The sequence below is a fragment of the Azolla caroliniana genome, unplaced genomic scaffold, assembly GCF_043228905.1.
Source record: "Azolla caroliniana isolate FFs.n. ecotype wild unplaced genomic scaffold, voAzoCaro1.0.p SCAF_2, whole genome shotgun sequence".
NCBI classification, from domain to species: Eukaryota; Viridiplantae; Streptophyta; class Polypodiopsida; order Salviniales; family Salviniaceae; genus Azolla; species Azolla caroliniana.
This window is the reverse complement of record NW_028230437.1, coordinates 19,525,689-19,597,777: the sequence shown is the minus strand read 5'-3', so window position 1 is coordinate 19,597,777 and position 72,089 is coordinate 19,525,689. Positions and strand designations below refer to the sequence as shown.

General features: G+C 44.5%; 2 protein-coding genes across 3 annotated transcripts; one reads left to right on the top strand and one right to left on the bottom strand.

The window, feature by feature from the left end:
* Positions 1–38,670: 38,670 nt before the first annotated feature.
* LOC147867500 (chromatin modification-related protein EAF1 B-like) lies at positions 38,671–53,767 on the bottom strand. 2 transcript variants are annotated; one of them, XM_087315285.1, is made up of 24 exons: positions 53,478–53,767; positions 51,752–51,913; positions 51,446–51,623; positions 51,320–51,374; positions 51,143–51,237; positions 49,612–51,043; positions 49,398–49,517; positions 47,043–47,288; positions 46,737–46,928; positions 46,586–46,660; positions 46,411–46,504; positions 45,925–46,328; positions 45,588–45,632; positions 45,438–45,501; positions 45,232–45,326; positions 45,104–45,157; positions 44,957–45,037; positions 42,035–42,166; positions 41,823–41,924; positions 41,661–41,746; positions 41,284–41,496; positions 40,860–41,193; positions 39,386–40,763; positions 38,671–39,147 (listed from the first exon to the last, which is right to left on the bottom strand). In XM_087315285.1, exons 3-23 carry the CDS (start codon positions 51,532–51,534, stop codon positions 39,387–39,389), a joined length of 5,385 nt encoding a protein of 1,794 aa, XP_087171411.1. In that variant the 5' UTR covers positions 51,535–51,623; positions 51,752–51,913; positions 53,478–53,767; the 3' UTR covers positions 38,671–39,147; position 39,386. The 2 variants fall into 2 exon arrangements, with proteins under 2 accessions (XP_087171411.1, XP_087171410.1); XM_087315284.1 differs by lacking the exon at positions 51,752–51,913.
* A 14,166-nt stretch (positions 53,768–67,933) lies between these two features.
* On the top strand, positions 67,934–70,202 carry LOC147867499 (uncharacterized). Its single transcript, XM_087315283.1, has 3 exons — positions 67,934–68,514; positions 69,479–69,703; positions 69,897–70,202. The coding sequence occupies exons 1-3, from the start codon at positions 68,152–68,154 to the stop codon at positions 69,984–69,986; spliced, it is 678 nt and encodes a 225-aa protein (XP_087171409.1). The 5' UTR covers positions 67,934–68,151; the 3' UTR covers positions 69,987–70,202.
* The last annotated feature ends 1,887 nt before the right edge of the window (positions 70,203–72,089 follow it).

Genomic DNA, 72,089 nt, shown 5'->3' with positions numbered 1-72,089 from the left:
ATTGGCCGCGGCTCCTTCCTTACGCACTATGGGCAGACCGAACTACGCATAGTTCGGTGACAGGGTTTATGCCGGTAGAGCTGATGTATGGACAGAAGCCGATCATGCCCGTGGAACGGACGGTTTCTTCGTGGGCAGCGGTAGACTAGAAGGACGAGATGAGCCGGGAAGAGTTGCTGGCGACGCGGATTCGGCAACTCGAGCGGACACCGGAGGACATGAAACGGGCGAAGGAAAAGCTGCGAGCAGCAAGGGAGCGGAACAAGGCCCGGTTCAACCGGACGCACTGGTTGCGACCAAGGAAGGTCAAGGAAGGCAACTGCGTCTTGGTATACGACAGCAGCCTCGACAATTAGCACAAGGCGGTGCGAAAGTTCGTTAGGAGATGGTTCGGGCCCTACACAGTGACGAGCGGCACGTACCACCTCGCGGAACTCGACGGGACACGGTTAGCGGTACCGGTGGCTGGGAAGCGGATCAAAGAGTTCAAGAAGCGATTCGAAGGCGAGCCGGAGCCGGCGAGCGAGAGCGACGACGACGATCGGTTCAAGCCCGCCGAAGAATCGGAGAGCGACGAGTGAAGCCGGTTTTCTTCGGTATCTACCCATCTCTAGTGCATGCCGGTGGATGCGCGGTTTGGTGGGAGTGGATGTCGTGAAGAAAACCGGCCATAGGCGGAATCAGAGGAAAAGGCACATGAACCGGTTCTTACATAGGTGGATGTGAGAATTGATATTTTGTACATAATTCGTAATTAGGTTGGCTGATTTAAATACTAGGTAGTACACATTTATTAGGGGATTTGTGCGTATCTCTGTCAAAAGGGACAGGGAATAAAGCGATTGGACTAGGGAAGAAGGGTCTCCCCTTTGCGAACTATTTAAGGAAGGAGAGAAGGAAGAAAGGGTATCGCGCGTTGGCGAGGACGAACTGCTGCTGCAGAACCGAGTGCCGAGCTCTCTCTCCTCTGATCGTCATTTTCTGTGGGTGTCCGGAGTTCGCTGCCTCTGCTTCGTGGACAGCCCATGTGTTTCCAACAGAGTCTCTCTCTCTCTCTCTCTCTCTCTCTCTCTCTCCCCCCCCCCTCCCTTTTTGTTTCTTCGAGTCGAGTGGTTGTCGTCTGTGTGCGTGAGTAGGACCCTGTGTCAGGTCCATTACCGGTTTGCCGGTTGTAACTGTTCGAGTTGTAAGCTACTGATTATAGTAATCAGATTCCTGTTTCTTGCTCTTATTTTCTTTCTGTGTGTCTGCAACTCTCTCTCTCTCTCTCTCTCTCTCTCTCTCTCTCTCTCTCTCTCTCTCTCTCTCTCTCTCTCTCTCTCTCTCTCTCTCACTCTCTCCTTGGTCCAAGACCCCCCTGGTCCCGCCTCTTCCTGCACGCGAACGCGAAACTTTGCGACAACGCTCACTTAAGCTTTAATGGAAGATTTGTTATTTCTGCAACTCTCTCTCTGCAAGACCCAAGATACGAGAAGACATTGTTACAACGTTAGGTTATTGCTTGTACACTAAGCCCTAACTATTTGGATGTGTTCACACACTAGGATACAAAGTGGAAGGAGTCGGCTTTTTATGCCAACAAACTTCCCTGTAAAAGGGCTACTCTTTCTAATTACATTGTATGGGGTTATCTCCCTTGTAAACCTAGATTACAATTTTAATCTAAAATTATGGTTACAAGTTAGTCGGCATATAGCCGAGTCGGCAAAGGTAAAGTTGGTATCTGGCATGATTCAGCTGGTCATCTAGGTCGAATTGTCTGAGTCGGTCGGATCAACTTACCTTCTACTCCTTGTTTGGCTTTCTTCTGCTCGGTTGCTTGTTGTAGTCCCATCTTATTCCTCAGTGCTCCGAAGCGTTGATCTAGGAGTGGCTTCATCAGGCAATCGACGATGTTCAACTTGGTGTAAATCTTCCAGACTTCGAGCTTCTTCTCGGTTACTAGCTCCCGAATATGATGATACCACACCTCAATATGCTTTGTCTTTGCATGATAGAAAAGGTTATTGATGAGGTATATTGTGCTTTGTGAGTCGCATTAGATGGTCGGAGCCAGTAGTCAATCGATACAACCATATCGCTTCCTTCGTTGCATTTGATGCTTCTATGTACTCGGCCTTTGTGGTCAACAGGGTCATGCACTCTTGGAGCTTTGACCTCCATGATATAACGCCGCCACCATAGGTGAAGATGTAGCCTAATGTCGACTTCTGATTGTCCAAGTTCCTGGCATAGCCGGAGTCTGTGTAACCTTCGACTTCGGTCGACTTTGCCAACCTGAAAGTCAATTGTGCATCTTCGGTCCCTCTTAGGTACTTGAAGATGTGCTTGAAAGCCTCCCAATGCTTCCGTCATGGGATCGACATGTCGCGGTTGATGACCCCTACGGCATAGGCAAGGTCGAGTCAGGTCGCCACCATCACGTACATGATACTTCCTACGGCCGATGCGTAGGGTATCCTTCCATTAAGCTCTTTCTCCTCGTCCATAGAAGGAGTCTCTCTATCCAATAGTTGGATTGACTTCAAAAGCATTGTTGGTGATGGCTTTGCAATCTCCATGTTGAAGCGCTTCAACACCTTGTGAATATAGTCGAACTGGGATAGTCAAATAGTTTTTGTTGTCCGATTTCGCACTATCCTCATGCCCAGTATGTGTTGGGCTTGTCTGAGTTCCTTCATCGCAAACTTTTCGTGAAGACTTACCTTTAGCTTTCCGATTTCAACTTGATTGTTTCCTGCAATCAGCATGTCGTCGACATATAGGATCAGATAAATCCGGGACTTGTCGGCCAATTATCGAGTATATAGACATGGGTCGGGGTCGGACCGGTTGTAGTCGAGCAATCAAATGTAGGACTCAAACTTTTGGTACCACATCCTCAACGTTTGTTTTAAGCCATAGAGGCTTTTCTTCAATTAACATACGAGGTGATTTTCCTCCCCCGTCGCCGTGAAGCTTGTCGGTTGAGACATGTAAATGTCTTCTTCTAGATCTCCATGTAGGAACACCATCTTTACGTTGTCGTGAGGATTTTCAGCTATGGTGAGAAAACCCGAGTGGGACGAATAAAATGAGGATGTGCAATATTGCACTTGCACTTAGGGAATATGTAAATGAGAATAAGAAAACAAATGTAAAGGGAAGAGTGAAATGTAAGGTGCTAAAGTACTGTCATGAACAGTACTGAGACAGAGAAGGAATTAGTACTAAACGAAGGATTAGTACTATGAGAGGTGTGGAACTTCTTCGAGAGAAGGAAGAAGTGAGCAAGACAGAGAGAAAGAGAGAGATCGAGAGAGAGTGTGTGTGTGATGATAAGAAAGATATGTATTATATGAAGAGAATATACAATGGTGGCTAAAAGGCTTAAGACTGGCGTTGAACCAATTTGGTTCAACATAATGCCTAGTGCCCTCTTTTTATAGTGTTTTCAGGAGTAATCCTGAAGCTTCTAGAATGTTCCAGAGAAATCTAGAATATACACTAATTTCCTATAATAAAATGTAAATGAAAATAATATCTTACGTATTATAATAGATGGTCTAATGGTCAAGAGCTCAACCCATATAACCTAAGGTCATGGGTTCGAGTCTTGCCATATCATGACAAGTACATCACAAAGTTCATGATCTGTAAATGTGATGCACATGCACATGTAGAAAAGAGGAGTGCATGGTGGTGTGTGTGTGTGTGTGAAAATGAGAGGAGAAGGAGTTAAGGCCCCATCAATCTCTCCTCCTAAGATCAAGGGAAATATTCCCCTTTGAAAAGAGTGGAATATTTGGCCTCTCCTTTTGTAATGAGCCTCACCCCTTTCTACTATAAAGAGGAGGAGTGAGCCTCACCCCTTTCCGCGACATCTTTGGTGAACCCGACATGAAAGGGCTGCAAGGGAGGATGGAGTTGGAAGACAGAGACTTTGCAAAGATGGTGGTGGAAGTGGTGATGGAGTTCGGACGAGTGACGATGAGACGAGAGGCAATGCAACAAGTGGTCAGGTGTGTGGTCGAAAGAGTCGGTCATTTCAATAGGGACAAAGTCCATTCTACTTGGAAGTCTAAAACGCAGAAATGGAGGTGCGAGGTATAGACGAGGCATTGAGGCTGGAGTTCTTCTATCAGATCGCAGCGGACCTGATGCACGCAGAAGTAAAGGGACTCCGAGAAGCTCATAGTTTGTAGGAGGCCTTCAAAGAGGCGCTCCTGCAAGCATACGGAGAGCGGCCCAAAAGTCGGGGATAGCGCAACTTCGACCAGTGGATTGCATCGACGAAGACACACCAAGGCGCAACGAAGGCGTTCCTAGAGTTCCAGCGGCGCTTGGCTCAGCTCCCGAAGTGGGAACAAAGATTATTGGGCGTGGATAAGGTCCTGTTGTTTGTGAAGTCAATTGACCGGAAGGAATGGATGGCCTCGGTGACCGAGCTCGAAGACAACGATGGAGCGATTGGCCTTATCGACGACTGGTCGAAAGTCGAACGGGTATGCTGACAACAGGATAACGAGCAGCCCGCGAACGGAAAAGGGAAGATGTTGTGCGACAGCACACCATCAAACGGTGTCGCGTTGTTACGCGCGTGCGTGGAGAAAGGCGGGACCACGGGGGTCTTGGACTAGGGAGTGATGGAGCGTGGGAAGTCGTGCTTCACCGTTTCCGGGGCATCCCAGGAGCACACCGGAAGCAACCGAAGAGAGAGAGAGAGAGAGAGAGAGAGAGAGAGATTAACACCGACTCACGCACACACACAGGCCAACCCGACTCACACCCTTAAGTACAGGAAACGCAGGAAAGGGGAAGCACCCAACACCAACGAAGATGCGAATATACGCAAACAGACACATACGTATATGTATATATATATATATAAAGAAAGAATACATTCCCGGCTTCAAGCCGGACTGAGGTAGGTTACAGTAGTCGTCTGCTGCCAAGCCGCCGTCAGGGAGCTCTCAACTCGTCGCGCCGAGCGGGGTCTTGCACAGGAGGCCGAACCAAAGCAAACCCTAAGCAAAACACGAAGGGGGAGAAGAAGGAGAAGAAGAAACCTAACTCTAAACCTAACGGTATATCCTCTAGTGTAAAATGCGCAACCCTTACACAAAGGGCGTTCCCTTCCTTTTATAGAACAAGGAAAGGGATGTGTTACAATGTGGGACAAATCCCGACTTACATGGGATCGTCTGTCCCGACTTGACTACTCTTCGGCGCCATAAAGGCGCCCTCGATATTCACACTAAATGTACACGGGTGCGTACACACGCTGCACCCCGCCGATGTAGCCAATGTTTCCCGGTTTCCGCCTCTGGCCGAAATTCTTCACGACATCCGCCCCCACCTAACTGCACGTCCACCGGTACGTGCCAAATCTGGTTGAAGGGTGAGAGATTTTGGCCGGTGAGAAACCGGTCTCCCGTGATCCGTATCTCGGCTCGCTGCCGGTTTGATCCGTCGGCTTCGAGTCTTCCGTCGCGCTCGCCTCCCTGTAGGCTCGTTCGACCCGTCGATGGGTCCTCTGCCGCGATCTCCATAGTACGCGTACTTCCGTTGGCCCTTGTTCGGCCGTATGAACGCCCCGCTTGGCCTCCGTTGTCCAATCGTGATGTCCCGATGGTGTTTCACGTTGCCTTCGTCCTTCCACCGCCACCTTCCTTCTCCATGGTCTTACATCGCCGCATCGGCTCGAACCGCCATGGTCTCCGGAATAGTGTGGGGATCCCTTTCCGGCCTGATCGCGCATCGTCACTTCCCGCGTACCGGTGTCCTTTGCATCCGAGGAACACCCCGTAGTAGCCCGCTTGGCCCTTCCCGTCTTCATGCTGCTGCAATAGGTCCTGAGTCTTCCACTTGCCGTCGTCCCCTCGCCCCCACCAGCTTGTCACCACGGGCTTGCCATGTCAGTCCTCGCTACTTCGACGAAGCTACCGAGATCTACGAAGCGAGTGTGGAGGATCCTCCTCCGGCCTCTCTTGCCATCCCCTGACTCTGACCCTGTGCAGTCCACTAAGCACTTGTCACCTCGTTCCCGACACCTCTCTTGTGCCATCTTTCGCTACCATTGTTCGGCACCGCTTGCGCCGAACGTCATCCCGTAGTCACGCTTTGATCCGGCCCGCGATGGCCACTTGCGAGACTCTTATCCCTCCCAAGTGTGCGTTTCCGGCCCGACACACCTCCCCGTGTTTGCCCCTACCGGCTCCTTCCGAAACCTCATGTCGTCGGGTCCCGTTCCCTGCCGCCACCAACCTTCTCTCTCAGTCTCATGTTGCCACATTGGCCGAACTGCCGGAGTCTCCATATCGGTGTGAGGGTCCCAAAGGACCGGACTCCATTTCTATGCTTGCCAAAATTCGGGTGTCTTTTGTTTGAGTCCCGCCCGGACTCTCCTCGTGTCTTCCGCGTAGTCGGGTCCCGTTTCCCGCCGCCACCTTCCTTCTCCCTCGGTCTTACGTTGCCACGTTGGCAGAACAGCCGGAGTCTCCGGAACCAGTGTGGGGATCCCGTAGGACCGGACTTCCTTACGCCCATTGCCTTCGTCACCTCGCCGCCATCGTCAGTATCTTGGTCTTACGTCGACCGCGTTGCCGACTGCCGAAGTCTCTAGAACCGGTGTGAAGGATCCTCCGTAGACCGCCGATCCGTAGACCTCGCCTTCGTCACCTCGCCGCCACCGTCAGTATCTTGGTCTTACGTCAACCGCGTTGCTGACTGCCGAAGTCTCTAGAACCGGTGTGAAGGATCCTCCGTAGACCGCCGATCCGTAGTCCTCGCCTTCGTCACCTCACCGCCACCATCAGTATCTTGGTCTTACGTCGACCGCGTTGCCAACTGCAGGAGTCTCTAGAACCGGTGTGAAGGATCCTCCTTGGGCGTTCATCGCCTTCTTGACCCTGTCCCGGGTCGTCCTTTTCCGCATGCCGAGACGGTGGTTTACTCCGCACCCTCTCCCGTGGTACCGACGTACCGTGTCCTCGGCCTTTTCGTAGGCCTGCTCTCTTCCTCCCTCCCAGAATGGTCATCCGGGAGTCCGCTCCGCCCGGTTCTCGTCTAGGTCCGTTCGTCCTTCTCCGGATTGCCGAGTCCCATTCCCCTGTCGCCACCGATCTCTCTTATAGGACTCACGCCGGCACTCAGGTCTGCAGCCGGATCGGTGTAAGGAATCCCATAGGACCGGCTTTCATTCTCTTTCCAAATCTCGACCTTCGCCCGGTCGGTCTTTCTCCCCATGTAAAAGAGGGCGGCTCGTCCCGCACCCCCTTCCGTATCAGCACTTTCATGCCGAATCCGGCCCCGATCGAACAATCCACGACCGGATTACGCTCCACCCGTATCGGAATGCCGATCTCCTCGTGCCGCATCCATCCTCGGCCTCCTCGCAGGCCGTTTCCCATCCGTCTTCGCTGGCATCGTGCCAGGACTCCTCGGTACCGCCATCCATCTCCTCGGTCTTACATGGGCATCCGGGCCCAAATGCCGAGTTCTCCGGAACTGGGTCCGTGGGCATTCGTCCATTCCTTCCCCGTAACGTCTCGCCGGTGATTCTTGGCCTTTCGCCGCTGCCTTCCTCCGCTCGGGACTCACGTGGGCACTCGGGCCCGACTGCCATCGTATCGGGAGCAAGTGTGGGAAGACACAAAGAATCGCTCGTCCGTTTTTCGCCCTTGTCCGTAGCCACCGACTCTTCGTGGTCGGCGGTTGTCGTCTTACCGATCGCGCAAAGCCCGTCTTGGCTCGTTTCTCCAATGACCGGGGTTTCGGACTGACACGCCCGAAACCGCTGGTCCCAACTATCCGGTGTCGCGATATTACGCAAGTGCGTATAGAAACGAGGCGGGACCGCGGGGGTCTTGAACCGAAGAGCAAGCGAGGGTGGAGAAAGAGAGAGGACCGGTTACGCGGGACCGGGGATACACAGGGACACGGCCCTTCAACACAGAGAACGCGAATAGACGCCGACACAGGTAGACGCAAACAAATGAATATATATGTATATATATATGAGCAAATATCTGATCAAGAAGCTACAACCCGCGATGGGGCACAGGATGGTTACAACCGAACAAGCCGGCGAACAGATGCCGATGCCTGTTCGCTGCGTCGCACAAAAGGGAGCAGGTCGGAGGTGCTGCCGGAAGCACTCGGGCGTTCCTCGAAACAGCGCGAGCCTCCTCGAAAACCTGCACAGGAAAAGCTATGGAGAAAAAGGGAAGGAGAACAGAGAGAAGCGTCCAGAATCGGTCCGCCCGCACTTCGTCCTCTCCGCGCGATCCTTTCTTCCTCCCCGTCCTCCTCCTTTTATCGGTCAAGAAGGAGCCGTTCGGCATTAAATCCCCACCTACCGTATCTAACCACTTCCATCCTCCTAGGCACCTAATTCGCCTCTATGTACAACTTGGCGCGCACGTGCGTGAAGAGCCGGTTCCCACGCCTTGGTGCCCCAATTCCACCCTTGGACGGTTTTCTTCATGACATCCGCCCCCACCTAACCGCGCATCCACCGGCATGCGCCAAATTAAGTTGGGACGGAGAAAACCGGCCCGCCTTCACTCTTCGCCCATCGGTCCTTCCTCGGTCTCGGACCGGTCGTCGCTGCTGTCTAGGAGAACCGGGTCTGGCTCGTCGTCGTGTCGCTTCTTGAAGGCTTTGATCCTCTTTCCAGCCACGGGTATCGCCATTCTCGTGCCGTCGAGTTCCGCCAGGTGATACGTCCCGTTGTCGTTGGCGCTTTGTACCGCGTACGGCCCAAACCATCTCCGCGCGAACTTCCGTGTAGCCCGGTGCTGGTTGTCGAGGCTGTTGTCGTAGACGAGCACCCAGTCACCTTCCTCGATCTTCTTCGGTCGGAGCCGGTGCGTCCGGTCGAACCTGGCTTTGTTCTTTGTCCTCGCCACCCGGAGCTTCTCCGCAGCCAGCTCCACGTCCTCCGGTCTCCGCTCGAGTTGTTGTATACGCGCGGCCAACAACTCCTCCCGGCTCATCTCGTCCCTCCAGTCGACCGTTGCCCATGAGGAGATCGTCCGTTCCATCGGCATGATCGGCTTTTGGCCGAACATGAGCTCCGTCGGCATGTACCCGGTTACCGAACTGTGCGTAGTCCGGTCTGCCCACAAAGCATAAGGTAGCAGCCGCGGCCAGTTACCGACTTGGCCTCCGCATGCCCGAACCAGCGCCTTGACGATCGGCCCGTGTCCGCGCTCCACCTTTCCATTCGCCTCCGGATTGTACGCAGTGGTGAGCGAGAGCTTGACTCCCAACCGGTCGAACAGCTCCGCGGCTTCTTCGGCGTCCAACTCCCCTCGATCAGCCACGATCTTCCCGACGCACCCGTACCGGCATATCACGTCCTCGATTAGGAACCGACATACGGCCGCGGTCGTTTTGTTCTGAAGGGCTCGGCCTTCCACCTGGTTCGTCAGATCCTCCCGTGCTAGGACCAGATACCGCATCTGTCCTACCCCCATTGGCATCGTCACCAGATCTACCATCCATTTGAAGTGGATGGTCGGAGGGTACGTAGGGTGAAGCTCGTCCCGGTGTCGGACTACGGAGTGCATCTGACAGTTTTCGCAAGTCGTCACGAACCGACGCACGTCCCGGTACAATCCCAGCCACCAGTACTTCCCCTTTAGTGTCTCGAACGTGGCCCACGTTCCACGGTGTCCAGCCCAAGGGCTGTCGTGGTAGGCCGCCAGCAGCTCCTCCTGTTCTTCCTTCATCGCCACCACCCGGAGCGGGACGCCGCTCCTCTTCTTCGGGTGTTTCCATAGATAGCCATCCCGGAGAAAGAACCGGTACGCTTTCTTCCGGATCCGGTTGGCCTTGTCTTTCGTCCATGACGCATCCGGCGCCATTGTCCTCAAGAACCCGCCGATCCGCAGCCACTCCCCGTCGTACTTGCTCGCGTCGAAGTCGTTAAGTGCCGGAGTGCTCGTCCCGTCTGTTGTTACGTATGCTGCCTCGAAGAAGTCCACGCCGACCTCTTCGTCCTCCGAAACCATGCCGCCCTCGTCATCGAACCTCGCCCTCGAAAGCATGTCGGCCATGGCGTTGTCTTTTCCGGAAATGTGTCGTATTTCCGGGTCCAGGGACTTGATGTACGCTATCCACCTGAGCATCGCCAGGTCCGGTGTCGCGCATCCGGAAACCATGCCGAGAATTGGCAGGCAATCCGTCTCGATAATCACTTTTGTCCCGATCAGATAGTCTTTGTCGGCCTTTACCGCCGAAACGATACCCCAGAGTTCGCGTTTAACCTGGGCGTATCCTCGCTGCCGCTCACTGAGGACTTTCGCGCCGAATCGGATCGGAAACCGATTGCCATCCTCGTCTTGTTGGTTGACGACCCACCCGATTCCGGTCGGACTCGTGTCAACCGTTATGTATACTGGGGTGCCCTTCTTGTAGAAGGCCTTCCAGAGCGCCGGTGCTGCCGAAAGAGCCTCCTTCAGCTTCCGGACCGACTCCGTGTGCTCGTCAAGCCATTCGAACCTTCGCCCTTTCTTCAGCAGCCCGTACAGCGGCTCGGATCCATATGTGGTAGAACGCGCATGCTCCCAAGAATCTTCGTACTTCCGTGACCGAGCTGAAGTCGGGCTTCATCGCGGAGATGGCTTCTACCTTTGCCGGAGACGGTTTCCGGCCATATGGCCCACATAAGTGTCCGACCACCATGATTTCCGACTGCCCGAAGGCTGATTTCTCCCCCGAGAAGGTGAGCCTTGCATCCTCTAGCCTTTGCAGCACCTTCTCGCAGTCGTCGATGTGCGTCGCCACGAATCGCCGGCATCCGTCCGGCCCCGATCGTCTCGTCCTTCTCTGCTACCGGGCATCCCTTGATCGGGATGTCGTCCAGAAACGGCATGGTGATGTCCGGGATGCAGTCCCTCAGAACCTTGTTCATCGCATTCACCATGTGGGCCACCGAGTTGGTCCCTCCTTGCGGCAGCGTACACATCCGCACTAGGCCGAGGGGAGTTCGCATCGTCGTAATGTCTCTGCTCTCCACGGCTAGCTGGAACTGGTCATACCCTGAGTATAGATCACCGACCGAGTAAATCGACCTTCCGGCGAAGGCCTCCGCGAACTCGTCTATGGTCGGTCCGATCCCTGCGTTCCGAATGGTCACCCTATTGACCGGTTGCAGGTCCTGAATGAAGCGCAATGATCCGTTTTTCTTTGGTACGGTAAACCATCGGTTTGAATACGGGCCGCTCAACGGCTCGAGAATGCCCATATCAACTTTCTGCTTCAACAGCTCCATCAATTTCGGGATGTGAGCTCTCGGAACCGGAATTGGCTTGAGATTCCACGGTACATGCGGTACCGTGAATATCACCATCGGCTCTACGATCGTCGGGTCTACGCACCCGATTTCCTCCGGTGAGAATGCGAAGGCTTTCCCGTGCCTTCCGAGCATTCTCCGAAACCGGTCTTCCTCCGCCGGTAGTAGGAACCCGCCCCCACCGATTTTGAGCTCCCGGAGCGTCTCGTTGGTGAAGGTGTGTCCTATGCAGGCCGGATCTCGTAAACTGGGGTCCGATGCAACCCCTTTGATTCGCGACTCGCTGCCCTCCGGTAAGGGTACCGCGACTGGCCTTACCTTCCGGTCCACAGTCTTGTACTTGGTGCTTACTCGGGCCGTCCGATCCGACTCGAGCCCCCGACCAAAGTCCGCGATGGCTTCGTACATCTCTTCGGAACATACCGGTATCGTCCGGTCTTCGTTAAGGTCTTCTTCAACTACCTTCCCCAGCATTCCCAAGGTGTCGTCGAAGGAGACCGCCTCCACGGCTCCGTTGATTTCCTCGTCAGGGCCGAGAACTCCGCACGCTCGAAGTCTCCCCTCCGTCTTTGTCTTCTCTCGGCCGGCGATGCCGACTATCGTACATGCTCCGCTGTCGGAGAAGCAAAATTTCCTACCTATTGTACACGGTCTTATCGTACAGATGTGAGGTTTTTCCGGAGCATCCGGACTGTCGCGGCCCCACGCCTTGGCAGTCCTCTCTAAAAATCCTCTCGGTTTTCGGAACCGAGGGAGTCGCGGTTACGTTCGTGGTTCGGCCGTACCGTCTGAAACTGGACCGAACGGCGCCCGTCCTGGCTTTTGACCCTTGCATAGGCCGAACCGTTATTCAGCACCTTGGTCTCCATTCGCGCCGCCGTGATGTACGGCTCTCCCAATATTACCGGATGCGAGGACGTCTCCTGTACGAAGAAGTGCTGGTCAATCTCAACGTCGCCGATCTTGACCCGTACGTTCGGGCAGGCCCCGTGCAGTTCCTTGGTGGCGCGCGTCGCCGCCCGTATCTTCCACCCGTGCTTGGTGTTGATCGGCCATTTGCCCTTCTTGTAGAAGTCCATGGACATTAGGTTGATCTCCGAACCGTGGTCCACCAAAGCTACCACCCGTTCCTGGACATCTCCGATCTTCACCGGGGTTTCCGTGGTTGCTCGGGCCCAGTGTGGCCTCGAATAGTGGCTCTCCGCCCACTCATCTTCCAGCGACATGTCGTCTAGGTGCGTCGTCCGCACCTCTACCGGTCTTTCCGGTTCTACCTCCGTTGACAGCCTCTTCCGCTTCACCAAGTCCACGATGGAGTCGTGGAACTCCTTCCTGGCGATTCCTAGCACTTCCCATAATGACAGCTCCACCTTGCTGTCGAGGATCCGTTCTTCTAGGACCTTCCGCAGGTCCGTGGTCCTCTCTATTTCCGTCCCCAGTCGGTATCCGCCCTTCCTGGGGTTATCTTGCGCACTGGACCCGCCGGCCTCGTTCCGTTGTTGCCCAAACCGGGTCTCGTATCGTTGTGAGGGCCCGGTCGTTCCGGTTTTCCCCACCCGCTTCTCTTCTACCTGTCAGGAACTCTATTAAGGCAGAGAAGGAATTAGTACTAAAAGAAGGATTAGTACTATTGTTGGGGAATAGTACTAAGACAGAGAAGGATTAGTACTATGAGAGGTGTCGAACTTTGAGAGAAGGAATGAGTGAGTGAGAGAGAGAGAGAGAGAGAGAGAGAGAGAATGATGATGCGAAAGATATATGTATTATATGAAGGAAGATATACAACAGTAGTTAGAAGGCTTAAGACTGGCGTTGAACCGATTTGGTTCGAACTAATGCCTTGCGCCTCCTTTTATAGTGTCTTCAGGAATACTCCTGAAGTTTCTAGAATGTTCCAGAGAAATCTGGAATATACATCAATTTCCTAATAAAACCTAAATGAAAATAATATCCTTCAAATTACAATTCATAACCTAATGGTAAAGTCTCGACCCGTGTAACAAAAGGTTATGGGTTCGAGTCTAGTTATGACACTATCCCCCCTTTAAAACGACGAGTTCCACGAGTCGTTTTGGATTGAGGACCCGGTTTCTCGGGATATCGTCGATGGAAGTCTTCTAGAAGAGCACGAGCATTGGTCACATTCTCGATCGGTTCCCAAGTACGCTCGCTGGGACTATATCCTAGCCAATCGACTAGATAGTAGAGCTTGTTGCGAACAATCTTGGAATCGAGGATGGCAGCGACCTCATACTCAGGTCCATCTTCGAGCTCGATAGGAGGTGGTGGTTGTATAGTACGTCCTGGGATAGTGCTCTCGTGATAGGGTTCGAGGAGAGAACTATGAAACACCGGATGTATCCGAAGTTGCGGAGGTAGCTCGAGACGAAAAGCGACATCATTAATCTTCCCGATAATACGGAAAGGACCTAATCGCCGATAATCCAACTTCTCACATGGGCGAGTAGTCTTGATGTGTCGTCGTAGCAGCCACACCCGATCTCCAATGTTAAAACTGGATGGAAGTCGATGACGATCTGCGTAGTCCTTGTGTGATTGTTGAGCTTGCTGGAGTTGAGTAGATAAATCCGCTTGTATCTTGCGTAACCGCTCCAAACGATCCTCCGCGCAAGGATTTGTGGACACTTCTGGGGTTTCAAGGACACACCACCGGGGATGATATCCTGTATAAGCGTAGAATGGCGTGACTTTAGTCGATGCGTGGATAGCGTTATTATAGGCAAATTCGGCGAACTGAAGAATATCTGCCCAGTCATTCTGATGATAGTTGAGAAAGCACCGCAGATACTGCTCCAGTGTCTGATTTGTTCGTTCGGCTTGACCGTCGGTTTGTGGGTGGTAGCCGGAGGAGAGGTTACAAGTGACCTTCAGCATTTTAAAAAGGTGCTTCCAGAATTTTGACACAAACTGGGGTCCACGATCGCTGATGATATTATCAGGGAGTCCATGATGCCGACATACTTCCCGCATGACAATTTCGGCGGTGTCTTCACTAGATATTTCTTTAGTACATGGTAAGAAATGAGCCATCTTCGTATATCGATCCACCACTGTGAGAATCGCACTGAATCCCTTAGAGACTGGAAGATCTGTAATGAAGTCAAGAGCAATGGATTGCCATGGCTTGCTTGGAATTGGTAATGGTTCTAATAAACCATATGGATGATGTCTTGGCATTTTCGCTCTGCAGCATGTATCGCAAGTCCGAACAAAATCTTCGACAAATTGTCGCATACGGGGCCACCAGAATGATCGTTGTACTAAATCTAATGTTTTAGTACTACCAAAATGTCCTGCTGTATATGTGTCATGGCAGTTTTGTACTACTCGAAGGCGGCAAGAACCATTAGGAACATACAAAAGTTCTTTAAAGAAGAGTAATCCATCACAGTATTTGAATTGCCGATAATCCGTACCTGGTGATTGTGATTGTGAACATGACGCTCGAGAGGGGTCAATTTGTGCTAGTATAGCTTGGGCGAAAGCGTCAGTCTTCAAGTCCTCACGTATAGTATTGGTAATGTCGGAATCCACGGGCATGTCAAAGACCTGTGCTGCTTGCAGTCGTGCTGGACCCAAGATTACTTGCTTCTGGTTATCGAAAGCTGGCTCACCGGGACGTGGTGTTAGATACGAACGCCGTGATAATGCATCTGCCTTCCCTTGGTGCTTCCCCGGACGATATGTAATTTTGAAGTCGAAGCGTGTGAGGAAGTGGGCCCACCGAGCTTGACGTCGATTCAGTACACGAGCATCTTGAAAGTAGGCAAGGTTCTTGTGGTCACTGAATACAGTGACCTGATGAGGAGATCCCTCCAGGAAATGCCTCCATTGCATAAAAGAATCAACTATTGCTAATAGCTCTTTATCATGAATTTCGTAGTTGATTTCGGCGGCGTCAAACTTACGGGAGTGGAAAGCCACAGGATGTAGCTTCTCGTCGTTACCTTGTTGTGACAGAATGCTCCCCAATGGGAAATCCGATGCGTCAGCTTCGATAATGAATGGTTTTTCCGGATCCACATGACCTAAAATTGGAGCTGATGTAAACGCCTTCTTAAGACTCTCGAAAGCCATGTCCGTCTCTTTAGACCAGATGAATGATTGTCCCTTCCTGGTGAGCTGTGTGAGAGGCAGCACAATTTTTGAGTAATTTTGTATGAACTTCCGGTAAAAATTTGCAAAGCCTAGGAAGCATTGCACATCCCGCACCGAACGCGGAGTGTGCCATTCTATCACCATTTTGACCTTGGCTGGGTCCATAGATATGCCTTCTGAGGAGATGACATAGCCGAGAAACTCCACTTGGTTGCACCCGAAACTACATTTCTCTAACTTTGCATACAGACCATGTTCTCGAAGTCGTTTTAGTACTAATAGTACATGAGAATCATGTTCTTCTTGGGTCTTTGAATAAACCAGTAGATCATCCAAATAGATGATCAAAAAATCATCCAAGAGATCTCGAAATATATCATTCGCCATGTGCTGGAAGACTGTCGGCGCATTAGTGAGTCCGAACGGCATGACCGTATACTCGAAGTGCCCATATCTGGTGCGAAACGCGGTCTTCCATTCATCTCCTGGTCGGATCCGTACGAGGTTATAGGCTCCTCGTAAGTCGATCTTCGTGAAGAACCGGGCACCGTTGATCCGTTCTAAAAGACTTGAGATAAGGGGAAGAGCATACCTATTTCTTACTGTGACCTTATTCAAGCCACGGTAATCTACAACGAGTCGAAGCGAGCCATCTTTTTTCTTGACGAAGAAAATGGGTGCGCCGGCTGGAGATTTCGAATGCCGAATGAAACCGTTCTCCAAATTCTCCTCTATATAGGCTCGAAGGACTTCTAGCTCGGTTGGTGACAAATTGTAGATCGGCCCCCATGGCGGCTCTTTTCCCGGTTGTAAGTCGATGGCGCAATCGTACGGCCGATGATGAGGAAGTGTGTTGGCTTGTACTTTATCGAACACATCAGCATACTGATGATACTTCTCGGGAAGTTGAACGGTGGACTCATCTTTGGTGGTGCTGGAGGGTTGTACTGATATTGCGAAGAGAAACATTTCCTCCTTGCGCCCTTCCTCACGCAACTGACGTAGCGAAATGGTTGCAACCTTCTGGGTAGATCCTTGGGTTTGTCGCAACTGGATTTCCCTTGTCCTCCAATCTATGTCTGGGTTATGTAACTCGAACCATGGTAATCCTAAAACTATGGGATGTTCTGGAATACTAATAATATTAAATGATACTACACATGTTAAGTTATCTAGGACAATATTAACGGGTTCCGACTCTTCTATGATATTACCAGAAGCAATGGGACGACCATCAATGACTACTACTGAGGCTGGACATGGGAGCTTTCTGAGAGATATCTGATGAGCTCGGGCAAAATTCCTATCCATGAAGCAAGAATTAGCTCCGGAATCTAGAAGGGCTAAGGTATGTACTGGAGGGGTACTTTTAGTACTAACTGCTACTTGGGCTACGAACACATCACTAACTTGCTTAGAGGGAATGGAACCACTAATGGGCTGCACAGATCTAGGGCTGTCCAACCAAACGGCTCCTATTTTGGCTGGACTTAGTCGTTTAACTCTTCTTCTAATTGGCTAAGGATATCAAATTTGTTTGCGAGATTCGGACTATTAGTACTATTAGGACTATTATGACTATGAGGACTATCAGAGATTCCTACTGAAATAGACTCGGGTTTAGTATAGTCAGAACTAACAACGACTTGGTTTACCTGCCTTCTTGGTCTATGGGGACAGTTTATCGCGATATGCCCTGGTCCACCGCAATAAAGGCATAATCGGTTTGTTCGGCGTCGTTGCTTTTCCTCCTCCGATAGCGGCCCACGACGACGTGTAGTGTCAATTTCCATTGGAGTTGGAGTACTTACTGGAGGCGCATTATGTGACTCCCTTTGAAAAGGTTTCGCTACCACTGAGGCATAGGTAGGCTCGGATCTTGCCCTCGGCATCTGAAATTGTCGTTCCGAACGTCGCTCGAAGAGGCGGTTGTCACATCTGACCGCTCGACTGATTGCTTCTGTTAATGATTTTGGCTCTTCAGGGAAAGTCAAGAGTAAATCCTTGACATCGTTGCGTAGACCATAGCGGAACTGCTCCATCAATGCTTGATCATCCCAGGGGATATCGGCGGCGAGTAGGCGGAAATCTGCAGCATATGCGGAGGCTGGACGGTCACCTTGGCGTAATCGCCGGATTTTATTGATTGCAGTCCTTATGCTGTCAGTATCTCCAAAACATGCTTTAAACTCACTTATGAATTCTTCAAAATTATTTAGTACTGGAGATTCCTTTTCTAGTAGCGGAGCGAACCATGCTAATGCTGAGCCATTTAACAACGTGCCTACTAAACCCACTCGTGATGCATCGGTGGGATATCGGGACGGATGCATTTGAATAACTAACCGTACCTGGTTAAGAAACCCTCTAAACTGCGATCGCGTTCCATCGAACTTCGTGGGAAGGCCAATCTTGGGTTCTTTATGAATCCCTTGTGCTCCGTGCCCTTGTTGTTGCATTGCTACGATGGTTGCTTCGAGTTGTTGCACGCGTAACGCAAGTTCCCCATGCTGTTGTTGCGTTTGCTGCTTTTCTAAGGAAATTTGCTGAAGATCCCCCAACAAGCGTTGATTTTCTTGTTCCAAAGCATGAAACTTCTCTTTCAAGCATTGAAATTCCGAGAAAACGGATTGATACTCTTCAGCGCTAACGGTGGCCATGGGATGAAGGAAAAGGGGAATAAGAGACTAATAGGAAAGGAGGGAGACAGAAGGAAGAGGGAGAGAAAAGACCAGACAGGCACCGAGGGAAATCGGTTCAAACTGTCAGGAACTCTATTAAGGCAGAGAAGGAATTAGTACTAAAAGAAGGATTAGTACTATTGTTGGGGAATAGTACTAAGACAGAGAAGGATTAGTACTATGAGAGGTGTCGAACTTTGAGAGAAGGAATGAGTGAGTGAGAGAGAGAGAGAGAGAGAGAGAGAGAGAGAGAGAGAATGATGATGCGAAAGATATATGTATTATATGAAGGAAGATATACAACAGTAGTTAGAAGGCTTAAGACTGGCGTTGAACCGATTTGGTTCGAACTAATGCCTTGCGCCTCCTTTTATAGTGTCTTCAGGAATACTCCTGAAGTTTCTAGAATGTTCCAGAGAAATCTGGAATATACATCAATTTCCTAATAAAACCTAAATGAAAATAATATCCTTCAAATTACAATTCATAACCTAATGGTAAAGTCTCGACCCGTGTAACAAAAGGTTATGGGTTCGAGTCTAGTTATGACACTACCAGAGCCTCGTAGTTCTGGCAGGTCGCTCCACCCGGTTATCTCCCGGACCCGTTTCTCCGCGCGGTCCGCTTCGTCCCCTTTCAGCCGCGTACCGGCGAGGCCTTCCAGCATCGCCGACCAGAATCCGGCTTTGCTTTCCTTTCGGGCCTCGCTGCCCCCGACCCGAATGCCGGCCGACGCCGAGTAGTGGACGGTTTCCGCATGTCGGGCTGCCGCCTCTTCCATCAGTCTCTTCATTCCTCCTCGCCCGTCGTTTCGGTTTAGGGCCCTCCTAGTGTCGCTCGCGTGCACCCGGCCTTCCCACAGGTACACCACCCGGTTCTTCAGCGCCTCCGCGAAATCGCCGCAGTCCTTCCGAATGTGGCCGACCTCGTCGCACCACATGCATCTGTTTCCCGCTGCCGGCCGTCGGTCGCGAGCCGGTTCGCCGCCTTCCCTACGGGCTTGTGCAATTTGGAGGTCCTTTATCGCCCTCGTCAATTCCTCCAACGCAGCTCCTCCGGTCGAGCCTCTGATCACACCGGTCGAAGCTGAACCGGTTTCCAGCCACTCCCGGGTCTCTCCCTTTCGCACCGGCTGCGCCGGTTCAAGCTTCCTTGCTGCGCCCGAGCCCGACCCGGTCGCCCCGTTATCCGCCCATTCTCGTCTTTTGTCGAAACGACCGCAGGCTCTCTTAACCGCCGCCCAGTCGGTCGTCAGCCCGTCTTCGGTTTCCAGCAGGGCGCCCACGTGATCCCGATCCCGCTCGTCCACCGACTTGACGAACAGTAGGACCCGGCTTGTATCCAGGATCGTTCGGTCAAGCGTCGAAAGGCGCGCAAAGTTTTCCTCAAACTCCCGGAGGAGTGCCGACGCGTTTCTTCCCTTCCCGGGGGACTCCACCCATTCCATGAAGCTTCGTTTCGAAAGCCGGAGCGCGTCGTCCAGCCCGTATTTCTCTAGGAGCCGACCTTCGAACTCCTCCCAGGTACGGCTCTCCGCCCGCACCTCGAGCACCTCCGCATGGATGCTCGGCATCGCCACTCGAGGAAATCCGGCAAGACGCCTTTCTTCCGGAATGTCCCGCATCAGCATCTCTGCACCGTAGGATGCCAAGTACTTCGTGGCATCCTTTCCGCTGAATCGGCCGATTGTACCGACGACCGCCTCAATGGCTCTGTCGAGGGCGCCGGAGCCCTCGCGTGCGTTTACTAACCGGTCAACGGCCGAAGCCATGGCCTCTGCAAGATCCGATCCCCTCATTTCCTGCTCTTCTGCCGCCTCTTTCACGTCGGGTTCACCAAGATGTCGCGATATTACGCGAGTGCGTATAGAAACGAGGCGGGACCGCGGGGGTCTTGAACCGAAGAGCAAGCGAGGGTGGAGAAAGAGAGAGGACCGGTTACGCGGGACCGGGGATACACAGGGACACGGCCCTTCAACACAGAGAACGCGAATAGACACCGACACAGGTAGACGCAAACAAATGAATATATATGTATATATATATGAGCAAATATCTGATCAAGAAGCTACAACCCGCGATGGGGCACAGGATGGTTACAACCGAACAGGCCGGCGAACAGATGCCGATGCCTGTTCACTGCGTCACACAAAAGGGAGCAGGTCGGAGGTGCTGCCGGAAGCACTCGGGCGTTCCTCGAAACAGCGCGAGCCTCCTCGAAAACCTGCACAGGAAAAGCTATGGAGAAAAAGAGAAGGAGAACAGAGAGAAGCGTCCAGAATCGGTCCGCCCGCACTTCGTCCTCTCCGCGCGATCCTTTCTTCCTCCCCGTCCTCCTCCTTTTATCGGTCAAGAAGGAGCCGTTCGGCATTAAATCCCCACCTACCGTATCTAACCACTTCCATCCTCCTAGGCACCTAATTCGCCTCTATGTACAACTTGGCGCGCACGTGCGTGAAGAGCCAGTTCCCACGCCTTGGTGCCCCAATTCCACCCTTGGACGGTTTTCTTCATGACACCGGTTCCGCGATCTGTATCTCGGCCTCGTCCTTGGCCGTTCTATCTCCACAAGTCGAGAGGCCGTTTCGTTCCGCACCCTCTCCCGTGGTACCATCGTACCGATCTTCCGCCGCTGCGTGGGGCAGGTCCGCCTCCTCAGTCTCGGTTTGCGGCCTCCGTCTTTCCTCTTCCTCGAGCATCGCCTCGAGAGTTGCGTACACCTCCGCAATCCTGGCCCCAACGCCGACCCTTGCCGACTCTCTTTGCCGTTCGGCCTCTTCCCGCTGTGATGGCACGCCGTCGCGTACCTTCCTCTTAGCCTTCTCGGCTCGCTCATTTTCTAGCCGTTGGCACACCCTTCCGACCTTCGACCAGTTCTCTGTAAGCCTTCAGGAGCGCCTCTTCGAAGGCTTCCCACGAACTATGAGCCTCACGGAGCTCCTTTATTTCCGCATGCATCCGGACAGCCACGACCCGACAGAAGAACTCCAGCCTCAACGCCTCGTCTACGCCACGCTCCTCCATTTCCGCGTTGTAGGCTTCCAAGTAAGATGGGACTCTGTCCCCGTTGAAATGGCCGACTCTTTTGACCACTCGCTCAACCGCTTGTTGCGCCGCTTCTCGCCTCATCACCACTCGTGCCAACTCCAACACCACTTCGGCCACCATCTCCGCAAGGTCGTCGTCTTCCGACTCCATCCTCCCTTGCCGCCTTTTACGTCGGGTTCACCAAAGATGTCGCGTTGTTATGCGCGTGCGTGGAGAAAGGCGGGACCACGGGGGTCTTGGACTAGGGAGTGATGGAGCGTGGGAAGTCGTGCTTCACCGTTTCCGGGACATCCCAAGAGCACACCGGAAGCAACCGAAGGGAGAGAGAGAAAGAGAGAGAGAGAGAGAGAGAGAGAGAGAGAGAGAGAGAGAGAGAGATTAACACCGACTCACGCACACACACAGGCCAACTCGACTCACACCCTTAAGTACAGGAAACGTAGGAAACGCAGGAAAGGGGAAGCACCCGACACCAACGAAGACGCGAATATACACAGACAGACACAAACGTATATGTATATATATATATAAAGAAAGAATACATTCTCGGCTTCGAGCCGGACTGAGGTAGGTTACAGTAGTCGTCTGCTGCCAAGCCGCCGTCAGGGAGCTCTCAGCTCGTCGCGCCGAGCGGGGTCTTGCACAGGAGGCCGAACCAAAGCAAACCCTAAGCAAAACACAAAGGGGGAGAAGAAGGAGAAGAAGAAACCTAACTCTAAACCTAACGGTATACCCTCTAGTGCAAAACGGGCAACCCTTACACAAAGGGCATTCCCTTCCTTTTATAGAACAAGGAAAGGGATGCGTTACAATGTGGGACAAATCCCGACTTACATGGGATCGTCTGTCCTGACTTGACTACTCTTCGGCGCCATAAAGGCGCCCTCGATATTCACACTAAATGTACACGGGTGCGTACACACGCTGCACCCCGCCGATGTAGCCAATGTTTCCCAGTTTCCGCCTCTGGCCGAAATTCTTCACGACAACGGGGAGTAGGCGTGCAGGGAGAAGTATTGGCGAAGCTCGATGTCGAAGCCTTGGTCCATGAAGCGTACGAGGCTCTGAAGGCGAAGATCGAGGAAGAGGAAAAGATCTTGCACACGTGATCGGATTCCGGAGATTCAGAGCTAGTCGACCTTTCGAATGAGACGTATGTGGCCCATGCAGAGGCCAAGGAACAGCACCAGGGTACCACGAGAGAAGGTGTGGAGTAAGTCCAACTGAGGATGACATCGGGATCAGAGAGGTGACGGTGTCTCGAAGTTTGGTGCGCGTGTGTTACTTGGGTGGGACCACGGGGATCTTGGACTAGGGAGTACTCAAGGGATAAATACTTATTTATTTATTTATTTATTTTAAATCTTATAAATATAAAGCACTCTTCGAACCCACTCTACGAATCCTCACTCTACGAATCTTCTCTCTTCACTCTACGAATCCTCACTCTACGAATCCTCTCTACAAATCCTCATTCTACGAATCCCCTCTACAAATCCTCTCTACGAATCTTCTCGATGAATCCTCCCTACGAACTCACTCTACGAACTCTCTACGAATCCTCTCTACAAACCCACTCTACGAACTCTCTCTACGAATCCTCTCTGAGCAAGGGCTCGTTGCCCTTTGTTTTGTGAGGTCGGTGGTTTTCGTTGATCACGACTCATCGACGTCTTAATGAGGAGGAGAGGTGCATGGGCACGCCCGAAAAGCTCCCTCGTCACAAGACGGCCGAACGTACAAGGAAGACACAGATAAAGAAAGAAAGAATCACGAATGATATCGGCCAAAGAAATAAATGTGTGTTCGATTCCAACGCTAGAGGACCCTTTATAAAATAGGGTTTGACTACAATGGCAACTTCTAGTCAACCACAAGCTCAATCAAAAAACAAATACTAAATGCCCTTAGAGACAAGAGCAAACCAAACACGGCGAAGATGAACACACGAGCACCTCCAAAATGCCAACCCCAACGAACCACTACCACCCGAACGGCGAGCACACGGGCTCGCAACGACGAACGGGGCGAACCAACGTCGAACCAACGAAGCTTGGGCTCACGAACACTTCAAGTGCCGACGCGAAGAAGACGCGCACGTGGTGATGAGGGGATGAAGGGGTATGAGATGAATAGAAGTGGTGAAGAAGATGATGAAGAGCTCCTAAGAAAAAAATGGTGATAGTCTCCCCCTCCCAAAACGTCCTCTCCAAATGAGCCCCCTTCGACCTCCTTTTATAGGAAAAAAGGAAGGGGGGTCGCCAATTTCTTCTTTAATGCAAAAAGGAATCAAATTCCTTAAATCACATTGCATTGTAAGACTAGATTTGAACCATGCACCTCTAGTTAGAAATCAATGTGACTATCCACTAGCCCATTAACCCTCTCTTATATAATATATAATTCTATCTCTATAAGTTCCATTTTGAGCACGCCCATCCCTTCCACTCGAACCACCATAGCCTCTCGAGCCGCCAAGTCCGCCGCACGTCCTCGAACTGTCGGCTCCATCCGATACTCCATATCTAACGCTCACACCTTCTTCCCCGATCGGTCCTCCCAAACAACATTGCCAATCCGGCCACTCTTCCTTTGTCCTCCGGATGCGCTCTTGATCTCTCCGATCGCATGCCAAAATCCACCCGTCACATGCCGCGTATGTCCCTCCTTCGGTTCGATCGTCTCCACGTCCCGAACACCTCGGCGTTCCAACTCTCTCCGCTCCACGCGTGCCTTCCGTAGGCTCTTCCCGTGCGTCGATATTGTCCTCCGAATATGCACTCGTTCTTTGGTCCTTACGTGACCCCATTACGCGCTCCTCGCTTCTCCCTTGCTCATCGTGCTCTCTCACGATAGAGCATACCTCCATCCCGACATCTGTGTCGGTGTACCCCGCTTCAGCGTCGTTTGCAGCTCTCGTTACCACTTCGTCTCGACTCGCGCCCTCTTGGCCCGCTTGGCTTTGCATGCCCTCTGGAAAGCCGCGCTTCCTCTTTCCAGCACGTAGCCCTTTGTTCTCCGCGCACCTCCTCCGGTTTCCAAGACACATCCTTCCGCTCACGCCGTCCATCCGTCGATCCCGGCACCTCACCACTTTGTCCTTCGTCTTGTATTTGCCTCTCAAAGACTCGACCGGACCGCTATCACCGGTCAGTCATTGCCGCTCTTCCGAGTGCATGCTCGTACTTTGGCCCTCCGTCGATCGTAATGCATGCTCCGTATCGCGTCGTAGTGAGTTACACGCTTCTCCCACCATAGTCCCGTCCTCCGCGTCGGCCTCTTCTCCCTTCGTTGCCATAGCCCCTTCCGATTCCAGGTTATCGTCTTGGCCCCGCTCGTCCTTCAATCCGTATCAAATACCCATTCCGGTAACCTCGTCAATTCTGGCTTCCGACTCCTCGCCACCACCCGCCGTCTCCCCGGTCTTACGTCGATCCGCAACCGCCGAAGTCTCTGGAATAGGTGTTGAGGGTTCCTCTTGTTTCCAGTCTTCCATCGAACCGTAGTCGTTGCGTCCGCTTGGCCTCCTTTTCACGCTCACCGGCTCCCAGAGCGTGTCATGGCTCGTGTACCTCGACCTCCAATCATGCCGGCATAGCCCTTGCCCGGATCGGTCTCAGTCGATCGGGTTCCGGTTCGGTCGGCTCTCTTCCATGATCGTAACAGGCCGGTACAAGTTCGACCAAACAATCTTGGCCTTGCCGGCTCTTCTTCGGTTCGAGCTCAGTTGACCGAACCCCGCTCCAATCTTCTTCCACATCATCTTCCAGTCATGTCGGATTACCGACTGGTTCGTCTTCCGGTCGGGTCGGCTCCCGACTCTCTCCTCTTTGCCGCTCCCGGCCTCCCTTTCGGTCCTTCCGCACATGCCTGCTTTGGGCCTCGCATCCTCACGGCCACCGCCCATCTCTCCGGTCTCATGTTGGTACTCAACCGCCGAAGTCTCCAGCCCCAATGTCGAGGGATCTTCCTCGTTCTCGTTTCGGTCACCCGCCTTGCCGCCGCCACCATCCGTCACTCTAGGTTTCACGCCGACTCTCGGGCCGGCCACCGGAGTCTCTAGAACCAGTGTGGGTAAGGTCCCGGCACCATCGCTCGTCGATGTCATGTTCGTAGCCACCTCCACCCGGACGTTGTTGTCCATGGCTACCTCATCTTTTCCTACCTTCTTCTCTTCTACCATTACTTCGTAGTTCTGGCAAGCGGCTTACACTAAGCATGTCTTTTCTTCCACCGGATCCTTCCACCCGATTGCTTCTTGGACCCTTCTTTCTGCTTTGTCCGCTTCTTCTCTTTTGAACTTTCCCTTAGAGACACTGCCAAGGATTGACGGCCAAAAAGCAAACTCTTTCTCCTCTTGCCTCCTCACCTCTTTCCCCACTCGGATCCCAGCCGACGCTGAGTAGTGGACGGCTTCAACATGTCGTGCTTCGGCCTCCTCCATTAGCCTTCTCATGCCCCCTCGGCCTTGATTCAATCCCAAGGGGCACCTTGTCTCCGTCGAATAGACCCTATTGTTCCAAAGATAGACAATATCCCTTCTTAGGGCCTCTTGAAAGTCTCCACACTCCCTTCGTAGGTGGTCAAGGTTGTCGCACCACATACATCTTTGCGTGAATGGGGGACGTCGATCTTGAGGGCCGCCACTCTCTCTCCTAGCTTGCACTATTTGGAGATCTCACACCATCTTTGTGAGCTCGTCTATTTTTTACCCTCCCGATGGTGCTTCAACCACGTTTCTCTCGGGGACGAACCTTGCATTCGCTTGCTCTCTTTCTTGAGGTATTCTACCACCCTTGGGTTCGTGTGTCTCACTAATGCAGCCTGTGGATGTTTAGCCGCTCAAGGGAGACCCATCGTTCCATTCCCTTCTCTTATTGAAGCGACTACAAACCCGTTTTACCATAGCCCAATCCATCGTGAGCCCATCATCAGTTTCGAGGAGGGACCCCACCTTCTCTCGGTCTCGTGCATCAACAGCCTTTATGAATAGTAGGACCTTGCTTGTGTCAAGCACCATCCTATTGAGAGCCGAGAGTCGCGTGAAGTGCTTCTCAAATTCTTGTAAAAGTACAATAGTATTTCTCCCCTTTCCGAGAAGCTCAACCCACTCCATTAGATCCTCTTTTGAAATTATGAGTGAGTCATCAAGGCCGTACTTCTCGAGGAGTCTATCTTCAAACTCCACCCAATTGCAACAGTCCGCTTGGATCTCGAGTACCTCTGCGTGGATACTTAGTGTTACAACTCTAGCAAATCCGGTTAGCCGCCTATCTTCGGGGACGTTTCGCATAAGCATTTCGGCCTTATAGGCATCCAAGTAGCTCGTGGTATCTCTTCCATTGAACTGACCCATTGTGTTGACCACCGTCTCTATGGCCCGGTCTAGGCCGATGATGCCTTCTCGAGCATTTACCAAGCGGTCCACCGCCGCCGCCATAACTTCAGCGAGTTCTCCTCCTCGCATCTTGGTTCTCCCTTGCCGCCCTTTCACGTCGGGTTCGCCAATTTATGTCGCGAAGTTTCGCGCGCATGTGTTACTTGGGCAGGACCACAGGGATCTTGGACTAGGGAGTACTCAAGGGATAAATATTTATTTATTTATTTATTTTAAATCTTCTAAATATAAAGCACTCTTTGAACCCACTCTACGAATCTTCACTCTACGAATCCTCACTCTACAAATCCTCTCTACGAATCCTCACTCTACGAATCCCCTCTATGAATCCTCTCTACGAATCTTCTCTACGAACTCACTCTACGAACTCTCTCTATGAATCCTCACTCTACGAACCCACTCTAAAAACACTCTCTACGAATCCTCTCTACGAACCCACTCCACGAACTCTCTCTATGAATCTCTCTACGAATCCACTCTACGAATTCTCTCTTCGAACCCACTCTACAAACTCTCTCTACGAATCTACTCTACGAACTCTCTCTACAAATCCTCTCTGAGCAAGGGCTCGTTGCCCTTTGTTTTGTGAGGCGGTGGCTTTCGTTGATCCTTACTCGTCAACGTCTTTATGAGGAGGAGAGGTGCATGGGCACGCCCGAAACGCTCCCTCATCACAAGACGGCCGAACGTACAAGGAAGACACAGACAAAGAAAGAAAGAATCACGAATGATATCGGCCAAAGAAATAAATACGTGTTCGATTCCAATGCTAGAGGACCCTTTATAAAATAGGGTTTGACTACAATGGCAACTTCTAGTCACCCACAAGCTCAATCAAAACATAAATACTAAATGCCCTTAGAGACAAGAGCAAACCGAACACAGCGAAGATGAACACTTGAGCACCTCCAAAATGCCAACCCAACGAACCACGACCACCCGAACGGCGAGCACACAGGCTCGCAACGACAAACGGGGCGAACCAACGAAGCTTGGGCTCACGAACACGTCGAGTGCTGACGTGAAGAAGACAAGCACATGGTGATGAGGGGATGAAGGGGTATGAGATGAAGAGAAGTGGTGAAGAAGAAGATGAAGAGCTCCGAAGAAAAAAATGGCGATAGTCTCCTCCTCCCAAAACGTCCTCTCCAAATGAGCACCCTTCGACCTCCTTTTATAGGAAAAAAGGAAGAGGGGTCACCAATTTCATCTTTAATGCAAAAAGGAATCAAATTCCTTAAATCACATTGCATTGAAGACTAGATTTGAACCGTGCACCTCTAGCTAAAAGTCAATGTGACTATCCACTAGCCCATTAACCCTCTCTTATATAATATATAATTCTATCTCTAAAACTTCTGTGCCTGACTCCCCTCTACGTTTTATCTCTCCTCTCTCTTACTTTTTACACGAGCTTCTATACATCCTTTCCACCCTTTCTTTTCCCTTTTATTTTGCATATGCACAATTAATAGCCTTTGTGTGCACACACATTGCACATGCACATTTTGACACCCCCCCCCCCTTTACCTTTCCTTCTTACATTTGTCTATTTACTCCTATGTTACAATTTTCCTAAGTATATGTGCAATGTTGCACATCTCACTTTCTTCGTTCCTCTCGGGTTTTCTCACCATGGTCGAAAATCCTCACGACAACGGTTTTGGGCACGACTGCCCGACATTCTGGACATTGGAGAAGGAAACCCAGTTGGGGTTTGTACGATTCAAGAAGAAGAGATAGCTACCAACTGCAACATCGAGGAGTCGGAAACTATGGACGAGTCTGTTACGGGCATGACCATATAATATCCCGTGGTCAGAATTTACCGTAGCATTCTATACACATGGATAAGTGTGAGGGTTAAACAAGAGTGTAAAGAAGGGGAGGATTACTTTTAATCCTCGGGATTGAGAAAACCCATTAGGCCAAGTGTGAACATGGATGGGGGCCTTGGGTATCGCTAGAAATAAGAGGCCTAGCTACCCTCATTTGATCATCTTGTTGACTATGTCGAGACTCTGTCTTGTGATGGGTCAACTCTTGTAGCGAGCGCGCCAACCAGGTACGACTCGACGCCACGGCGGTGGTATGGGACGCCGATTGAGGCTTGAGTCCGTCTCCATCCCTTCGCTCGGGGGTGGTCGGGTAGATCGGCACCCTTCTTTCTCTCTCTCCTTTCTATCTAGATCTATATTCTATCTTTATCTAATGCTTACATTAGTCTATGTCTCTAAAAGATTCGACGGAGGGCGAAGATACGAAATCGTTCCCAACACCTGTTCCGGAGACTTCAGTGGTCGAGCCCGTGTGCCGACGTGAGACCGGAGAGATGGAGGGTGGAGGCGGGAATGCCAAGGAGGACGACTAGTCAGAGGTCGGAGAGAGATGTCCCTCCACACCAGTTCCGGAGACTTCAGCAATCGGGCTCATGAGCCAACGTGAGACTTGAGAGAAGGAAGGTGGCGGCAAGGCGACATGGTCTGAGGGGAATTACAGAGGCAAAGGAATGAAGGACGGTCCTAGGTGTCTCCTCACACCAATTTTGGAGACTTCAAGAGTCGGACCAAAGAGCCGATGCGAGACAGGAGAGATGGAGGGTGGTGGTAGGAGACCGAGAATCGACGATGCAGAGAAGATCAAATGGAACGAGCCCTCCCCACCGGAGTCGGAGACTTCGACAATCGAGCCTGTGTGCCGACGTGAGACCGAAGAGATGGAAGGTGGTGACAAGGAGACCTGGCATGATGCCAGCGAAGACGAATGGGAGATGGCATGTGAGGAGGCAAGGGATGAGGCCATGCCAAAGCGAAATGAAGAAGCAAGAGTCAGCATGCTTATTTGAATGGAGTGCGATCTGGACATGGATTGTTCGACCAAAACTTGCACGCGATGGGAAAGAGAACAAAGAGGCTGTCGGCCCCGATCAACAGGGGAAGAGGCTAGACGAGAGTCGGGAATGCCGAGTTCCGGATAACCGAGCCGGACAGGAGTCGAACCAACCCGATCAGGGGTCCGAGAAGCGAAGACCGATGAATGCGAAGAAGGGATTGAGCATGGTCGGTGGCCACGAAAAGAAAGCCTGAGAGGGATCCTCCACACCTGATCTAAAGACTTCGATAGTTGCAAAAATACATAAGACCGAGGAGACGGAAGGTGGCAATGAGGGGACGAAGGTCATACGAGACGAAGGCATCGAAGGAGTTGGACAAAGTGTTACGAAGAACGATGGAGGCCATGCGGGCCGCTGGGACAAGGAGGGTGTTCCTCGGAGCGGAGCAGCGTTACCAGAGGCTACCGAGGGCACCGAACCGAAGGACACCGACACGGGCGTCGGGGAAGATGTGTGCCTTACCAAAGGGGTACACAAAGAAGGAAGAGACCAGAAACGTGCAATGTGGCCACGTAAGGGCCGAGTGTCCAGCACAGAGGAAAACGATGATGATGGGAAGCCAGAAGAAGTTTGGCGTGAGGAGGTGCCGAACCGAGGAAGCGGGCGGGTTGAAACGGGCAAACAAGGTGCGATATCTGACATGCATTCGGGAGGAACGAGGATTCAATCGAAGGCCGCGCGCCGAGTTGGGAGTACAACAACGTTCAGGGTGTCTGCACCGACCAGCAAAGAGGTGAGTACGAGCATCAAGTCTGGCGGATTAGCTAGATATGGAGGACCGAGGACGAGCACCAGCGAGTATGGTGGACCGGATGGAGTCGGTGGTTCGGGTGGAGAGGTTGGAAGAGCTCAAAGTGCGGGGACATGGACGACAATGAAGACAAGGTACCAACCGAGAACGAGGTCAACCTGGGAGTTGACCATTCAGGACCAGCAGTGACCGACACAATGGTTGGGTGTCGGATCGGCGGACGACCCAGTTGATCACCGTCGTCGGAAATCTCTTATCTTCTTTCCTCTTGGCACATTCCGATGGGTGTGCGGTTTGGTGGGGGTGGATGTCGTGAAGATTTCCGGCTACAGTGAGAAAACCGGATGGAATGGGCAAAGTTGGCAATGTGCAACATGTGCACATGTACGTTAGGAAATTGTAAATAGGAATAAAGGAAATGTAAGGGGTGTTGAGACGCACGAGAGTTAGTTAGGAGGTGTACATGCATACGTAGTGAGGGTGTCTAATGTACCTCCCCAGAAATCATGGCAAGATATCTCCTTTGAAAAAGAGTAATATTTGTCCCACATTGTCACATACCTCTCTCCTTGAGCTATAAAAGGGGGGAGGGGTCCCTTGTGAAGGGGTTCCACGTTTTTGTGAGTTCCATATTTTTGGTACTTGGGGTTCCATTTTCCCTATGTCGAGTGTGTTTTGGATGTTTAAGGTTTAGTCCGGTTTAGAGCTCGTATGTTCGAGGGGTTTCGTTTCTACTCTGTCTCCTACGCAAGACCCCGCTCGACGCGACGAGCCTATGAGCTCCCCAACCGGCAGCTTGGTTGTAGATAATTGTTGTAACCCGGCCTACTTTAGTCCGGCTCGAAGCTGGGGATGTACTCTGTTTTCCTGTAAATACATATAAGAAGGGTTGTGCATATCTATTGATAGGAATACGCCTCCCTAAGCTATGCTCGGCCACAACCGAGACGTCGGATCAATCACAGAAAACAGGGATATGGAGAGATGTATCTAAACATTAAACAGTAAAGAAGAATGCACAGGATATTAACGTGGAAAACCCAAATCTGGGAAAAACCACGGCAGCCCTCAGACTGCAAAATATCACTATATCAAGATTACAACAGTGGGGCACAGAGGCAACGACCTCTTGCTCCCTCGCTTCGCCACCAGGCGGTTACAACAGAGGCACAATCTCTGTATATCGCTATATCACTCTCTTACGCACTGTACAGAGGTTACACCAATAACTCTCACGCACTATTAAGTTTGCCCTAGGTCATATTTATACTAATATGATTTTCAGGATATTTACAAATATAGCCCCAGTGGGCTCTCTGGAACATATTTACATATATGTCCCTTCCATCCAATGAGAGGTTATCACCGGGCCTGCAACATCCGGTTCTCACCGGGTCTTCCGTTGCCAGGTACTCCACATCCGGTTCTCACCGGGTCTTCCTTGCCGGGTACTCGTTATCCGGTTCTCACCGGGTCTTCCGTTGCCAGGTACTCCACATCCGGTTTTCACCGGGTCTTCCGTTGTCGGGTACTCGTCATCCGGTTCTCACCAGGTCTTCCGTTTTCGGGTACTTCACATCCGGTTCTTACCGGGTCTTCTATTGTCGGGTACTCCACATCCGGTTTCGGCCGAGTTGCTCATCAACACTGTTCTTCTCACTTCCCATCCGGAGGGACTTGTTTCCTAACACCTGTGTCTTGTCAGTGTCGATACTATTTTGTTCCTTTCCGGTTATGTATATGATGAGTCCTTGTCGAGTTTTCTGTGTTGAAGTGTTTCTTTCCCTTTTGGTTCTAGTACATAAGTGGAGTGTGTCAAGTGAGCTCTATTCGTGTACCTTCCCTTCCTCTCAATCGGTTTATATCAATTGTGTATCCGGAAATGTTGTCGGGGTAGTTGTGGTTCGTACGGTGAAGTCGTAGGGACTAAGGTTAAGGAGAGTTGAAGGAACTTTTATAAGGCTTGCACACAAATGTTAGGAAGATTAAGGATAAGAAGAATAAGAGTTTAAAGTAATGTGTGTGTGAGAGAGACGAGTATAGATAAAGGATAGAGACAATGTATGATTCAAGAAGCAAGATAGAGACAAAGTATGAGACATGTACTAAAGTAAGCATTAGATAAGGATAGATCTAGGTAGATAGAAAGAAAGGAGAGAGAGAAAGAAGGGTGCCGATCCACCCGACCACCCCCGAGCGAAGGGATCGAGACGGACTTGAGCCTCGATCGGCGTCCCATACCACCGCCGTGGCGTCGAGTCGTACCTGGTGCTGGCACGCTCGCTACAAGAGTTGACCCACCACAAGACAGAGTCTCAACGTAGTCAACAAGATAATGAAATGAGGGTAGCTAGGCCTCTATTTATAGAGATACCCAAGGCCCCTAGCCATGTTCACGCTTGGCCTAATGGGTTGTCTCAATCCCGAGGATTTAAAAGTAATCCTCCCCTTCTTTACCCTCTCGTTTAACCCTCACACTTATCACGTGTATAGAATACTACGGTAAATTCTCACCACGGGATATTATATGGTCATGCCCGTAACATACTCCCCCTCTTTAAAACATTGCACTCTTGCAATGGAAAGTTAGGGAAGTTAGTTCTGAGAGTATTTTCGCGTTCCCATGTGGCATCTTTTATTGATTTATCCATCCATTTTATTTTAAATTCTCGGATTTCTTTAGTACGTAATTTTTTTGTTTTAACATCGAGAATTCTTTCTGGTACATGTGGTTTAGAAGATAATTCTTCAGAAGTAACCAGAGTTTCAGTTGTAAGTGTATTGTCGCCAGAACCTAGAAGTTCTTTTAGACGGCTCACATGAAAGACTTCTTAAAAACTTGCGTCCAGAAGTCACTAGTAAAGTTTGGATCTCAATCACTCACGATATCCATAGGTAACCCATAAAAACAAAATAACTCGTCAACGAATTGGTAAGCCAATTCAGGAGCTGTTACCATGGTTTTAGTAGCAATAAATCTGGCCATTTTAGTTATAGTCGATCAACCACAACCCAGATGGCAGCATGGCCCGAGGAAGGCTAACAATAAAATCCATGGATATACTTTCCCACTTACCAACTTTACAATGCTTGATAGTAAGATGAACCCTTTGTCTACCGATTCTTGATTCGAACCCTTGACTCCAACTTGGAAACACGAGCCTCTTCACCAACAAGCTAACTTATTATTTGTTTTTTTCATTATCTTATTTTTCTAACTTTCTCTTCATTGATTGATTACCTTGTTTTCCCTTTTCCCATCCCTTAATTCCTTGCCTCTCTTTATAGGTTCTCTCATGCATATGATGATATGGGTGTGCATGGCATGCATGTAATGCATGTGATGCATGATCGCCATTTGGCGCACATGCTTTACATGTGATGCATGATAGCTATCATGCTCATCTAAGCTTTAATGTATGAAGATACACATGTCATAAGTATGGTGATAAAAATATAATTATAGAAAATAACTTATCCTAATGGTATATGGTTCGTCCTTGGTGTGTGAGGTTACTGGTTCAAGTCTCTCAAATGTTACTTAATACAATATTCAAGTTTATTTTTATATCGTGAAGCAAATCCTTCACGACAACGCTCTGGCCGGTGTCTGAGTCGGTGGTAACCAGTACTAGCGAAGCTCAGTCTTTCCTTCCCCATCTTTGTCCGGTTCAAGACCCCCGTGGTCCCGCCCAAGCTGACACGTGCACGCAAAATACTGTGACAACGCCCATCTACTCGAGCTCTAGGTCTTCTGTGGACACGACCCCTAGGAGTCGAAGGGTGTTCATCTTGACGACTGGTGGGAATATTGCGTCGTAGTCGACCCCATGTTCTTGTTTGAACCCCTTCGCGACAAGCCGAGCTTTGTATTTGGGCTTCTCTGAATTAGATAAATATTTGTATCAGAATACCCATTTGCAAGGTAGTGGCTTCCTTCTTGCTGGCAGTTCGACCAACACCCATGTATTCTTCTGATAGATCGAATCCATCTCGGATCTCATGGCTTGCATCCATCTATCGGCGTCCGGTGCGGCTATAGCTTCTTCGTATGTGCTTGGTTCGCCTGTGTCGATGTAGTTGACGTAGTCGAGGCCCAATTGATAGAACTTTGTTGGCCTCGAACTCATTCGGATCTCGTGAGTGCTGATTTTGTCGGTTCAAATTCTTTAGTCTGCTCGAGTGGCTGATCGATATTGCTTGAACCATCTTCAAGAGTCCTTTAGAATGATTCACCCCTTCGATAAGATTTCGGCATCTTTGAATCATCTTCCCTATTTTCGGAATTGATTGACATGGAGGTAGGGGACTTAGCCAACTTGAGTCTGTTTGTCCCTTTGGCCTTGGATTTTTCGGTCGGTTCGATGCTATCTCTTTCGACTCTGTCGTTTCCGACTCGGACCTTGTCGACTTTTCCTTTTTCGACTCTTGTCTTCGAGTTCGACTAGTGGACCTCCTACCGATTCGGAGTCGGCAGGTGTATTGTCAGCTTGGTTGAGTTCAACTGTTTGTCGAATCTCTGATTCGGCCCGGCAAGTTGGTCTTTCTACTTTGTCTCTATCGTCTTCAAAGGAGACCATTTTACCACCTATTTTCTGTTGGTTCCTCTAGACTGAGAGAATAGAGTCTTCATTTACGACTACGTCACTACTTCAGATCAATTTTCGGTTCTTTGGGTCCCATAGCCTATAGCTGAATTCCCCATCGGTTCCATAACCGAGAAATATGCATTTCGTTGCATGGGGTTCCAACTTAGTCCGCTTCTCCCTAGGGATGAAGGTGTAGGCTTCACATCTGAATATATGAAGTCTATCATAAGTCAGTTGTTTTCCTTACCATAGTGCCTATGGCACTTCGAGCCTTATTGCTTTCAATGGCGATAGATTGATCAGATATGGTGCCGTCTACAATGCTTCGGTCCAGAATTCCAACTTTAGTCCTACTTGTTAGAGCATTGCCATTACCCTCTCCTGGATCGTTCTATTGATCCGTTTAGCCACTTCATTCTGCATGGGTGTGTAAGGAAAGGTCTTTTGGTGTCCGATCCCTTTGTCGAATAGGTACTGTTAGAAAGCTCGAGAGGTGTATTCTCCTCCATTGTCGAATTGGAGTGTCTTCACTCTGTGTCCCAACCGGTTCTCCACTTCAGCTATCTACTACGTAAAGACCTCGAGCGCTTCGTCTTTGGACCTAATCGAGTAGGCCCAGACCTTTCGTGTATAGTCATCTACAAAAGTGATGAAGTACCGGGAACCACCTAGTGATTGCTTAGGCATAGGCCCACATATATCTGTGTGAATGATATCTCGAGGTTGTCGTACCGTCTCATAGTGGAGATTGTGAGGACTTCGGGTATGTTTCCCATATCGACAATGCTCGCAAAATTTCTTCTTTGCTTGGAGTTTTGGAATGTAGCCCACCGCCATCAGCCGATCCAGGCCTGCTTGAGACATATGGTTGAGTCGTACATGCCATAGGTTTGGGTGGGTCGGTCTTTTCGGCTACGTTCACGACCCCTTCTGGATTGATTGTCATGATTGGATACAAGTTGTTGTACTTGTGTCTACTTCCTATTTTCAAGTTTCCACATCCGATCATCCATGTCGAGTCGGTTAGAGTCGTTCTGTACCCATCTTCGGCTAACATGCCGATGGAGACAGACTCCTTTTCAGTGCGGGTACATGCCGAACTTGGTGCAAGGTGATCACATTGCCATTTGACAGTTGGATTGGTACTTCACCAATTCCTGCAATTATGCACTCCTAGCCAATGCCTAGTCAAATTGTGTCACTAGCTTCAGCTGAATAGTTCGAAAACCATTCGATGTTTGGAGTTATGTTGAATGTGGCACCGGAGTCCTATAACCACATATTTGTGTCTTCCGCATTGTAGAGGACTTCTTCAATCATTGAATCCTCTATGGAGAGGATTTCTCCCGATCAGGTGTCAACAACATTGACCTGCTTGCCAATCGGAGAGTGATTCGAGTCGGATTGTCCTCAATTCCGCTCAGATCGCCGACCACTCTCTTTCCTCTTGATTGACGAACAATCGGAAACATCGTGGCTGGCTTTTCTACAGTGGGTGCAGAATTCACCTGAATGACTCATTCTTGACTTCGACCGTTGTCGGTCCCCCCCTTCGTTTTTGATCGACTATGATTTCAACTGGTTCTGTCGGTTTGTTCTCTCAATCGAATGGTGGGCTTATGCTGACTCATCGATGGTGAGTCCCATCAATTTTCACCGAATATCCTTAATTAGGATTTGGCCGATTGTTTCATCCAGATTCAGCCTAGGACTGTTATAGGCGAATGCCGTGCAAAATACCTCCCAACTCACCGGAAAGCTCGATAGGAGGGCAAGGGCTTCCACTTCTTCTTAGAAGTTAATCCCTTGGGAGGAGAGTTCAGACAACACCCGGCTGAAGGTGTTGATGTGGGAGGTGGCTGGGTACAACTCTCTCATCTTCATGTTGAATAGTTGTATGATCAATATCAATTTCAAAGATGAGGACTTCTTTTCGTACACAGCATGCAACTTCTCCCATAATAAGAATGTTCTCATCTCCTTGACCATGCTGAAGTAGATGTTTTCAGCCAGATGCATTCGGATTGTGGCGTGCACGATTTCGTCTATGGATCTCCACTCTTCAACTGACATCGTAGCAGGTTTTTTGCTATGTCAAATGGCTTCAACTTGTCTTCTGATGATCAACACATCCTACATCATCTCCTTCCACAAGGCAAAAATTTTGCCATCGAACTTTCGGATTTCAACTCAATTTCCGGATGTTGAAGCCATGTTCTATAGGAAGTAAGATTTAACTAACCTGCTCTTTTCTTTCAGCCGGATAGCTTCTCCTCTTTTCTGCTATTCGTCATTGTTGAACAACATGTCGCTCTGATACCACTTGTGGGTTATGGTGTTTGAATATGTGCGGAAATATGTATGAGGACTTGTTGAGCTATGCTTAGCAAACAACACAAAAAGAATGAGAGCAAGAAGATGAACAGAAGATGGACGCGCACTTAAGCTTTAATGGAAGCTTTGTTATTTCTACAACTCTCTCTCTCTGCAAGACTCAAGATATGAGAAGACATTGTTACAACGATAGGTTAAATTGCTTGTATACTAAGCCCTAACTATTTGGACGTTTTCACACACTAGGATACAAAGTGGAAGGAGTTGGCCTTTTATGCCAACATGTGTCTAATGGAAAAAGAACTCCCAATATTATTTTTATATTCAATTGCATCTTTTGATTCACTTCCTTACTAGTGTAGTGAGCACTTGTTGGATGCTTTGGGTAGAGCAATTCATGTGCGTGTTGATCAAGAGGTTTGTTTGTCAGAGATCACAACTAGAGGGATCAATGAAAGAGGGTTGGCTAGTACATAAGCAATGCATGTACTACCCCTCCGAGTATTTGTTAGATGTTGATGCGACGCATTGCTATATGGACACTCAACAAAGAGGACACAATGTTTGATGAGGGGCTATGGCAAAAGGATTATGTTTCACCATTCACATGTGGACCAAGAGAACGTATCAACTTTTATCATCAGTAAATCAGAATGTATGGTTTAATTTTTGAAGGAGTTTAAAGGAAGGATGTTAATGAGAAGAAGAGGTGCCAAAGCGCACAAAACACCTTCGCTCCTCAAGTGGGTATAACATAGAGTCAAACAAGCGAAAACAAACGATGAACCAATTAAAGGGATCAACTCGAGTTTCCCCTTGGATGTGATAGAACAATAAACATTGTCCTTTTGGTCAAATCTCATTTGAATTGGATTTAATAATTGTAAAAAATATATATTGCTTCCACTCGTGACAAGGTTCTAACAAGTGGCAAGTGACATGCAATTCCTGCATACATAGAAAGAGCACGTCCATAGGTTCCACATATTTACTTCTTTAGGGGAGCATATTGGGTATTGTTCCTATGATAAGCAAATGCAAACAATGACTCACTTGTTAGGCCAATACAACAATATGTCACCACAAATTCCTCAAGAAAACATAAGGTGTCTTACACCAAAAGACAACAAAATCAACTTGACTTAATATCAACATTCCATTCAATTCCCCACTAAATTTTGGGTTAATAAGCTATTGCAATAATACTTACACAACATCATTGCTATAAACTGTAAATACCATTGATTAGCTTCATGCAATTAGAGTGCACATGAAGATCCATCCTTAAATCATAATATTCTTTTATAGGTTTGATGTAGAGTGTTTACAAAGTGTTTTTCATTTCATCAGGATTTTTTAACAATTTGGGTTGCTAGATGACATCAAGTTCTGCTGATTGATTTGGCATTAAAGATAATCGTGAATTTTACACAGGCCAACAACAGGGAGAATTGTTTAACAAAGTTGACTTGGTTAGTTGGTAGCAAAATTTCTTATCCATCTTTAAAATAATGAATACCATCCACAAGTATCATACGAGATTAGACCACTAAGACAGACCACTAAGACAACCAAAAGAATCCAAAGTCAGTACGCATGTTAGAAACCCAATTATGTACACTGAAACTGGAGTATGGTACAGTTCCAACATAAAGGAATTTTCCATATGGCATCAGCCTCTCCATTTATTACAACATGAGGACAGCCCAATGAGATCCTTGAGCCTTTTATGATGGAGCCATACAACCTAAGGTTTGATGTCAGAAGGGGGATGCTAAGAGCACAAAAACTAAGCTTTGCAGGTATCAGCATACAATCCAGGTAACCTGGGCTAAAATTACAGGACAAATACAAAGAATGAGATACAATGATTCCACAGCTTGGTGTGGAAAATCTGCCAACGTTGAAAGCAAAGGATGGATTCGGTGGACATTGCTGTTCAACAACCATATTTTCCTTGAGCCAGAATAAACAGTCAGTACTATCCCTGGCATGGCACTTATCACAAGGACCTTGATCAAGGAAAATGTCATGAAAATTCCACAGATCACAAACTGCAAAACCACACAAACCATGAAATCAGTAAGCATGTTTAAAATGTCTAAATAACACATGATTTTAGATATAAACGTATCTGTGTAATGTAATGTCTAATGTAATGTCTAATACATATATTTGTCTGTCTGTCTGTCTATGTATATATACGCATAAATGTGTGTTTAAACATATGGACATATCTAAATTAACAAAACAGGGCTAACTTAGATATACAAAAAATACAGAAGAACGCACCTTACTCTGGACCTGGTGTAGCACCAGAAGACGAAGGTCTAACTTGTGAACCTCCTGGGCTGTTTGCCAGACAGCTAATTTGTTGCTGTGGTAGTCTCGAAGGTGTTATCAGCTGAGATGAAGGTGTGGACCTTCGATTTTGAGTGGCATTAACCAATGGCTTCTGAGACAAAGCACCCACATGTCCAATAGCATGTTGTATGGTAGGCGATTGTACACCAATCCTGCCTTCATGAGACATTAAGCTAGTAGTAGATACGCCTACACTACAATTGGATGGTGTTTGCATACCCATTGGAATTGGAAGATGCAGAGACTGTGGTGCTCCATTGTTTCCACGACTCAAGTTATATAGTCCCGCCATTGGTGAGAAACTTTGCCCAGATTTCCATTGGGGAGAAGATGAGATACTCCCACTACCACCACTACTGGTGGATGCCAAAGGTATGCTAGTACCCAAAGTTGAAGCCATCCCCAAGGGACCACTCGTATTATTACTAAACTGAACACCTGACAATTGAGACGGCACAGCTCTCTGCTGTATTACATTCTTGGTTGCAGATTGAGTTACAGTACTAGCACTTGCATGTCCATGTTGAGGTCTTCGGTGTTGGGTCTGTGACAATTGATTGGGGCGACGTTGCTGTTGTTGATTTGATGGTAATGAATCAACCATGATAGTTGTTTGTTGTGATAACGATGCAGTTATTGCTTGAGCTGGAGATGATGGCTGCAAGGAATTAGATTGCTGTGGAGATATTTGTTTTCCCGAAACTGGGAAACCTTTTTGTTGATAGGTTTGATATTGTTGACCTATTGCATCCGGTGCCTCAGACAGTGCTGCCAAATTTTGACCAGCCATTTGAGGTAAAACTATCCCTTGAGATTGAATGATGCACTGTTCTTCAACTATCTGTGTGTGGGCAGATAGCTGACTAGGTAGCAAAGTTGGTTGCCCTTGAATTGAACCTCCTCTATCCATTCCTTTCAGAGCTACTGTATGTTGCTGACTCCCAGACTCTTGTCCTGAAGTATGTGGTTGTATTAGCAGGTGAGATTGCTGAGGAAACATGTTATTGTGAGAGAGAACATGAGATGCAGGAAACGTTTCAGATGATGGGAACAGACACTGGGATGAAGTGTTATTTTTCGGACTTAGTTGCATACTCATTTGTAAATCTTGCTGTTGCAATTGCTGGCATTCCTTTGCAACATGCATAACACTCGAAGTCTGCTGTTGACTTGAACCGGGGCTGTGTTCCTGGGCTTGTAGAATATTATGTTGCTGATGCTGTGAAGCTTGAGCACTTAGACTCTGAATTGGCGACGAGACTGCACTGCTGTTAGGACTATTTAAGGCTGCTGACTGCATTGAGCCCTGAAACATCATAAATGAAGCGTTATAATGGCATGTTCTTTTGAATAATATTGTCAATAAACAGAGAACGTTTTTACAAGCATTGCAAATTATTACCATTGACATAGCATCTCTTGGTCTTCTCATCATCTTCAAAGGAGAAGATACAGAATTTGCTCCTGATAAACCTGTTCCCATAGACGGTAACACATTATTCATGCCTGCGGAAACGTTCTGCTCACCAATCAGACCTATTCCTCTACCTAACCCTGCGCTACTGCCTGAAGGAACATCAGAATCTCCTGAATTTGGCAAACTCATTGGAGGCAATCCTGCTGTAGTAGATAAACCCTGAGTCTGCATACTTCTACCTACAACTAATCTATTGTAACGAGAGCGCTGTTCTTCTGCTGTAAATAGTCGCACTGAAGCCCCTATTCTCAGTGCATCACTGCTCAAATCACAAATCAAAACGTTAGAAACTGGAAACATTGCCTAAAAAGCAGTGTTAGAGAACAAAAAATCATGCATACGAAATTACCGAGCTGCAGCAACATTTAGTGTAGATGGAGCCATAGAAGAACTTAATTGCAAGTTGTTTCCTATTTGCAAGGATGACATCACACAAGAATTTGAGCGCATCCCTGATCCTGAAGGCAACATGTTTGAAATTCCTAATCCATTTCCATGTGCATATTGATGTGAATATGGATGGGAACTGGATTCTGTCGCTTGATCACATAATTCTAGAGGCCTTCATGGAATAAATGCTATGTTAGAATAGATTCAAAATTATAATATTCATTGTCTATAAACTTTGAAGGTATTTCCATGTGTGGGTCACATGCAAGTTCCTCATTGTCAAACTTTCCCTTTCAATTTAGATTTGACATAAAGGAAAGGAGTTTCGTTAATTACGTTAACGCAATCGCAGGAAAACCAGCATGTTTCGATGCATGTGATTCATGCTCAGGCACAAGTTGCTTTCTTTCTTGAGACTCATTCTGCATGATGGATCACAAGAGAGTAAACAAATAAAAGTAGCACTTTAGTTTACCGTCAATAATGCCCAATAGAAACCTGTGATCTTTTGCTTCGAATTTGTTGATGTAACTGCAAAATGCAGTCAATGTGATTTTTCAAGGTCTCCTCCAAATGCTGAGGCAGGATTCTGGTACCTCCCTGCAGAAGAAGGGAAATAAAGGAAAATCATTAGAGATGCATATGAATGCTCCAATGAAAACAAATCAGATCTGTAGTAAAAAACAAATAAACTCAGAAGTTTATGTAACCTTTTGTGCCAATGACAGTGGAAGATGACTTGAGGAACTAGGATCATCAGGGCTATCATCATCATCACCTCCTAGTCTTTCTGTTAGGAATCTATGCCTCTCTTTGCACTCTTTAGATTTACGAAATATACCCTGGAATGATGAAAATAATTTTAATAAAGATTCACCCAGAATGATAATCGATTGATGACAAATAATCCTCAGTTAATACTTGGAAAAAATACTGTCTAAGCCAGGTATGTGCCAATTGAACTTTTCTGAGACTAATTTTGCATTATGAACCCTGAATCTTAAACCCACAAATTTTACTTAGAAGTATTCCAATGAGACAATTATATGAAAGATAGTTCTTTTAGAAGTTGTGAGTTTTGGGCTAAAATTGTGGACATACAATGAAGCATCCCCTATTATTGGAGTGTCTAATATGGCCTATTAAGAGCAATGCACCACGAAATAAAAAAAATTATACTTAAATCTAAGGTTACCATGGGTACAGAAACATTTTTATCCACAGTTATATTTTCTTCTAAAATACAAGACCTCTGGCAACAAATTCTGCAGTTACAGGGTCGCTAGCCAATAACATGATTAGTTGCGACATGTGGGACACGGGTAAAGAGCACAAGGAGATGCTAGTGCACATGAGCTATTAAGATACGCATCATGATGTGTTACTTCTCATTAACATAGCCAATAAACATGCTTGGAGATTGATTAGTAGGATTGGTTATGTGCATGGCATCCAGTTTATAAATTATAGAAGCTTCAGATTTGACACTTATAAATGCTAACAAAACAAGGTATCGGTTGATAGTTGGACCCATTCAACAAGATATATTAGAAGGATGGTTGTACCATCTTCGTAATGGATCCTTCGATATGTGTACAAGAAATATGCCTTAGTGTAAGCCTACCTTATGACCTGTTGTATACTCCTCATATAACCTTGGTCTAAGTTAATACATCTTGCCTACTCTCATTTAGCGGACACCTCATACATTAAGCCAATAGGCCCCAGCATATAGGCTAAATAAAAAACCAATATCTTTTTCTCAGTACTCTTTCTTGTTTCCATTAATTGTGTATTTCTGGCCTTTCCTTTTGTGAATGGGTATCTCCTTTGATTTCAGAGTTGATGGGGAGATATTAATATCGTTATTGTTGGGTATAATGCACCAACCACCTTAATCTCACTCTCATTCATATATCAGTTTGATCCCTTGTTAAAAACATATGATGTGCTTTATGCCATTAATTTCAAGTACTGCGGTCGCATAACATATTTACGTATAAGGATATCAACAGTTACTTCTCTATCGGCCTAGACTTGAGATGTAATTATATTCATATATGAGGATATCAAACATTATTCTCTATATTGGGTTGAAGAATATAGTCACAACTGAGTTGTAATGCAATGCATAATCGAAGATGAGTTCGCATTCAATGTTTAGACATCAAGTGCAGTTCAGTTATCCCATTAAATATAATCGTGTTTTCATTGACCCAATTATCAAATTTCACAAATTCTCAAAACATAATCATTGATTTACTCATTGAAATTGTGAAACTGTCTCTACTGTACTATATGCTCAGGTCATGCAACAGCTAAAAGCCCTTGGTGTCCCAGTAAATAGGCAATTGTGACCTATGCACTACAGGAATCAGTATCATGAAATATGTCCACTCCTATTGGGTTTTCAGAGGACACGTGAAAAGAAATCTAAATACAATAAAGTCATTTTGTATAGACAAAGATTTGTTGCTCAACCTTGATAAACCTGAAGTGATGGTGTTCAACACCATTCAAGCATGGGTAACAAGATAACAACCTGGATTCTTCTTGAAAAGGGAAAAGGTGGTATACACACAATCCTACACGTATCTGAGAGTAACATTCACAGGGACTCACTGTGAGAGGCTGCCTGTGCTCAACTTTCTTATGGATACGTCGCCCTTTGTGCCCTTGAAAGACAATATTAACATATGCACGTACCACAACTAAATTGTGGTTGTTTGATACACTTGCAACACCAACTCATCTCTACAGCTAGAGAATTTGAGACCAAAGCCTTGGGGACCATAACTAGACAGACTTGGTGAAACATCCGGTCTCCAGGGCAAAGCATCAGTGCCTAATGATATAACCTGGGCGATATGCAACAATGACCAATGCATTTATTCTGATCAGTGACTGATATTCAGCGGATTTGGGAGCTGCGTAAGGAAAGGTAATCAAGACAAGAATTTATGTCATCAAAACGGCTTGTTAAACAATGGAGATGATCGTTGTTGGCATGCTTAAATACACGAATGTTTCCAGTTACACATGTGTAAGTATAAATGACCTGCCCTCCTTCCAATATAGCTTGGATTATCCACATCTAAACATGATTAAAGTGTAAAAGAATAGAGTAATCCAAACTGATAACATGAAATTACATAACGAAAGGACAAGTATCAGCCCCACAATATCTCTTGGTAGGAAGATGACCCACTATAAAGCACTCTTTTTACACATGTTGTAGGATGGAATTATCATCAGGCCTTCTTATATGGATACACATCCACGTCATGCAGTTTTTAGTGTTATACACAAGGTAGAAATTGATAATAGGACACTTATCATTGCACATCAATTAGAGATTGAAACAGATAGACTAGGCACCATCAGGGGATGGAATCGGAAGAACACTGTTTGCCACTGCAATTTTTTATGAAAATAGGAAGACTAAACTGAATCTGCTAAGCAATATGGGCTCCTTTTTACAAAGGCATTGTAGGCCGAGAAAACATAATATGTATACCAAAGTGAAATAACTTGCATCAATAATACTATTTTCTAGATATGAAGTATTTACAGTGAGAAATAAAATCCACCAAAATATATAATTTTATACCTAATTAGTATAATATATGTACCTTTAATTGTGAGTTGGAACTCAATATATCACTCACAAGCTCCCAATTGGCACCCAGCTCATACACCAATCCAAGGATTGCCTGGTTGAAGTTGCTGTCAGGTGTTAAATTTCTCAATTATGAAACAAGATCATACAAATCACAAACCTGATCTTCAATCGGTGACCATGGGATACCAAAACCAGATTGACTTATTGAAGCCTGATCAAATAAAACAGCATAGGTTAACCCAAGAACAATATTAATCCAACTGAATAAAACAAATGCAATTACACCTTCCCAGCCTTGTATTTTCTTCCTCGGTCTCGATTACTGATATGTTTGATCAGTTTGCTGTTATTACTAGCAGTTCCCATCCCACGCTGTGTTCCTGCAAATGAAACACGAGCGGGCATCAACATATGATTTTTTCTAAACCAGAACTTTGGTAACGTTACTCTCCAGCCTTCACTTAAATAACCCTAGCTCAAACTTGCATTACCAAATCCTTCTAGTCCAGGACTTCCAGTAGCAGCATGCTCTCCCTTATGCTTTATGTGTTCCTTCTAAAGAAATGAAAGAAAATTTTGTAAACAGATTCAAAGAAAACATCTCACATTGAATGCAAAAACAAACATCACATGTTCGTTACCTGCTCGTTTCCACGGTACTGCCATGATTGTTCCGATTCTCTCACCTATTGCAAGTCGCAACCATCATAGCCATAAAAAAATGAGTTTGTTAACAGGTAAGGGATATCAATACAGACACAAAATTACATAGTTAAACTTTAATCTGCAAATTGTAGATCTATTCTACCTCTTCATACATAATATTTCAGATTCTGAATATTACATACATACATATACAAACCAGCAAAGACACCTGACTGCTTCGTATTAACATTGAGAAAACTGTTTTATTAGAGCCAAATCTTGATTCTGTGATAATAGATAATAATAAACGGCAGAATAGTCTTTGGGACCTACGTCAAATGCAGCAGAAGCACTGTGGCCCCCATTGCTTGTCTTGGCCTTCTTTTTCTTCTTGCTTTTGAGAGGACTATCCACTCCATCCACAACCATTTGACTTCTTATAAAAGCTCCATTTGAATCAACATCAGTGAATTTTCCAGACATAGAGGAACCTTCAACTATCATTGACATCTCATCTTGCTGTGATGTCTCGCAACTGGAAATATCTGACCTTGCAAGATGAACCGCTGATCCCGAAAGAAAAGGTGCAGCTACTCCTGCAGCTCTCTGTCTTGCTGCAACAGCAGATGTACGCATTCGTTTGGTGGGGATATTGCTTGCATTAGTACGATTTACTCCATGGAGTCCTGAGCTCCGTTTACCAGTAATGAAAGGGGAGACTAATGGAGCTGCATCATCTGTATCATAAATATGCATGGATGAGAAAACATATCATGAAGAAATCTAGCTTTGAAATATTATTTCATGGTTACAACTAACAGATTCCAGTGGCATATTCAATTTCTTCTCCACCATCATGCACTTCTGCCTCCATTAATACAGATTCATGATCTTGAAGTCTCTGTTCATAATCCTGTAATGCAAATCATTTTTCAAATCATCTTTTAACACTTTTCGTAATGCTACCAGAAAGGTATAACGCATTGTAATATACCATTTCCCAGTGTGATACTATTGATTGGCAGTAGGATTCCATTGAATGGTTAGGAACAGTGTAGAAAAGACTTTCCTGTTCACGAACTGTAACCAGTGAGTACTAAATCAAAACCTTGGATGCATAAGCAAGTGAAGAGTATGCTACATACCTCCTCGAATTGTTCTTCCCAGAATTCACATAATCCGGACTCAGACACGCGATCTGGTGTAGGAGGAGCTTCTGCCTGAGTTGCTGCTTGACGATCGGCAGAGTTTTCAAGGAATCGTACAGCATACTTCTGTACAGGACGAGTTTTATCTGAAAGAACTCTTGCCTCCGCAGAAATCAACCTTGTTTCAACCTGCTTACAAATATGAGTTCACAGTAAGAACAAATACATATAGATTGACATAAGTCTTCTCAGAAAAAATATATAAATGATGACTTAAGCATGCAAAAGCTCAACATACTATACCTCATGAATGGCTGTTTCAGTTGATTTACTGTTAGATAAAACTGGCAGTGTGGCCTTATCATGCATAACAAATTCCTTTGGGAGAGCTTCACTTAAAAGCCAGAATGATGCAACTCTTTTAGCTAAACTTTGAGCTATTCTCTTTTGCCTTTTCTGAATTTCTGCTTGTTCAAACTCTAATTTCTGTTTCTCTTTGGCAATCCATCTTGCAACTTGTGCAGCAGCAGCAATTTTCCAAAGTCGTTCCTAAAAAACGGCAGGATAAAAGTTATTCATATAAGAAAGTCAATCATGGCCCAAAATCTCTACCATTGTTATAGAATATTTAGCATATAATATGCATAGAATATGTATGCTAAATATTCTAAAAGTATTCTACCTTTTTTTAATACTTAGAATACGTATTTTACAGTTAAAATACATTCAATACGTTAAATAATTAGAATACGTGTAGAATACTTAAAATATGTAGAATACATGTAAAATACGTTAAATACTTATTACATTTTAAAGTTTCTTTTAAGTAATTTAAGTTTTTAAACTTTTTTAAAATGCTAAATACGTTGAATACCTCGAATACTTAGAATACATGAAAAATTATCAAATGATAGTTCTAAAACGTAGAATACTTCCGAGTATTCTAAAAAAATTCTAAATGTAGAATACATGTTTTATAACAACTATGATATTTACACACAATTACAGTCATGAATGCCTCAATCATAGCCGAGGTAAAAATCAGGATGTTCGGCTTCCTGTCTCAATGAAACTTGCTTTGGACCTTTTTTTATTACTGGCAAGAATGAATAAGTACTTTAGGCTTTCTGCATCAAATTGTAAGCACCTCTGATAATAAATATCTCAAACAATTGAATACACAAAACGGCACGGACAAATATCTCTACATGTCATCTTTTAAACTTCAACGCTGTGATGTTTTCCACAATCAGTAGAACATATATTCTGGGTATCATCTTCAAATGTTCAAATGTTGGTATAGGGATCTTTCATGTGTACAATCATACAATAAGATATCAGTGATAGCATCCCTACCTATATCAACCCCTCTTGTCCTGGCACATGCAAATCACCATGTCATCAACCTATCACCTATCCAGAATCTAGGTGTGGACACTATCACCTATCCACTGGTTTACTCACCAATATGAACGCTGAGTACAAAACGGAATTGATGATTCACACCAAAGTACCTTTTTCTATTATATCTGTAATGGAAATGGCATTGGTGAGAATGAAGTCTGACATCTCCTGCCTGAAACCAGAGGATACTTCGCACCATGACAGACCAAAACGTCAAAGAAGCTTAGTTTATTCATACCTTACCTTTGAAGTCAGCTTGGAAGGTTTTTAACTTCAAATAAGCCTATGGTCAAAAAATATGTGGGATGTATCACTGCACATATCACGATTAAACCTATGTAATGACAAACTTTATGGTACCAGCACAGGTGGTAGTAACACAACCTTGGCTGTCGAGCAGATTGGTTGAAGTTAATACCATTCATTAAACACCTTCGTTGTGACATTCAAGCTATATGAATTGTATCTTGGGAATAGGATCGTGTGCCACATTTTTGTCAACAACCTTTCAGTGGGCATAAATGTTCTTATGGGAGAAAAAGATACATGCTAAATTCTAATATCTAAAGGAGACGTGATGGTATGTTTTAAGATCTTAAAGAGAATTGTTGTCAATATCTTATAGCATTACTTGTAAGCCATGGTATGTTAATTATTCGATAAAAGACAATGTATACCTCTCTCTGACCATAATGTGCATTCATCCCAAAAGATGCAATGAGCTTTCATTAAGACTCGTGCAATATCTACCACTCCTGCAACAATAGTTGCCATCCTCTCAGAACAGGATGGGTAATGGCTAGTATATTGTCTATAAATGCAACCTCAACCTGCAAAATTTTGATATGTACTTGGACTACCTGTAAAAAATGAGCTAGTGTATTGTAACTCTAGGAGCATGCACTTACATCACCTACATCATTCACCATGCAGATTAGATGTTATGGTACCATGCCAATATTAGCATGGCTCATATTGTATCATTCTTGTGTCATGTAACACATAGCAAATAAAACAGTGACACAATTTTAAACTATTTCTCCAAAGTGTGGTTGTGCAATGACAATGCATAAAGACATGTTATGTGTTCAGTTATGTTCATAAATTCTAAAAAGCATACCAGTAAGATAGATATGGAGAATAGCTGCACAGAGATTCTTTTCGGGCTAAAAACAAGTCTTCATTCAGATACAATTTTAAAGATGGTGGAAATGTGATTTCCAAATAATAGACTGTGTTCATATCAGAATGTACCTGCATGAAATCATTGGCTAACCATGCCATTTCCTCCAAAACAAAATCCCAATGGGGCTTCTTCCTAGGTTCTTGGATCACATTTTCTTTCACCAAATCAGCACTTTTCTGTGAAGAGGTCTGTGATTTTACAAAACATAAAGTTTATATGAGAAAACTTCTTTACCAAAAATAGAATGTTCTTGACCAATAGTAACGAAGCTCGTTATCCTACCTTCATCGTTTCAACTTCCTCTTTGGTGAGACCTCCCTTGATAGCAGAACAATTTTCTTTTACGTCATTTCTACCATCTACTAAAGCTGTTTCGTCAATTTTTTCGGGCTTCAATGTGCCATCTTGCAACTTGTTTGGCAACGACATATTTCTGCTGTCCTGCAAGTCTTCAACGGCAGCATTCCCAGAGCCCAGATTCCCAATCTGAGGGTATTGACTATAGTCGCTGTTCACTTCAGAAAGCATTGTCACCGCCATAAGTGTTTGGTCACATAATCTTGCTTTTGATGGGTTACCAACTCCCTCAGATGTTTCTTCTTCCACTTTGATTTTGACACCCTCTATCTCTTGCACTCTTTCAGCCTGTCCATAACTATATATCTTATTTTCTGATTGACTAGGACATGTAGCTGCTGATCTATCACCTATTAGCTTTAGACTTACATCTGTAGGATTAACTTTTGCAATATTGTCAGTTGCCTCAGATGCAAGAACAATTGTAAAAGTGCTTTCATTTTTTCGTAAATCATTGCTATTATCAAACAATCCCTTTACAAGATCGTCTTCATTTGAATTCCCTGTATATTCTACAGTTTGGCTAACCAATGGAACACTTGGTTCCTTCAATATCTCTATACCTAGATTGCTTTCTCCTTTTTTAGTAAGTTCATCACAGACTTTCTTATCCTCTTCCATACCTGTTATAATAGGAACTGATGAAACTGAGTTCAATACTTCTGTATTGCATGGAAGTGAAGAGCTAATCCTGTCATTCTCAAATGGCAGCTCTGAAACAGTTTTCATTGTACTTTCTAATGATGGGAAATTATTTGTGATTTGTATGCATTTACTATTTTTGTCCAGATTAACAGCATTTTGGGAATCCCTTGCAGAATCCTCAGTGGCAATCTTTGCAGAATCCCCAATAGCAATAGTAAAGTCTCCTTTAACATCCCGTATATATACTATATCAGTAGAATCCCTGGATTGAAAAGAATCCTGGTGTGCAGTAGCTTGAGCTGATCTTTCTTTAATGGAATCTTGAACCTTGCCATTGCTGAGAATAGATCCAATTCCAGGAGAGTGATTTGAAGATCCGCACTCAACCTCAGGTTTCCCTGAATCTAATAATAGAGCACACCCATCTCCAAAACGGTTACTCCTTTGCCTGTTTCTTCTTGCATATTGACCTTTCACAGCTGGTCTGTTGCTCTTGCATAGATCCAACCCTTTCTTTCTGTCATGCTCAAGGGAAAAGTTGATAGCAGTGGTAAGATTATCTGCAATTGGGTTAATTGTTGTGGCATCATGATCAACCAAAAATTTCCCCAATGAGCTTCGTGCCTTTTTTAACGCTGAACCATCTTCAGGAATTAATTCTACCTTATCTTCATCTGTGATATTGGTAAGTGAATTGCTAATTTTTGCATTACTGCAAATTCATTTGGAAATAGAAATGTTACAATTTCTAAAATAAACTGTGGATTTGTAAAAACAGAAGTTGGAAAGAAATAACAAAATCAAGACAAACCTGGAAAGAAAATTCTTAGCAAATGGATCTGCTTGGGAAAATGACCATAGACTAGCAGAGCTTTCAATAAGTTTAAATTCAAGAGGATCTCCTCCCTTCAAAAATGAAAAATAGGTTTCAGAGCAGTTTGAAATTAGTCAAACCAATTAACCATAATAGGAACCAAAGTTGAGATACCTTCTCCAAAAACTCTAGCTCTCTTCGCCGCTCATTACGCCCAGCAAGCTCTTGCCTGCAAAATTTTAACACATAAGTCCCTCTTTAGAATATCATTAGTATCACAAGTGAATTGTATATAAATACCTAAGCTCAGCCTGAGCCTCCTCAATAGCTGTACAGCAAGATGATGGTTTGGTCTCTACTCCAGCCACTGCAGCAACTCCTGCGCCCATGGGACTTGCTCTGCATTGACTAGAAATGTTGAACCCTGGGTTTAGTCCAGGGTTCTGCGTTGTAGTAAGACCTTTCTCTCCAATCGGCCCTGTGGCGCAAGTATCTAACAGTTAGAGCAACTAAAAATAGGTGTTTTAAAATCAAAGTGAAATGTGGTAAAATCTATGTCATTTTTGAGCAATGCACCTTAAAAACTTCCAGTAAAATGCAACTAACTTTTGATCTGTTTTTTCTAGATATCTAAGGAGCTCAGTACATTTCCTGTTTCTAATAAGGAAGCTGTGTTTCTCTCTCCCTCTATACTCTGAACTTCCATCAAAGTAACCAAAAATCCATGTTGAAAATATCCTGGTTCACTGGGGCTATGTAGTTGCCTTCCTAGTATAGATAAAGAAATTGCATTTGAAATGCGAATGAAAAAGGAAAATAAGTCCAAAACAGACACACAGAAAGATATGTGTGCCTGTCTCCTGATAAGATATCTATTTTACACTCTTGAAACTATGCAATTCTGGATCCTCTTTGATTGAAGAAACAATCTCGGTGCCATGAAAAGAAGATATGACTCACAAGTCATTATGATCGAGAAGTGTTATTTGTTAAAATATATCCACCATTTAACCATAATTAATGAATGTCAAGTTGGGCCCCAGTTTTGGCTGACTATTTGGCAGCCAGACACATTTCTGTCTTCTCAGATCCTACCTTTCTTATCAGCCCAAGGCTCTTCCCATTTCTTCCTTTCACCTTTGTCTTGGAGAATGGTTTTATTCTCCTTTTAAACATTTATGTTTAGAAAAATAAAAATATACAGCTCACAATCAATATTTTTTCTCCAACAGTTTTTATGATTTATACATTATTTCAGTTCTTAAAGTCAAACTGTGTGCATAATTACTATTACCCATAGCTCTGAAATTATATATGCATTGAATTTAGAAGAGGGATTCCAATTTAAAGATATGCTGTCTAGTTTTAGCACAAGCAGGATAGTATGTTGGAAAACTCTATAACATCTGCCACAAATATTAAAGACAATGTTTTTTTTTACCAACGAAGAAGTGAGAATATGCATGTTGCTAATGTGGAGTAGAATTTTCCTACATGACCTCTGATACTTCTTTCCCTTTGTTGCTGAGAAAGCTCTTGTAGTTCAATTAAAAACGAGGGTTGAATTTAATTTTATAGGATCATGAATTACGGAGGAGAATTTGGTGTCTGGTTAATCCAGTTAGTCCTGCTGACACCTCTACTTTCTAGACAAGTAATATATTACTTGTAACAGTTGCATCTCTGCATATTGCATGGTAATTTATTCTCCACTTATGCAGTATTACACAGACTACTTGGATCATATAGTCATCATGGCATTGAAAAATCTATGGTTCATCCGTTCAATGATCTTTGACATTGTCTCTTTGCTAGACAACCATAATTATTTATTACTCGAAACAAATACATCTGCGCATTTTGAAAAATAATCATTCCACTCCTATACCCATCACAGCAATGCAGAAGCTATGGTTTAGGCATTGCATTAAGTGCCAATGGCATCTTCTCTTTTGAGTTTTGCATTGTTTGCCAAAAAGACATACATGATGCTTTTTGCATCGCAGTTTCTATCTTATATGCCAACAATGCATTGTACTAATATTGCTTTGATTAACCTATCTCCCATTGTGTGCAAAATGCAAAAGAAACACAACTTCCTTTGCAATCAAAAAACAAAAAAGCAACTATAACAGTTACTTGCTAAAATGGCATTGTGCATTTGGCATAGCTTAATACAAATGTGATATAATATTGAGAAAATGATCCTCTTGATTGTCGTAGCTCCCATTATTATCCCATGTGTCCACGGTGCATGTATTGCAAAAGAAAGCGAAGATATACAAATAAATAAATCCATAGAACAATAAATAAAGAAGTTTTTCGCGTTTACCTCTTTAATTCCGTAGCATAATTCGTGAAGAAGAAGAAGACATATCATGAAATCTACATATCTGCGCAGAGAGATCAAGCATAGCCTCTTCACTGAGCTGAAGAAGACACTCCTGCACAGAAACGTCTAACCCTAAAGAAAAGACCGCACAAGACGAGACCTTAACGAAACCCTAAAAAACTGAAACGCGCGGTTTTCGGCGCCTCTTCGTCCCTTTCCTTTTTCTCGTCTGTCTTTCTTTCCTCCCTTTCCACCTGCCGGTCTTTCTTCTGTCTCTTTTTGTCTGTATTTTCTTCCTTCCGTTCTGTCTGTATGTATGTATGTTACGTTCGAATAAGAGCAAAAGAGAGCGAAAAAAAAAAAAAAGAAGAAGAAGAAAAGAAACAAAGTAAGAGAAGAAGAAGAAGAAGAAGAAGAAGAAGAAAAAAAAGTCGCGATGGCTATTTCTGCAACACAGAAAAAGAAAGCGGAAGAGAAAAAATTAAAATAAAATAAAGTCTGCGGAGGAGAAACCCTAAATTCGAACCTGTGATCTCGGGGGGGAGGGGGTCTTCTGTCTTGTCTTGTCTGCCTAGGAATCCTCCTCCCAAAGGAAAGCAGAGAGAGAGAGGGGGCCAGAGAACCTCTTCATTAACCATTTCCCGATCGATCGGCCCTCCCCAGTCTGTCTCGGCCGGCCGGCCACTCTCATTCCAGACATCCATTCCACCTGCCATGCAATTACATACTTCTTCATTCACTTTCACTTCTCCGCGTGCCGCCCGTTGGTTATCTTCGTTTTACCCCCCCTCACCACCCACACCACCACCACGTCTCGAATTCTGGTTGATCGCCTCTCAGGCTATGGGCATGTATGTACGTATGTGCCACTCTCACCCCCCCCCCTGCGCAACAGGAACTTGGTCAAAGTCGCCTTTTTCGTGCATGCAACCATTGGATTGGAGTTTCGATCGGCCCGATCGAATGGCGGCTCGGGATTCTTTGTGAAAACAATGAGCATGTTTATGTGTGTTCCTCTATTTAATTGATCACTTCATATTTCTATTGTGCAAATATTTGTGTGTCAAATTTTACACATATACATCAACCTTTTGGTTCTGATTTTGATCCACGTCCACATTGTTTGGGAATTTTCTCTTTTCAATTTGTTAAAAGCTCTTTTTTGTACATATATTCATCATTTTCTAAGCCATCGATCAAACCTAACATATCTAACATACATTAGTCCTAGTTTTTCAATTTTTGAATCACATTATTCACGAAAAATGTTTTTTGCTTATCTTGGTCAAGTTCCTTTTTGTGCTTCAGAATCGAGATATTGTTTTCCAATTAATGAATCAGATTAATGACATCTAACATTTACTTTCGATTATAGACATTGTTTAGGAAGAGTTTCTTCTTTAATTATTTTGATTATCTCATTCAAATCTCCTTTTTGTACATATAAAAGGATCTTAATCTAATGCACATCCAAGATCTATGTAACATACATTAGTTTTTCCCTTCAATTTTTGACAAACGTGTCTTTTAGTGGTACATTCAAGTTTCTCAATTTTGCACAAAAATAACTTTGTTCATTGATGATTAAGATGTGAAGAATTTAACATACATTCGTTTTTTCTCATATATTTTTAAGTGTTGCTCAAAAAAAACTTAATTGATCAACATAGTTTCCTTTTTCATGCATGAAATATTCATTTTTTAATTGATTGATTAAATCTCTAAGATGTAACGTCGATAAATAAGAATTATATACTCAAGCTAACATAGGTCTAGAATATGATTCACATTGGTTTGGGATGTTTTCATGCCATTCATTTGATTAAGTCTCATGAATACAATACAGTAACCATTCGGTTAAGTGTGCACTATGATCTCAAGGAAAATGTGCACACTTAACCAAGCCGTGCACTTAGGGATTTTTACATTAATTTTTTTTCCCCAAAATGTTTTTCTCTGCACATTTTCAGAAAACACCGCCTCCACATCCACTATAATCACTCCATGATTATGATCATACCCACATTGATACTGTAATCACTCCCATGTTGTTGCTCCCCACGATGTTGTTCACCGTTGATGCATACATCGCTGCCAGATTTTGTTGTAGGCATGAAGGTTTCTAATGTACTATTTATAAATCATGTTTTTTGAAGATATGCATAATTATATCAAAAAATTGTATCGGGCATGTTTTCTGAAAATATGTATAATTATAACAAAAATTAGTCAATATTTGGAAAACATTGAAGGTTTCTTTTAAAAAAGTGATTTGTAATAGAATTTTGTGAATGTTTTTACAAACATTTATGGAGGTTTCTATTAAAAATTGATTTGTAATAGAAATTTGTGAAACTTTTTATAAACATTTGTGAAGGTTTCTATGAAAACATTGATTTGTAACATAAATTTCAAAAAAACATTGCAATAATTGAATAAATTGTTGTTTCTCTTCAAAGCTTGATTTGTAAATCTTTGTCAATGTTATTTTAATCATCAAATTTATTTGTAAATTGACTCCTCTAACATAAGAAATCATGATTTTTTTATGATGATCGGGCTTTTTACATGAAATTAGCTCCTCTAACATAAGAAATCATGAATTGTTTTTTATGATAATTGGGCTTTTTACATGAAATTAGTTCCTCTAATATAAGAAATCGTGCTTTTTACATGAAATTAGCTCCTCGAAATTAGCCCCTAAACCCTAAACCCTGTTGAATTGTCTCTTGGACAATGAGTTTTGACAATCGACTTACTTATCACTTATCTTGGAAATCGCTCGACTCTTAGCTAGAGACTATTGACCATCAATCCCATGATTGGTCAAATATTAGCTAAGGCTTGATTGGCCATTGCTCGACTCTCATCCCACGTATTTTTTCTCTACTCTTTCATGAGCAACTTTTCTTGTCTTGTTCTTCACCCTCTCAATCATCTAACTTATTCTTCGCACTTTCCATTATCGCTTCCATTATTGGTTGGCATAGTCTTTAGCAATAATATCCTAATTATGGTAGCAATGCGAATACCGACCCATTAGTGCTAACATACTCCATGTTAGCAACAAACTTGGTGTCAACCATGGCCCAATGATGATGACATCATTGGCAATCTTAGGATATCGACAACAATAACATGGTGGTATCTCTTATGTAGGGCATAATTACTTTGGTAAGCCATAATGTTATGGATGTAAGACATCGATCAATGAATGAGTGAACTAGAAAATGAGCAAGACATGCAAGACAAACCACTAAGCCAATAAATGAATGTGTGAATGAATGAGTAGAGTGATACGAGAGACGAAAGAAGAAGAAAGAGCAATGAAGAGAAAGATGATTAATAGAATCACACACAACCAATAACTTGTGTTGAACTCTTGGAGGACAACTAGGTGGGAACCCCCATATTAATAGAACTAAGAATGAAATAGGTAGGCTATGACTATGTGCCACCTTACACCTCTCTATAAAGATATGCATATAAGTTGCTACCTTGTGACAACTCATTTAATATTAGACTAACCATACAAATTTACAATATACTAATACACACAAACTACTAGATGTTCATGTCTAGTATCACGTTGTCATGACATTATCCTCCCCTTTATTGTCGACTTCTAGATGGAGTGAGTTTGTGGGAATAATGACAATAAAAATTCCGAACTACATTTGGTGCATAGTTGAGGTCGTTGGCTAGTTCCCAAGTGGCTTTGGATAGAGGATAACCCTTCTATGATAATAGTCAGTGAAAATTTATGCATACCTATCAGGAGTCTAGTATTTTCTTTACCTCAAACTCCTCTTTATCTTCAAGTAGGACCAAAGGCGGTGCGAGAGGTTGGCGGTCAAGAAGAGAAGATGGGACCCCTATGTAAAAAACGAAGGTGCGAAAGCGTTAGACAACCAGCTTAGCAGGATAGCAACACATAGAGAGAGAGAGACAGAAAGAAAGAAAGAAAGGAAGATATATTAACGTCTTCTAAGGCCAAATTTGGCCCATGAGACAATTGGTTTACAACAAAAGAGTATTTATCCAGTCATCATAACTAAAATAAAATAAAGTAAAAAATAGAACTTAAACTAAAAGAGTTCTAGTACTGTACAATATGTAGTATACTCGAAAGTGACTATACACTAAGCCTATTTTTATTTCCACCCAAGCCTCTCGAAAATAAGTGGGGGGCCAAAGGGTCTTGATGTGGGTTCCAATGTAGAGAGTGCCCTAGCCATGACTTCTAGACGGTGTAGCTCACGTTCCCTTATTTTCAATATTGCTTCCACATCACGTCGAGTTGCTTTGAAACCCGACACCCGAGGACGTCTGGTTCTTCTCTGGTTTTCTGCCTCATCAATGGAAAGGCCAAGTGGTGCAAGTGTGTCGGCATTCGTTGTCTCCTCATGTTCCTGAAAAACTTCATTTGTTACATGTTCGTGATCATTAGCAACATTATTGTCAACATTTTGTAACTTATTCTCTCTGTGTTGTTTTAGCTCTAGAATGTATTTGCCTAATTTCTTTATATCTAGAGTATCTAATAGTTTGGGGAGGGTGGGAGACGAACCAAGTATGTCTTGGTATTTTGCCCTTATCTCGGCATAGGTTGGACACTTGCATGTAAAGTGATACTCATCCTCTATCTCTATGTGACATAACCTACATATCCTTTCCTCCCTAGGGACTCCACTAATACGGCCATTCTCAATCTCAAGTTGGTGAGATGATATTCTAAGTTGTCCAATGGCAACCCTTAGTGCATGTGGTAAGAATACATCTAGATATTTTGGCCGTGTGATAAAACCTAACTTAGAGAAGTGCACGAAGTGTTTCTTATAGTACAACATTTTAGATGGGAGTGGCTCTAGTGGGGTGATCCATTTACACCGAGTGTAAATTTGCCATATTTCTTGGCGTATTACTTTATTGCGGTCCTCATGAGAGATTAAAGTGTTATCACTCGTGTGGTTGTACTTAAGGGGAGGTATGTTATTAATGTCTAGACCATTCGCAAGAAGCCAACTCACCATCATGCCATACCATGAGCTAGTATAGCCGGACTCATACAATGATCGAGAGGCCTTAAAGGCTTGATGAGATATTCTATCATGTGGTTGGCTATGTATCCTGTGAATGAAGACTACAAGTTGAAAAAGTGCCTCTACTAACATTGGGGATAACGTGAACTCAACCCTAATAATGTCATGTGGTACAGTCGATTTGCTTCGGAGTTGGCGTGATAGCATCATCACCAATGGTCTCTCTAATTGCGTCCACATGAAAGATGGTAATCCTGGAGCCCAAACCACTGATGCATACATGAGGGAGGGGGTCACTAATGAGTCAAAGAGCCACCCTTTAGTTCGTGGCTCTTGAAAGTGTGCTTGGTGGCATTGTCTCTCTAGGAGTGAGAGGGATGCATGTCCTCTCGTGAGTCTATCCTTCGTTGCCTGTGTCATCGAAAAATTACTTGAGCGGGCACTAAAAGTGACTTCGAGATAAACGTATGATCCAACCACCTCGACTGGGCTATGGGAGATAGTTAGGTGACACTTAGCTCTAACTTGGGCCGATGTGTGGAAGATAACGGCTTTCGTTTTCCCTAGATTCACTACCAATCCTCGTTGTACACAAAAGTCATCTAAGGCATTAAGGTGCCTTTGTAGGTTGTGTTCGGATTCAGAGAGCAAAACTATGTCATCCGCATAGAGCAGGGTTTAGGGTTTAGGGTTTAGGGAGAGAGAGAGAGAGAGAGAGAGATTAATACACAGAAGGTACACAGGAGAGACAGAGAAAGAGCAAAACAACTTAAAATCTATTATTAACAACTCTGTAAAATTCTTTGTACATACAACGTGCTCAATAACACTATTTATACAAGTCCTAAGAGGACTGACAGAAGTACGATGTACTTCAATGCTCACACGAACGTCTAACACTAATTACGAGACATTAACTACCTAGTAGTCTAGGCTGCTACTAGGCTTCCAGTTGCTGCTTGATCCGGCTAATCGGCTCTCTAGCTCACCGACTCACCGATCCGGCTCAGGCTTATATCAGCCGATTTGGATCCGGTTGAGCTTGCCGCTCAACACCCTACATTCCACAGTAGCATCTAGTGAAATAAGAGATATCTATAGAACAATAGAGAGGTGAGAAATTTGGGTTTCGAACCTAAGATGTAGTGTTAGTAGTATAAACAACTTACCATTAGGGTAAGCTAATTACAATTCAAAAAGAAAAGAAAAGATGAGTAGTAACATTGCAAGAACATTGTCTAAAACACATTGTGGATCCAAAAGTGTAACGGTAGGTGATTCACAAAGCATCTGGATTTGATTGCACAATAATGTTGAAAAGACATAGTCTTTTATTGTCCAATTTGTTGCATAGGTGAGTTGGTGTGACATTGCAATCATAGATTGACACATGCGTGATATTTGCAATATTTGAGAATATGAAATGGCCCAAAGAATATTATAAAATCATTCGTTTTGTAAAATAAATATAAATAATAATAATTAATTCATTTTAAAAAAAATACTAAAAAAAGAGCAATCGTTCATTAATAAATTATAAAAATATGATTACTATTAAGTCTCCTTTATTGTTACGATCGTTACAATTACATAAAATAAAAGAATAGATTATTAAAATAAATCTTGGAAGCACAAGTGTTTCATCTCATGAACGTTTGGGACTCCAATAAAACTCTATTTAATGAAGTAGTTGTGATCCTCAATGAGGGGTTCCCGGTGGACAATTTTAGTGTCATTAGTTGTTAGTAATTATTGCTTATGTTTTCCATTTCCATTGAATGCAATGTTTCCTCTCATTTTGTGTCATTGGTGTAAAACTGGATATCAAAGCTAAGGTGATTGGCGAGCCATTCCAACAAGAGGATATTTAAGAATAAAGGAAAATAGAGTACGAGGAAGTGGCAAATGACACCACGGGAGGAGTCAAGATATCCACAAAGATACTAGATTGATCCCCCCCTTTTAGCTAACCAATGGTAGAAAGAAGGCGGAGAAGAGGGATCAACTCAGGGGAGCCCAAGAATGGAGGAGGCACACCATTGGGGGAGATCGCACTAAGACCAAGGCAACCAAGAGGGTAGGGAATTAGAGAGCGGGAGGCTCATTATGGAATATTAGAGATGGCATAGAGAAGAAGAGGGACCGGGCCTGCAAATGGGAGAGTTACAAGGGAGAAAGCACGTGGAAGGAGGACTAGGGCGTTTGGAGGAGATGGTGCAGAGGCTGAAAGTAGGTAATGTTGATAACCGCCACAACAACTTAGGATCATTCAAGCCTATCAAACCAAAAATGTACATGGGGGAGAGGAACTCGATGGTACTTACAAGATGGATAAGGGAAACCGAACTATTCCTCGTCCAAACTCAGGTAGAACTCGACTTGAGGGTAATGGTCTCCGCATGTTTTTTAGATGGACCAACACAAAATTGGTGCATGTCGAGAGAAAACGTGTGTGAGTTCATGCCCTGGACGGAGTTCAAATGAGAGTTGTGTCATTACTTCATACCACATAATGAAGATCTCCATATCATGGATGAATGGAGAACGTTGAGGCAAGGGGAAGGACAACTCACCATGTATACTAAGAGGTAATGCTAGGTGACATTGCAACTGCCACATCTTCATCAAATCACCAAACTTCATGGGTTCTTAGTTGGATTGAAGCCTCACGTCAAGCTAGATGTAGAGAAGGTGAACCCACAAACTTTTGAGGAAGCCATGAGGGTGGCAAAAAGGATAGGTGACATAGAAGTAGCAATGGGCCCGGTTCGGTTTCTTAGCTTTCAAACCAAACCAAACCATTTTTTAGAGATATTAATTATCATACTTATTATGAATTTGTGTGAGAAAATCATCATAAATTTGGTTATCACACTTATTATAAATTTGGTCATCATATTTATCATAAATTTGAGAATCATACATCAAAAGGAGACTCTACTTATAATGCATATAAAATTTAATAAGTTAGAGCCTAGAGGTTTAAAATTAAATTTTGAAAGTTATAGCCTAGAGATAAAAATTTAAGAATATTTTTTAACCTTTAAACCTTTAAACAAAACCACATAAACCGTTAAACCATGAGATTCAAAACCAAACCAAACCAAAACTAAACCAAACGGTTTATTTATCTTTGAACCAATAAACTGTTAAGCCACGGTTTAACGATTCGGTTTGGTTTGAGCCGAAACTAAGCCCATTGCTACATAGAAGGGAGCTCTCGGCCTTTCTACAACAATCTAGGAAGTATGCCTAACAATTGTGGGTGGACGACTATCACTAGCTCGATAAGAAGATGAATAACACGAGGGGATCCAATCAGATCTATCTGGACAACTAGCATGGGAGGACGACAACCGAGGAGTCCCACTTCAACTACAACACAACAAACCCCACTAATTAGGAGAGGTTATTTTGAGTGTGGAGGCCCTCACCTGGCATCTAATTGTCCAAAAAAGAAGCAATTAATCGTGCGGGCAGCCACCTCACAACTTGAGTTAATAGAGCTCGAGGAAGGTTCCGAGCAAGACATGGAAGCAATAACAACACAATATGAGGAAGAAGGAGAAGAGGTCGTTGTACGTGCAGGGGTTGCCACCGCACGACCCACCTGTCTCATAATCAAACTCAACAACACAAGTAATCTCTTTCTTTCTCAACATAAAATTTAATGGACATGGTTGTGAGGCAATGGTAGATAACAGAGCAACACACAACTTCATAACCATGCGTGCGTCATGGTGTATTAAAATTGCGGCCTTTAACCAACCTCTCTATGAGTTTTGTGCAAGGATACACTAATAAGTGTTCATTGGCGGCAGATGTCTTGATTGAAGTGGGAGAATGGAAGGGGCGGACACCTTTTCTAGCGGTCAACATGGATGGGTGCAAAGTGGTCTTAGGTCTAGAATGGGTGGACAAGTATGTCATCAACCAATTCAGAAAAAAGGTAGATAAGGTGTTATTAGATAACAAAGATGGGAAGGCATGCATCATTGTAAGCATGCATAGGAGGAATACAAAGGCTATGGCAACAACTGTGACCGCAAAACTCTGCACGACAAAGTAGTAGCAAACTGAGTCTTGAGGAAGGGTGGTTAACTTTTTCTTTGCACCGCGCTGCAATCATCAACAACGATTGTGAGGAAGGTAGAACTAAGGGTAAAGAAAATGAAGGAAATATTAAAGCAATACAAGGATATATTAACAACGGAGCTACCCAAAACTCTTCCACCACAAAGGTCAATCGACCATAAAATCCCAATTATTCCAGGAAGCATACCACTTGCAAATGCTCCTTACCGGATGAATGTTGCTCAATTAGAAGAGTTAAAACAACAATTATAGGAGTTAGAAGCACGTGGATTCATTAGACCAAGCCAATCACCTTACAGTGCACCCATCATTTTTGTGGAGAAGAAAGATGGGACACTACGTATGTGCATGGATTACATGTCTCTCAACAAAATCACCATATGACTTTGAGATCTTGTTTCAACTCGACGTTCAACATGGGAAAGATGATGCCCTCTCTCGACAACCAAATTTTGCACTATGCCCAGGGGACAATGCATATTCTCAGCAATCCCATTGTTGAGGCCCGATGAACGTTAGATGTTCGAAACCTGCATGTTGCGTGATGATTATTTGCTCGACGAGATCGCCAAGGCAACCATGTCAGACCCGTTCGCCAATGAAATCATGACGTGCATGAATGACCCATCCCCGGAAATGAAAAGCTCATATCTCAACCAATTTACAACCCGGGATGGGTTACTATATCGTAATCACATCTAGTACATTCCAGAAAGATCGTGCGCACACGAGTACTACAAAACTATAATGATGATCCTCTAGCCGCCATTTTGGGGTCACGAAAACACTGGAGTTGCTATCTCGAGGGTTTTGATGGCCCCAACCTTGGAAATTTGTCAAGGAATTTATCAAGACGTGTGACGTATGTGCTCGCTCCAAAGTGGCTCACCATCGGCCATACAGTCTTCTCCACCCGCTCCCAATTCCAAGTCGACCATGGGCCTCCATATCCATGGACTTTATAACCGACCTCCCTCGTGTCGGTGGCCATGACACGATGCTAGTGATTGTCGATTAGTTTTCGACGATGGCTCACTTTGTCCCTTGTTCCAAAACCCTTTCGAGGGAGGAGACAACTGACCTTTTTCTTACAAAAGTATTTTGACGACACGACTTACCCGAGGATATCGCTTCTAACCGAAGTTCTCAATTCATCTCCCACTTATGATGACCACTTTTGCAGACATTCGGGACTTTTGTAAACTTGTCATCAACATACCATCCTCAAACTGATGGACAAACCAAAAGAGTCAACCAAATCCTCGAACAATGTAACCTCTAGTGTACCGTGAGCTACCAACAAGAGGATTGGGTGGACTTCCTTGCAATAGCGGAATTTGCCTACAATAATAGATTATAGTATCCATACTTCAACTAAGATTTCCCCATTCTTTGCAAACTATGGATTTCACCCTCATTTCAACATTTCCATTATTGCAAATTCAGTCAATCCTTTGACAAAGACGCATCCCCACACTTTACATAATGTCCATCATGACCTCTCCCTTGAATTCTGTATTGCTAGTGACCAGTATAAAGATCAGGCTACTGACATTGCTTGGTCGTGCCAAAGTTTGTTGTCGGGGACATGGTTTGGTTGTTACGTCACCACATCGCCACCGCACGTACCTGTGCAAAATTGGACTACAAAAAGCTAAGCCCCTTTTGTATCATTGAGCGAATAAACCACGTCGCCTTTCGGTTAGCACTTCCCCCAACATTCAGGATTCACAATGTTTTACACGTTTCCCTCCCCGAACTCTACCATCCTTCTCGATTTCCGGGATGACAGCCTCCTTCGCCGCAACCCCGTGGAATTGTCGACAGGGGAGGAGTACGAGGTTGACCAGATCCTCGACTCTTGCCTGAGTCGTCAACAACTTCAATATTTGGTCTTATGGAAAGGTTACCCAATTTCGGATGCCACATGGGAACTAGTTATAGATTTACAAAATGCTCTAGAGGTCATTTGAGTTTTACCTCAATGATACCCTCATAAGTCGGGCGCAGGTCTTGGGAGGCGGCCTTAAAGGGAGGATAATGTCATAGACATGATGCCATAGTGGAATGTAGGGGTTGAACCCATGACCTCCTGGTCTTATTGGACAACCTTACTAATTGAACTACATCTATATGTGCATCATTTTATAATATAAACTTCTTACATTATATGTTCATCACTAGAACTTTGAAGAAACTTTTCGAGAATGCATCTTCATGTATTCTCTAAATGTTTCCTAGCTTGCATGCGTCCTCATGCATTTTCTAGAACATTCTTAGCTTTCATACATACCTCCTCATTCTTGTATAAATACTCAAGTGCACCTTGATTCTAATCAAGGTAAACAACACCAGTTACGAAAAGCATAAATTCAGTTCTTATTCTCTTGTCTATTCTCTCTCTCTCTCTCTCTCTTGTTCTCTCTCTCTCTCTTGTTCTCTTGTCTATGCTCTCTCTCTTTCTCTTAGTATTTAGCCTCGTCTATTTGTCATTGACACGTCATTTGGGTTGGGTTTATTTTCTTGTGCTCCTTTGATGTAGCTCCAATAACCTTGGCTGATAAGGTATTGGTGCAGCTTGTACTCCCAATATGCAAAGTTGTTTTGGTCCAACTTCTCGATGGGAAGAGAGTTGCCCATTCGAGTATTCATGGTGGTTGATGTAGATTTCTTCCTTCTTCTTCTCTCTTGGACACGAGCTATGTAACAACACTACGATAGTGATGAGCCGGATTTCCTTGAATCGTCGACGTAGACACAACACACGAGGATGGGCTAGATCAAGCTATCAAATCGTGTTGATACCATGTAAAGATTCTAGTGTGATTCTATGTAGCGGAATAGATTAAGGATGTGTGTTATGTGTGTGTGTGAAGGAGGAGAGAATAGAGACACATGATAGATAGATAGGAAAATGAAGTTCTCAAGATGGATGTATGTATTAACAAGAAGTGGAGAACAACTACAACAATATGAATATTACAAAGGAGACTAACCGACACATTACAAAGTAGGAGGCGGGTGCTTAAATTATATAAGGTCACCCTCCCTCTATATTCTCTAGATAAAACCCCTACTCTCTCTCTAGAACCTTGGGGAATGTGGAAACTCATTAGTTATGGGGAATATGGAACTCACTAGTTATGTGTCATAGAATATGATTCTATGACACATAGTTAATGGGTAGAAAGTAGTGGTGACCTTTGACCTTTTGGTGCTCATAGATTCTCAAAAGGTGTGTTCGCACGCTAGACTAGGTTGAGCTTGATTCTCAACACGAACCTTATAACTTCTTCCATGAAATCAATAACCTTAATCACCTGAGAATTGTTATTTTTTTCTCTTTTATTTTACAATTCCTTTTTTCCTTTTGGAGCCAACATAAAATGTTTGCACAAAGCACCAAATTGGTGATTCCTACAATGTACGAACTTTGAGTTATTGGTTGCAACTCAAAATAAGTTTGAGCACCTTCCAGGGTCTGATTAATTCAAGGAGCTAAATCAAGTATTGGGACTTCTGAACTCGCAATTGTTGCAAGAAGCTCGGTCACATAAAATTTGAGTGCCACACTTTGAATGCTAAGATTTCAAGAAATTCATTTGGCCAAATCTCGTGGAGATCAAAACTCCAAGAATGCATGATGACCTTGATGATTGAAGCAAAATATGCACATGTATCCAACATGCTAAAGCAAACAATATGGCTCAATCAACAAGCTGACACTTTTCGACCAATCATTCCAAACTCAGGTCCGACCTTATCTAGCAATAGTCAAGGTACTATCAGTTTGGAAAAGAATCTAATACATCATTTGACACCATAACACATAGAGGTTCGATATCACTTTAGTATGGGAATGTGTCACGGAGAATAAACGTGCTATTTACAAAATTTTGACACTTGACCATGTATTGGATGCCATGACCAAAAGTCTTTTGATAGATTGATAATGATCCTTGCCCACTCAATTACATTGTATATGCCCATTGACAGGGGGTGTTAAATTTTAGTGCGTGTGGCAACGGTGAAATACAAATGCTTTATGTTACGAGCCTTTGAAGTGGTTATTTATGAAAATGACCAAAAAGGGTTAAGTTAACCCTAAGGTTTTGACATAAGTAGACTTGTAACATTATGTTTTGAAATGTAAGAGCTCATTGTCAAGTTCAACATTTTTGGGAGTTGAGCAACTAGGCTTTGTTGACAAACAAAATCACAGGGTAGCGAATCATGAGGATCTCATGGGAGGCCTACGACAATCAAGGTGACATGCCATTGATTGTAGATTCGCCATGCCGAAGCTCAAGGATATCCCCCGTCACTTTCTTTCGTTTTAGTTCTGTCACCCTATGCAAAAGGGCTCAAATTTATAAACTAATTTAATTTCAAATGTATAATATTTGAAGGGTTTGTGAAAAATGATGAATCCCTAGGAACCCCCAAATCGTCACTAGGTTCCTATCTAGACCTTGTGTGATCCTATATCAATTACTAATTGGCTCTAGATAAGGATGACTTAGGTTTTGGCAACGAAGGGAGCTTTAGACTTGATGAACAACAGACAATTGTTTGACAAGGAGGCAACGAAGAAGTAATGCATGAGCAAGTGGCGAGATATGATCTCGAATAACCCTCGTGCTCACTAAACTATGTATGGGGTTGATGTTATCTCCACTTTTTAACACTCTGTGTTTTTTCAGTGTGAGATTGTGCATGTCAATGGGTTTCTTCTAAGAAGACACGACTTTAACATTCCCCAAGTGTCGATACTTTTCTCTTGAAAATATGTCTTACCCAAAAATTGCTTTCCACGACCCATGGGGTGAAACTTGAAAGTAATAACATGGCCTTAAGGAAATGCGACAACAGTGTAGGTAACAACGACTTACAAATGCATGTGAACCAGAGCCAAGGATAGCTTCATCTTCAAAGTGTGCTGGAGGGGGAGGCAAGGGTGGGTCTATGGGCAAAATGATTGATTGGTATTTACAGTTCGAGGTAGAATAACTTGGTTCCAATGGGCGGTCAATGAGGAATGGAATGAAAGCATATTCATACATATATACATACATTCATTCATAAATCATCGGGCGGGGTCTACGGGCGAAGAAATGATGAGAGCACCATATCCTCGATCCATGTGGTGGTGTTCCGGAGAGTCTCTTGGCTATGGCGAGGGTGAGTAGTGTTATTGTTTTTACACCTGCATATTGTGTGAAAAGGGGGAAGGGAAGGACCCATTTTGTGCATGTGGGGCAGGCACAGAAAGAAGAAGATCACCCCACATCTCTCAAGCCTCCTTCCATATCCATGGGAGCTTCGCTTGCTAGCCATACACACAAACTTTCGCATGTCTGTATAAGATAGAAAAAGGAAGAGAGAGAGAGAGAGAGAGAGAGAGAGAGAGAAGGCATAGATAGCATGGTGGTGGTATATTCAATTGAAGAGTGATGAACCATTTATGTTACATAAACAGATAAGAGAGAGTGTGTGTGTGTGTGAGATAGAGAGAGAAAGAGAGATTATTGATTCTAATGGCTTCCCCTGATAAGGATGGGAAGAAAGAGGCTGCGGTTAAGGCTGCAGGGGCTGCTGTGGTAGCAGGAGTTGTATGGAGCATCATCAGCATCTTGAAAGGAAAGAAAGAAAAAGTTAAAGAAAGAGGATCATCGATAATATTAGACGATGGTGATAATGAAGAAGAAATCAACAACGACATCTCCCCTACCAACTATGCAGAAGGAGATGATTACTACAATGAGAAGGTGATCAAAGATTCAGTAGAGAAGATTAAAGATTCGGTAGAGAAGATCAAAGAGGGAGGCAGCATCGATGTTGGTGTTGTTTATGTGGAACAAGAAGTGATCGCCATCCTCGATGTTGCCAAGAAACTGGAGGTTTTTACCCTTCTCCATTCTTTTCCTTGTTTAACCTTAGATTTGATATATATTTTTGTACATGCATTCATCCATTATACATTTGCGACTCTTTTTTATGTGGAAAGAGAGTCCAGCGTGTTAAACGCTTAGATTCAGAACAACTTTCTATTTTCTGGGATTCATCATTAATACCTGATAGTTTTTTTTAATGATAAAAACTTCTTTTATGATGCGGAAGAAGAGAAGCTTGTATTTATTGGTACATTTGAAACTCTTTGTTGATGTGGGGAAGAAAAGTTTTATTGTCAGGATGTTAGGTTTAAACTTTCTTCTATTTCATGATGCATCTATGTTCTTTATATATGGTAAGTTTTAATTTCTTCAGTTAGAACTTATTGCCTCTCTCTCTCTCTCTCTGTGCAACCATTTTGATTGCATATTCATGATAAATTGATGATTTTTTTTGTGTAAAGAGAAGCAATTTCTGGTTATTTCTGTTTCTTTCACATTCATTCATTCATTCATGATGTGTTTGTGCTATTTTTGTGGAAAGATGAGTTTTTGTAAACATTAGATCTAGAACGGTTACCCAATGAATGTGTTTGTCTACATTTCGCTAATATTAAAGCCATGGTATATTTCAATGTTCACATCCATCAAATTCATACATAAACACAACCATGTTGATTCATTCATTCATGCAAAAGCTGTGCGGTTTTAATTCATCGTGCAACAATGGAGCATTGATTTTAGGTGGGGTAAAGACGAGTGATTGAGAAAGTTTAGTTTTTGTTTGGCCTCTTTAGCCAAGTTTCTCTCTGTTTTCTTTTCTTAGCTGTAAATTTGTAGTTCTTTTTATCATAATCATGCATTTAGATGTTATTTATGTGGAAAGCGAAGAGGTTATCTTTGTTTTGGTTTCTTCCTCTCTAGGAAAAAAGCTAAGTTGCTTTGTTTTATTTCAAATTGTTTTGCTTTGCAGGATAATGCTGTTGATGAGAAAGTGACAGAGGAGAAGAAGAAGCCATGGTTTCGTTCCCTTGTCGATGGTCTTGGGGATGAGAAGAAGAAATCTTTACTCGGGATATTTAAGGATAAGGTTAACCCAGGACCAGAGGTGAAGCCTTCTTCTAAATTAGAGAGCAATGACCATCATCACGACATCAAGAAGGGAGACACCTTGTGGGCAATTTCTGGAAAATATGGGGTGAGTCCTAATATGGGCTTATTAATGAATTTCTCTTGAATCTTGGTTATCTACGCATCAAATTCGTCAATGTATGAAATTGTGGACATGGGGTTATCCGATCCCGAAACACACACTCACACAAAATAAAACTCACATTATGCATTATCATTTTAATTTGGATTTGGATTTTTTTATATGATTTGAACTCCAGATCTCTCTTGAGACATTGAAAGCTGCCAATGACTTGAATGGCGACAAGATATATGCTGGAGAAAAGCTCGTTATACCACTGCCCGAGTAAATGTAAAGATCGTCCAATGCAGACCCTAACCATAACAATAATAGGTTAATATCATCATTATTGCTATTGGAAAGGCTGGATGGTGTCTTCTTTTTTAATCAGTGTGTGAAAATTTGCATTCTCATTGTTTATATTGTATGTAAACAACAAGAACCCAGAGGGAAAGGAACTTGTCTGTCTTTTGATAAAAGAAGCTTTGTGCCTTTTTCCCTGTTACTTTTTGCTTTTGTTTTGTTTTGTTTTGTTATTTACTAGCATATGGGCAAATCATTGGCAAAATGACACTTTTTCTAGGGGGGATTGGCAACATTGTGTCTTCATGTCTTTTTTATTTAAGGACCGATTGGTAGTGGCACCTTACCTTCTTTGACCTTTGTAAATAAGCCGAACCATGTTTGTTGTCTCTTGCTCTCTCTAAGTAACTAGCTTGTTTTTATGCTTTACTTGTACACTTCTTTACTAATAATGTACACAGACTACACGGTATGTACACAAAAAATTTCAAAGCATAGAACTCATGGTGTACCTTGCGGTGAACGTAGATAATTGGCTAGCACACCATACCATGGTGTACTTTGTGGTATGTATACCAAAAGCTTCAAATGCATAGCACTCATGGTGTACCTTGTGTTTTATATAAGTAATTGGTTGGCACACAATGCCAAGGTGTACTTTGTGTTGTACATAGTTAATTGGCAACACTCATGGTGTAACTCTCATGGTGTAGGACCCTAGTTAAGAAAGAAAAGTGTGTAGGTAGTTGAGGGGGGAGAGTGTGTATTTGTGTGTTTCTTTGCACTAGCTTCTAGCCCTCAATAAGTCTAGGTTTGCATACCAAATATGTCTAGATTTCCTTCTTAATGGTTATGAATCATGATGATGCTTCATTCTCTTGCATCTCCTTACAACTCTTTATGTACAAGAAGTTGTAATAAGCAAAAGTGGAGTCTATTTTTAGTGTAGAAATTGACAGAGTCCCTAGCGAGTTGTGGGTACATAATTTGGATACATTGCATAAATTGTATGGACATATTAAGTACATTGTGCATTTGTGTTTGTTTTGAATATAAAGTTGTACTTTCCTTGCATTAAATAAATAGGTTTTGGAGTAGCCATCTATAGGAGTAGTAATAAATTATTCCACGTCTCCTAATTATGATCTAGCTTTCCATACCCCCAAAAAAGAAATATGATCTCTACCTATGAAGCTCGGTCATATTGTGTAAATTGAGTGAATACCCATTGTCTTAGTTTTGGGTAACAATGTGACAAATACCCATTACCTCAAGGAGAGAAAAATAGATTTTATTTGTCTACGAAGGTCAATCAAATATAATTGATGAGACAAAAAAATATAACATTTTCTCATAGTACATGTGAAAGTGGGTAGCGATTCTCGATGTTCAAAAACTTTACTAATGAATGTTGCAATCAAGAGTACACATTGTGATTGAGAAATTTGTGCTAGGATTGGGTTTGGTTGAAGAACTATGGAAAGCATATTAGGATGTGATCATAGGTAGAGCATTGTATCAAAGTACCATACTTAGACTTCAAAACTTGTTGAGGGCAAATGTGCATAATTTATTACTCATATCACTTGTGACCCAATGCCCTCTCTCCTGTTATAGTGAGTGTGAGCTAAGTCGCATGGAAGCAATGGTTCGGATGACAAACAAAGTGATGAGTTTTAACATGTATTGATGTGTCTTGTTTCTTTGTTTGATGAAAAACATGGTTTTGTAGTTAGGTGCATTAACATACATTGTATAATGTGTGAAGCGTGAGCCTGCACATATTTCTCATGTCATGATATTTTGGGGTTGCAAAAAGGCCTCATTTGTAGAGGAGTCTATTGATGAATCATGAAGCAAGTGTGTTGCATACCATCTTCCAAATTATTTTTCCATATCTCGCATCAACTGAAACACAAAGTTTTGCTTTTATGTTTCTTTTGGATCTTTTTGTTTGCTCCCCATGCGATTTTAGGAAGTCAATGTATGTGTGTTTGTGTGTGAAATAGATAGATAGATTCTATTATCGTATTTGGAGGTCAAATATGACCTATGAGACCAAGAATATTACATTTCATGTAATACATGT

Coding starts and splice junctions, on each gene's coding strand:
- LOC147867500 (XM_087315285.1), bottom strand. CDS start 51,534: ATGGGCGCAGGAGTTGCTGCAGTGGCTGGAGTAGAGACCAAACCATCA. Junction 41,194..41,283: donor CTAAATGTTGCTGCAGCTCG/GTAATTTCGTAT, acceptor TGATTTGAGCAG/TGATGCACTGAGAATAGGGG. Junction 40,764..40,859: donor CAAGAGATGCTATGTCAATG/GTAATAATTTGC, acceptor ATGATGTTTCAG/GGCTCAATGCAGTCAGCAGC.
- LOC147867499 (XM_087315283.1), top strand. CDS start 68,152: ATGGCTTCCCCTGATAAGGATGGGAAGAAAGAGGCTGCGGTTAAGGCT. Junction 68,515..69,478: donor ATGTTGCCAAGAAACTGGAG/GTTTTTACCCTT, acceptor TTTGCTTTGCAG/GATAATGCTGTTGATGAGAA. Junction 69,704..69,896: donor CAATTTCTGGAAAATATGGG/GTGAGTCCTAAT, acceptor TTTGAACTCCAG/ATCTCTCTTGAGACATTGAA.